General features: G+C 36.6%; 1 protein-coding gene and 1 long non-coding RNA gene across 4 annotated transcripts; both read right to left on the bottom strand.

The window, feature by feature from the left end:
- Positions 1–32,594: 32,594 nt before the first annotated feature.
- LOC116211230 (BEL1-like homeodomain protein 2) lies at positions 32,595–43,472 on the bottom strand. Of its 3 annotated transcripts, none has more exons than XM_031545512.1 (5): positions 43,199–43,466; positions 41,551–42,878; positions 39,579–39,964; positions 36,209–36,269; positions 32,595–33,176 (listed from the first exon to the last, which is right to left on the bottom strand). In XM_031545512.1, the coding sequence occupies exons 2-5, from the start codon at positions 42,808–42,810 to the stop codon at positions 32,931–32,933; spliced, it is 1,953 nt and encodes a 650-aa protein (XP_031401372.1). In that variant the 5' UTR covers positions 42,811–42,878; positions 43,199–43,466; the 3' UTR covers positions 32,595–32,930. The 3 variants fall into 3 exon arrangements, with proteins under 3 accessions (XP_031401372.1, XP_031401373.1, XP_031401374.1); XM_031545514.1 differs by having other exon boundaries at positions 33,075–33,150; positions 43,199–43,472; XM_031545513.1 differs by lacking the exon at positions 43,199–43,466 and having other exon boundaries at positions 41,551–43,184.
- A 16,105-nt stretch (positions 43,473–59,577) lies between these two features.
- On the bottom strand, positions 59,578–62,512 carry LOC116209972. Its single transcript, XR_004157392.1, has 3 exons — positions 62,136–62,512; positions 60,284–60,440; positions 59,578–59,805 (listed from the first exon to the last, which is right to left on the bottom strand). It is a non-coding gene; the product is annotated as an uncharacterized LOC116209972 (long non-coding RNA).
- Between the last annotated feature and the right edge of the window lie 9,577 nt (positions 62,513–72,089).

Raw genomic sequence — 72,089 nt, 5'->3', positions numbered from 1 at the left:
TGTAGCTCCTTTACTTTTTACATTTTTGATGGTCGAATTGTAGACAGTTAAAAATTTCGGCCAATCATAATGTGCTACCTGGATCATTTTAGAAACTAATAAAGAATTAATTTGTTATTACTTGAAAATTTAACTATTCTGGTAATAATAAAGAGAATAATGCGCTAGAACAATGGGATAATATCTTGTGCATCCAAAAATATGTCAAGATCAAAGTATACATGGAAATCAAATAAGTCAAGAATCATGTACGATAGTCTTGAGCGATTGGGAGAATATTCCCTCACTAAATTTGGAAATGTCTTCCTATAAGCAAAATTGATGGCCCAAATTAATTGAATTGGCCAATGGAATGCAAGCACAGGGATTGATGGCCCTCTCCTCGACACCTATAAATAGGAGGCTTCATTCTTCACTAAAGCACTCAGCTAAAGCTAAAAAGAGATTTGAGGAGAAGAACATGTACTTTACAAATTAACGGATTGCTAGAAGATCAAAGGCCTCAAGATCTCAATAATATTTCACATTCAAAGGAAGAACACAAAGAACAACAGATGAAGTCACCGAGACCCCGACGAGTTTCGTAATAGACCTGATCAAGCACACACGCCCCGACAATTTTTAAAGGTCTTCGTGTTTAAAAGAAAGTTGCCAAATCAGTCTAAAGCCCAGAGATCCATTAACTAGAAGCCATTAAACAGTGACTAATAGTGAGGTTTCAAGATCATGTCCTAGAGACCCTCTTAAACGGTGTTTAGTATAAACGAAAGGAACCGAAGGATTTTTCTTGTATTTACAGAGGTAAATTAGAGATTGTAACTCATTAAATTTAAACAATCGAAAATTTGTCATGCAAATTACTGTCTTGTTTTAGACTCAAAATTTGTTCTTCACACAAATGAAACTCATATACTTCCAAATTTTCTTGTTCTCAAGACGTGACATCTTTTGATAAGATAATATATATAGTTTCAATATTTTTCGGTGGCTTTTTTTTTCGGTGGCTTTTTTTTCGGTGGCTATATAGTTCCAATGTTAATGAATCCTTTTCTTATCAGAAGAAGAAAAAAGTTAAACAAATACTAGACTTCATTTATGAAACTCTCACATAAAAGGGAATAGAATCAACTTGACACTCCATCACCGCTGTTTGTTCACAAGTCGTGCCGAATATTCTTATAATAAAGTTATATATATATATATATATATGTACGACTAATATAAGTAAATTCTTATCTTATAACTCCAAGGAGAATTCCCTTATAAGGTCCTCTATTCAAGTATAGTAATAATATCAAAACTATAATCATTTATAATTTATAACATCTATAAAAGTATAAATCATTTAAGGTATTTCTTTTTTTTCGCTGACTAAAAGGCTAGGTCGGGTTATTAGCCCGCTGTGGCTGCCCCAACTAAGGGAACCTAACCGCCACGGAATGTTCCTTTCGCCATAACTCGCTGAGACTTTAACCCAACTTGGTCACCGCAGCCCACTAACATACTAGTGAATTAAGTCCAAGGCCCATTGGATCAAGCATTAAGGGCCGGTCACCGCCATCCCATAATACACTCACATAGTGGCGAGCTTTACGTTCTCAGTGAGGTTCGAACTCGTAATATTCAAGTGAAGGGCTTGATGCTTAACCACTAGACCACCGTGCTGGTGGTATTTAAAGTGTTTCTTGATTTGTACTTTTAAAAATACCCTTTTAATTTTGAAAAGTGAGCATCTATATAACTCTATATGTCTAATTATAATTTTCTAAAATATAACCGCATGTATCTTTTCATGTAAATTATATCTAGGGGTGTGCGGGTTCGGGTATCCCATTTTTTTACGATACCCAAACCCTATCCTGTATGGGACATGTTCCAAGATTTTTGAAACTAGACCTTACATGGCTGGAACCTGGAACTAGAACCTGCCTAGAACCTAAATTATACTACAGGTTCCGGGTACCCTGTTGGAATCGGTAACTTTTTTTCACTTCAAGCACAATAAATGAAATAAATAACTAAAATAAGAAAAAATCCCATTCACATTCACGCAAAATAAATAAATGTCGACATAGATTAATCGGATGACATCCATCCACATAATTAAAAGATTATGTAGATCTCTTTAGGATTATATAATAGACAAAATAAATATGCAACTAAGAGATTATGTAGTTATTTCGCAAAAAAAAAAGATGATGTAGTTCTTCTTAGTAGACAAAGCAAATAAGCTCTCATTTGGATTTGTAGCTACTACATCGCATATAAAGGACTATGTAAATACAAAATAATTTTTTTCAGAAAAAATATAGGTCTCGGGTATCGGTTTCGTGGGTACCTTATATGTTAGAGCCGGAACCAAAATCTATTTTCACTGGTTCCTTAAATTACTACACGAACTATACCCTATTTTCAATTGGAATTATCCAGACTCTCTCATAACGGGTAGGCTCCAACCGATTCTAAATATACTCGGTATCTATGTACACCCCTAAATTTATATCCTATGCACACATCAATTTCTAAATGCATTTTTTAATTAATAATATGTACGTGTACATATATATATATATATACACTAATTACAAAAGTGTGAAATTCCCTTTTGATTTCTCCACATTTGTTAGTTTCTATACTACCCCATTTTACTCCCTTTTATCGTATTTTCCCACTTTTATAATTTCTAATAAGACCCTTATATCAAAGGGGTTTTTACCTTATATAGCCCATGGTTTACGCGTTTTGTCAAATATATCATATGCTTTTAAAAGTGTCTAATATAACCCATGATTTACATTTTGCGTCAAATCTATCTCGCCGTTATATCTCCGTCAACGTTTAATGATCTTGCTACTACAGCATGGTATATCCGAGATAGATTTGAGAAAAAAATTGAAACCATGTGATAGATTTGAGAAAAAATTAAAACCGTATGATAGATTTGAGAAAAAAATTAAAACCATGGGATAAATTTGGAACCTACTAATGTTTCATTAACGGAACATATAAATCCGGTATAGATTTAGAGTAAAATATAAATCATGGGATATATTAGACACTTTTTCAAGTATATGATAGATTTGACAAAATGCGTAAACCATATGCTATATGAGATAAAAACCCCTATATCAAATTAGTATTTGTATTTCATGAAAAGTTGCCTCTTGCACATCACGCCCTTTCTCATCGTAACAAAAAGTAATAGTGCCCCCTCATTGAAAGCCCATTAAATGTTATCAATTCTTGAAGCAATGGTCCGATTCCATTCCATTCAAAATAACAATCGAACTGCTATCACTTTTCTTGAAAGATGCAATTGAAATTTTGCTATGTTCTGCAACATTTACATCGAATATATCCTTCTTCCAAATAAGGACGATCGTATGGCAAGTAATTTAAGTAACTTTTTCTCAATATTTTGCATATTTGAAGGACTCTTTGTCTAAGAGAGAAGTACTTTGCATAAGGAGAGATTGTGTGAGAGAAAAGAACGAAATTCGATGAGGACATGCAACAACAGTTGAAGATTAATTTTCCATAGGCACATGCCTGGTCTTGCTTCTTTTTTTCAAAAGGTTTGTTTTTCTTTTAAAATATTTGCAAAGAGAAATAACAGTGTGACACCGCAAATTGAAAATTATTGAGTTCAAACCAAAACACAAAATCCTTCGTTTTTCGTTCCTCTCACTATTCGATTCCTCTCTTCATCCCTTTTGTTTCAGTTTCCCTTTCTTTTGGCTAAGCCACCGTTGCCGACATGATGTTCATCGCATCCCACCCGCTACACCTCAACTTGTCAGGGCCACTATCTCTCTATCTTGTCGAGGCAATCTTATATCTCACCGTTGAGGGTCTTATCGCCATGATCCTGGCTCGTCATTAATCGTTAATGCAATTGATGTAAATCGTAGCACAACTTTAAGGGATCTAGTTCAAGTTTCAATTGAACCGGTTACGTGAGCACGAACAAAGAAGTTTAAAGATGTACTTAACAGCTTGATTTAAGAGGTTTGGGTTCAAGCAAATTTGTGGCGGCCCATTGGGCATGAACCACGTGATCAACAAAGATGCATCTGCTAGTTCCACGGGGCTAACGGAAGCGTAAAAGGAACAGAAATTCAAAATTTCCTACCCGTGAAACTAATTCCAAGACTTACTAGAAGAGTAAGAGTAAATAAAAGCGTACCTGGAATATTTAAAGTTGTCGACCGAGCGTCCCACGCGTGACGCCTCTACTGGTATCCACGCCGACTTTGTCGACGAGTTTTCGAGATCGGCGGTGCTAGTGACCAACACTCGAAAGAAACACCCCGATGCGACACCCGAAATTTATTAGACTAGTAGGATTAATTCAAATTGAACAATTCAACTTGAATTTCCTTACACTTATACACGTACACCCATATACATGTATATATATATCTCTTATATCTAAACATGCATGCTGCCCCTTTTATAAGCAATATGGGGAAGACAAATTCAAAGCCCCACCGATGTGGGATTAAGGAGAATCAAGGCTCCAAGTGACATGTGTAAGTCTAGGTGACATCATTTAATTAGTCCATGTGTATAGCTAAGTGTTATCATACAATTGGCCCATGTTTCTTTCTATAATTGGCTCCAAGTGGTTCCATAAAAATAACCACTTAGCACACCATTAAATCTAATAAATCGGGTCTAATTAATCGGCAAATTTAATCTCATTAAATATCCGATTAATCGGTCGCACCATAAATCATCTAATCTTTATTAGACAATTTTGTTGTTTCAAAATATCTCGTCAAGTTAGTCGTAGTGTGTGACCCTGTAGGTTCCCAATTACGTTGATAGTAATATCGAAATCTCTATTTTAATATTACAAACAGTGAGCGGCATCTAGCAATGCATCACTGTTACTTAAGTAATCGGAAAGTCAATTTCTCGACGAACCTCGTGACCTATATTACCGTGTAATATAATCCATTGTCCTCTATATCTCTATTGAGCCCAAGGCATGGTCGATGACATCCTTGTATGGCTTAATATCTCTCTTTCTTGATTTACCGGGTAAGTCTATCAGAGCAAATGAGCTCGATATCATTATATCGACTCATTTGGGTATGCATACACTTTTAGACTTAACCATCAAGTGGCCGTGAGATATCGCTCCCGTTTCGTAGGAGGGACAAATCCTATCTTGGTCACTCACATTCTTTTCCATGCTTTGTGGCATATCCAATAACTTTCTTTATAACCAGCCAGTTACGGTGGCGTTTGACAGTATCAAAATATACGACATTACACGTAGGAATCCATGGTGACCTCAAGTCAAAGGACCATTACACTATAGTCACTTTGAGATATGCTAATGACAGTCACGTAACAACCCATGTAGCAATCTCATGGCGGCTCAGTCCAATACACATTACTCTTAATGTATACATGTGGTGTGATTTGATATCTCCATATCCATGACCTATGAGATTTGGTCATCAATCAACACTCACACTAGTCTAACCGTATTACCGTTGTCCTAATTAACGATAATACTTTGACTATGGACATTTAGGAATAATGTTCAGTAATTATAGGATCTCACAATCAAGTCACACTTGATGCCTATTGAACCTACTATTCTAAGGACATTATTGTGTAAAATCATATTTAGCGCAATCTACACAATAACAGATATGCCTCGTTTTATAATGAAATAGATATCATATTACAAAACTGATTATAGATTGCCTCTAGGGCATACACCAATTCCCAACAATCTCCCACTTGCACTAGAGCCAATCTGGCACATGTCTTATGCCAATAGATCTAGTGTGAGCCTCGTGCTTGCGCTGCACAAGAGGCTTCGTAAGTGGATCTGCGAGATTCTCATCTGTTGGTATTCTGCATATCTTCACATCTCCTCTGTCGATGATCTCGCGAATGAGATGGAAGCGCCTGAGTATATGTTTGGATCGCTGGTGAGACCTGGGTTCCTTAGCTTGCGCAATGGCTCCATTGTTGTCACAATAGAGATCCACTGGGTCTGCGATGCTAGGAACCACAACAAGTTCTGTCACGAACTTCTTGATCCAAACGGCCTCTTTTGCAGCGTTAGAGGCAGCAATATACTCGGCCTCTGTGGTAGAATCGGCTACTGTCTCCTGTTTGGAACTCTTCCAACTCACAGCATCTCCATTCAGGCAGAACACATACCCTGACTGCGATCTACTGTCGTCCTTATCGGTCTGGAAGCTAGCATCGGTGTAACCTCTTACAACGAGCTCTTCTTCGCCTCCATATACCAAAAACATCTCCTTAGTCCTTCGTAAGTACTTAAGGATGTTCTTTACTGCAATCTAGTGTCTTTCACCTGGATCTGATTGGTATCGACTCGTCATACTCAAAGCATACGAGACATCTGATCGAGTGCATAACATAGCATACATGATGGATCCAATAGCTGACGCATATGGAATCCTATTCATGCGGTCCCTCTCCTCTCGAGTAGAAGGACTCTGAGCCTTCGAAAGGCTTATGCCATGTAACATAGGCAGCGACCCTTTCTTAGAATCATGCATGCTAAAACGCCGAAGCACTTTATCTATGTATGCACTCTGACTTAGGCCAAGCAGTCTCCTGGATCTATCTCTATAGATCTTGATACCTAGCACATAGGTAGCTTCGCCTAAGTCCTTCATAGAGAAATACCTTCCCAACCAAGTCTTCACAGACTGTAAGGAAGGAATGTCATTTCCGATCAGAAGTATGTCGTCTACATACAACACCAGGAAGATCACTACGCTCCCACTAACCTTCTTGTAAACACAGGGTTCATCTTCATTCTTAATGAAACCAAACTCTTTGATTGCATCATCAAAACGAAGATTCCAGCTCCTAGAAGCTTGCTTCAGCCCATAAATAGACCGTTGTAGCTTACAAACCTTTCCGGCACTATGTGGATCGACAAAACCCTCAGGTTGTGTCATATACACATCCTCGAGGAGCTTCCCGTTCAGGAAAGCAGTTTTGACATCCATTTGCCAGATCTCATAATCATAATAAGCTGCAATTGCAAGCAAGATCCTTATGGATTTAAGCATAGCCACCGGGGAAAAAGTTTCGTCATAGTCAACACCATGAACTTGTTTGAAACCTTTTGCCACAAGTCGGCTCTTAAAGGTAATCACATTACCGTCCATATCAGTCTTCTTCTTGAAGACCCACTTACACCCAATGGGTTTTGCCCATTCAGGTGGATCAACCAAAGTCCATACTTGGTTAGTGTACATGGACTCCATCTCAGATCTCATGGCCTCCAGCCATTTCTCAGAGTCAGGGCCTATTACGGCTTCCGCATAGGTTGTAGGCTCATCATTATCTATGAGCAATACGTCATTGTCTTGAGTCACGAGAAATCCATATCTCTCGGGCTCATGACGTATCCTACTAGACCAACGAGGCTCCCGTGTCACCTGTGTAGAAGATTGTGCCACAACAACTTGTGGTACTTGTTCTGCAACATCGCCCGTCGATTGGTCAATGTCATTTTGTGGTAGAACTTCCCCAAGTTCTAATTTCCTCCCACTAGTTCCTTTGAAGAGAAACTCTTTCTCAAGGAATACCGCAGTTCGAGCGACAAACACTTTGCCCTCGATGGGATTATAGAAATAGTATCCTCGAGATTCCTTAGGATACCCCACAAAGTAACATTTGTCCGATTTAGGGCCAAGCTTATCCGAAGACAATCTCTTCACATAAGCTTCGCAACCCCATATTTTTAGAAAAGACATCTTGGGACGCTTCCCATACCACATCTCATATGGTGTCCTTTCAACTGATTTCGACGGAGCATTGTTTAATATGAGAGCAGCTGTCTGTAGAGCATATCCCCAGAAGGAGTCAGGTAAGTTTGCATGACTCATCAAAGATCGAACCATATCTAATAAAGTTCGATTCCTCCTCTCAGCTACACCATTCCACTGTGGTGTTCCAGGTGGAGTCAGTTGAGATAAAATCCCACACTGTTTAAGATAGTCAGCAAACTCATAGCTCAAATATTCACCTCCTCGATCTGATCGAAGAACTTTAATGCTCTTACCCAACTGATTCTCCACTTCATTCTTAAATTCTTTGAACTTTTCAAAGGATTCAGATTTGTGTTTCATCAAATACACATATCCAAATCTACTGAAATCATCAGTAAATGTAATGAAGTAGAGATACCCACCTCTAGCAAGCTTGTTCACTGGTCCACATACATCAGTATGTATGAGAGCCAGATGATCACTAGCTCGCTCACCTTTTCCGGTAAAAGGGGCCTTAGTCATTTTCCCCATTAAGCAAGGTTCGCATGTCTCGATCGATTCTAAATCAAACGAGTCCAGTAATCCATCCTTATGGAGTCTAGAGATGCGATTCTCGCTAATATGGCCTAAACGACAATGCCAGAGGTAAGTCGGGTTCGAATCATTAGATTTGAGCCGTTTGGTTTCCACATTATAAATAGGCGTATCTAGATCAAGAACATACAGACCATTACTTAAATGTGCACTGCCATAATATACATCATTCATGTACATAGAACAACACTTGTTCTTGATAGTGAAACAAAATCCCTTCTTGTCTAAACAAGAAACAGATATTATGTTTCTACTAATAGCAGGTACATAATAACAATCGTTAAGATCTAATACTAGCCCAGTAGGCAAAACTAAGTGATAAGTCCCTACAGTTAATGTAGCAACTCTTGCTCCATTTCCAACTCGTAGGTCCACCTCGCCCTTTGCCAACGATCTACTGTTATTTAGGTCCTGCATATTTCCACAAATATGAGCACCACACCCCGGTATCTAATACCCAAGATGTAGAAGTAGTAGATACATTGATCTCTATAACATGGATACCTGAAGTAGAAGTCTCACTTCCCTTCTTCTTCTTCAACTCCTCTAGGTATACCTTACAATTCCGCTTCCAATGTCCAGTGTTGCCACAATGGAAGCAGTAATCATTCTTTGCCACCTTGGCTTTAGGCTTCAACGCACCCAAGTCATACTTGGATACACCTTTAGCCCTCTGGCCTTTACTCTTGCCCGTGCCCTTTCTTTTGGTCCCTTGGACCATTAGAACAGACGTCCCCTTACTGATATCATGCTCAGCTGTTCTCAACATGTTAAGCAGTTCAGGCAATGGTTTATTGTAGTCATTCATATTATAGCTCATGATGAACTGACTATAACTGCTGGGCAGCGATTGTAGGACTAAATCTGTGGCCAACTCTTGACCCAGAGGAAATCCCAGTCTTCCCAGAGTCTCGACGTACCCAATCATCTTGAGTACATGAAGACCCACCGGGCTACCCTCAGTCAACCTTGCCTGAAAAAGTGCTTTAGAGATCTCGAATCTCTCATGTCGGGCCTGCTCTTGATAGAGCTGCCTGAGATGCACGATCATATCGTACGCTTTCATGTTCTCATGTTGATTCTGAAGCTCCGAGTCCATGGTGACTAACATGAGACATCCGACGTTTACGGCATCATCATGATGCTTACTATAAGCATCTTTCTCAGCTTGGGGGGCATCGTCAGGTGGTGGCGCAAGAAGAGGTTGCTCTAAGACATATAGTTTCTTTTCTTGGGTGAGAACAATTCTCAAGTTTCGATACCAACCAAGGAAATTATTCCCTGACAGTTTGTCCTTATCAAGGACGGATCGCAAACAGAAAGTACTAGAGGTGCTCCCTGCCATGGTAACTACCACAAAAAAATATGCAAAATAAGTATTATGACACTACAATATTTAATGAGGACTCTATTAAATATTGCTCCCACTATTTATATCAAATCAATGACCCTGAACATTGATTCGGAGAATATCATTCTCATAGTACTTCAAGATCCATATCTCACCAAGCTCTGAGTCAGCGAGGGCTGATTCACCCAAAACTGGCTATTTAGGTAGGGAACTCACTTTCCCAATTGCATCACATGCAACTCTTGATTAGTTGGGTGAATAACTCCTTTATTCAAATCTATCTTGTAGATCGATGCCCAACTACATGCCTCTGAACTCCTAATCCTATTAGGCTTGCTCAGTTAAGTCCGACCCACTGGTAAACACCACATCTTACTAGGATAAATGAGGGCATCATGCGAAGGCAAGGTCTACACACTCATCGATCTTGGTCTTGACGAGCGTTACATGGTGGAAGGATATGGACTTAATATTTTGAGGGATTTTATTAACATTTAATCGATCTCACCATACACTATTATGTAACAATTACATAATAGTCCAAACGCATAACTATTATACTAACACAACTAGGACATTGTCCATGTCTAACAGTCATGCACCGCAAATATCAAACATAATCACACGAGTACCAAGCATAAAATCATATTTTATGCTATTATCTACTCAGATTCTAACTAGCTAGGCTCTGATACCAATTGCTAGTTTCACGGGGCTAACGGAAGCGTAAAAGGAACATAAATTCAAAATTTCCTACCCGTGAAACTAATTCCAAGACCTACTAGAAGAGTAAGAGTAAATAAAAGCGTACCTGGAATATTTAAAGTTGTCGACCGAGCGTCCCACGCGTGATGCCTCTACTGGTATCCACGCCGACTTTGTCGACGAGTTTTCGAGATCGGCGGTGCTAGCGACCAACACTCGAAAGAAACACCCCGATGCGACACCCGAAATTTATTAGACTAGTAGGATTAATTCAAATTGAACAATTCAACTTGAATTTCCTTACACTTATACACGTACACCCATATACATGTATATATATATCTCTTATATCTAAACATGCATGCTGCCCCTTTTATAAGCAATATGGGGAAGACAAATTCAAAGCCCCACCGATGTGGGATTAAGGAGAATCAAGGCTCCAAGTGACATGTGTAAGTCTAGGTGACATCATTTAATTAGTCCATGTGTATAGCTAAGTGTTATCATACAATTGGCCCATGTTTCTTTCTATAATTAGCTCCAAGTGGTTCCATAAAAATAACCACTTAGCACACCATTAAATCTAATAAATCGAGTCTAATTAATCGGCAAATTTAATCTCATTAAATATCCGATTAATCGGTCGCACCATAAATCATCTAATCTTTATTAGACAATTTTGTTGTTTCAAAATATCTCGTCAAGTTAGTCGTAGTGTGTGACCCTGTAGGTTCCCAATTACGTTGATAGTAATATCGAAATCTCTATTTTAATATTACAAACAGTGAGCGGCATCTAGCAATGCATCACTGTTACTCAAGTAATCGGAAAGTCAATTTCTCGACGAACCTCGTGACCTATATTACCGTGTAATATAATCCATTGTCCTCTATATCTCTATTGAGCCCAAGGCATGGTCGATGACATCCTTGTATGGCTTAATATCTCTCTTTCTTGATTTACCGGGTAAGTCTATCAGAGCAAATGAGCTCGATATCATTATATCGACTCATTTGGGTATGCATACACTTTTAGACTTAACCACCAAGTGGCCGTGAGATATCGCTCCCGTTTCGTAGGAGGGACAAATCCTATCTTGGTCACTCACATTCTTTTCCATGCTTTGTGGCATACCCAATAACTATCTTTATAACCAGCCAGTTACGGTGGCGTTTGACAGTATCAAAATATACGACATTACACGTAGGAATCCATGGTGACCTCAAGTCAAAGGACCATTACACTATAGTCACTTTGAGATATGCTAATGACAGTCACGTAACAACCCATGTAGCAATCTCATGGCGGCTCAGTCCAATACACATTACTCTTAATGTATACATGTGGTGTGATTTGATATCTCCATATCCATGACCTATGAGATTTGGTCATCAATCAACACTCACACTAGTCTAACCGTATTACCGTTGTCCTAATTAACGATAATACTTTGACTATGGACATTTAGGAATAATGTTCAGTAATTATAGGATCTCACAATCAAGTCACACTTGATGCCTATTGAACCTACTATTCTAAGGACATTATTGTGTAAAATCATATTTAGCGCAATCTACACAATAACAAATATGCCTCGTTTTATAATGAAATAGATATCATATTACAAAACTGATTATAGATTGCCTCTAGGGCATACACCAATTCCCAACAACATCAACATTATTCAAATTCTAGAAGATTTTGGCCAAGGCTAAGCTTAAATTCAGCAAGTGTTTGAGGAAGTCGAAGTACAAGAAAACTTCGTGAATGGAAGTCGAAGTACAAAGTGATGGATTTCTGGGATGCGATGCAAGACCACTAGAAAAGCCAAGTCTATGATGCAGAAGATTAATCACATGATAATGCCATTTTCTAGAAGTTTCTAAAATATTTGTTGAAGATCAAGAGAAGATATAATTAGATTTGTTTAAAGATTAAATCTCATGGAGATATTCCAGGAATATTTAGATTTCATATCTTTATAGATTAATTCATATCTCTATCGATACTTTAGATTTTATTTTCCTTGCCTTTACGTAGAGATATGGCCAGATTATGATCAGTTTTGGTCTATATATACTCATCTTGGTCATTTTTTAAAGGGGTTTTTACCTAAAATGGCCCATGGTTTGTCCGTTTTGTCAAATCTATCATATGCTTTTTTTTTATCAAATTTATCCCATGGTTTACTTTTTGCATCAAATCTATCTCGGGTTTATCTTTTCCGTCAACATCTAACGGCTGTGCTGACATGGCACGTAGAGAGATAGTGGGCCACACTTGCCACGTAGGCGCCACGTCAGCACGGCCGTTAGATGTCGACGGAAATGATAACGCCAGGATAGATTTGATGCAAAAAGTAAACCATGGGATAGATTTGACAAAAAAAAAGTATAGGATAGATTTGACAAAACGGGTAAACCATTGGCCATTTTAGGTAAATACCCCTTTTTTTAAAGGGGTAACATTCAGAAAATTGTGAAAATATTATCTTTGGTTCTTGAAGAACTAATTCGAACTTATCGAAAATTTCCATCGCTTTTATCATCGACTTATCAAACGGATTTCCACCACCGTTTGTGGCGTCTTCCTATACCGGTGTTTTTGTTTCGCAATAAACAACGGGTTAATGTCAGTTATACCAAGGTTCTTGTTTATGTCGTAAACAACGGGTTGAAGGTTTGTCAATCAATTCTGATCATAGAACGATCTTGGGATCCTTTTGTTATCAGGTCTCGTAATTCTTGGCGGGAATTTCATCATTTGGTATCAAAACATCAAGCTCCAAATCAAGATTATTCTATCCTTTTCATTTCAATTTGCTGAGTTTTGTTTCGTCAAGTTTGTTCTTTGTGGATTGTTATTAGCCACAAAAAATCGGATAAAAAAAAGAGCTAAAAATATCGAAAGTAAAGAAGAAGTTTGTTTGATGTGTTCTTGAGCTGTTAACAATCTTTATCAGTGTTAATTTGATCCGAATTTTTTGCATCAGATCATTCCAAAATTGTTATTTTCCTTTCTTGTTGATCCGTATTGATTCTATTCCCTTCCCTATATAATCCTCCATATCTTTCCATCCATATAACATTTTGATATATTACATCCTTCATACTAGTTGTTTTTTCTCTTGTTTCCTTTCTTCCTTAAATTTCCTTTGACTATTAATTTTCCTTGATAAGTTCTTGGTGAATTGTTGCTGAAAATTTTGGAGTATTGTTTGTTTAGTTCCAAAAGAATTGAAAGAGAATTATCAAGTGGAAAAAGGCAAGAATGGTGAAAACATTAAAGGGTTAAAAGCCATGTATTTTTTTTAAGTGAAAACACAAGTGTAGAGTGATTCACATTCTTGAGTGTAAACACGTAAGGGAGAGAATTGTGAGGTCCTTTCTTTCTAACTTTGTTTTGCAGTAATCATGTCTCACAACAGTGCTAACAGTATTGCCAAATGTGTTACGAAATTGGCTGATCCGAAAGTACTTATGGAGGCCATGATAAGTGAGATGAGGCATGTGATGAGGTTAGAGTTTGAGCAAGTTCATGAACGGATAGATTAGATGGAGAACACACGTGTAGAGCAGCCACAAAACGCTCCTAATGCGCGTAGGAGGGAAAGAGTTCAACCAAGGGAAGTAGGGGTTGAAGATGAAGAGAATTATGAGGCTGGTTTTGATGAAGAAGATTATCGGGATTCGATTGTTAGTAATAGGAGACGTGGATGGCGGTTTAGAGAAGTTAAAAACCAAAAAGATAATAACTTGGGTAGTATTAAGATGAAAATCCCATTATTCCAAGGAAAGAGTGATCCCGAAGCATACCTTGAGTAGGAAAAAAAGGTGGAGTTTGTATTTGATTGTCATAATTATTCTGAGCTTAAGAAAGTCAAATTGACAGTCATTGAATTCTCGGATTATACAATTGTTTAGTGGGATCAATTAGTGATAAATAGGCGAAGAAATAGAGAGCCACACATAGATACGTCGGAGGAAATGAAAAAGGTGATGAGGAAGCAATTTGTTCCTAGTTATTAATACTGGGGAGTTATATAATAAGTTGCAAAATCTTAAGCAATGTAACAAAAGTGTATATGAATATTTTAAGGGGATGGAAGTGGCCATGATTAGAGAAAATGTAGAGGAGGATCGGGAGGCTACTATGGCAAGATTTTTGGCGGGATTGAACCGAGAAATTCAAAATGCCGTGGAATACAACATTATGTGAAATTTGAGGATATGGTGCACATGGCCATAAAAGATTGAGAACCGATTCAAGAGGACACAAGCCAAAGTCCAAGCACATCCACTTGGAAACCGAATCGATGGAAGAAAGAAGAGAAGCAATCCACGTCGAAGTCGAAAACGAGCAAAAGCAAGAAGTAACCAGCCACGTTCTTCAAGGTAAAATCAACAATTCTACCTCCAGGAATTGTGACATTAAGTGTTTTAAATGCCAAGGAAGATGACACATGGCAAGCCAATGCCCAAACAAGCAAGTCCGACACCGATAACATGCCACCATTGGAGGACGTTTCCGAGGATGCATATTTAGCCCCTAATGCATTGACATTGGTGACAATGAGAGCATTGAGTTTACAAACAAAATGAGTTGAAAAAGTGTAGTAGGAGAACAACTTCCACACCAGGTACTACGTCAAAGACAAAGTATATAGTTTGACTCTTAATAGTGGTAGTTATACTAACGTCACAAGCACAACGATGGTGGAAAAATTGGGACTGTCCATGTTGAAGCACCCTAGGTCGTACAAGTTGCAATGGTTAAATGATAGTGAAGAGATAAGGGTGAACAAGCAAGTGTTAGTTGCATTTCGAATCGGTAAATACGAAAATGAAGTGTTGTGTGATGTAGTACCCGATGCAAGCAGGACACTTGTTGCTAGGGTGTCCATGGCAGTTTGATAGGCGTGCGAAGCATGATGGCTTTACGAACAAATACTCCTTTGTACTTAATCAACGATCAATCACTCTTATACCATTGACACCGTTGCAAGTATATGAGGATCAAGTGTGATGCGATTTCCGCCAAGAATGACGAGACCCGACAACTAAAGAAACCCAAGATCGTTCCACGATCAGATTTGAGTAACAAACCTTCGACTCGTTGTTTACGATAAAAACAAGAACCTTGGTATAACTGACCTCAACCCGTTGTTTAATGCGAAACAAGAACCTCGGTATATAGGAAGACGCCACAAACGGTAGTGGAAAGCAGTTTGATAAGTCGATAAAGATGCCACAAACGGTGGTGGAAAGCCGTTTGATAAGTCGATGATGAACGCCACGGAAACTTCCGATAAGTTCAAATTAGTTCTTCAAGAACCAAAGAGAATACTCTCACAATTTTTTTAAATGTTCTTTTTTTTAAAAAAATTGACTAAGATGAATATATATAGACATAAACTAATCATAATCTGGCCATATCTCATCCTAAAGATAAGGAAAATAAAACCTAGAATATCGATAGAGATATGACATAATCTATAAAGATATGAAATCTAAGGGGCCGTTTGGATTCAGAGTTAAAGTTACTTTGATTTTGATTTTGATTTTGATTGTGGAAAATAACAAATGAGATGTGATTATAAATTTGACTCGGGAAACGTGTATTTTTGTTGTGTAGTGTGTTGAGTTAAAGTTAAAGTTAAAGTTAAAATAAAATTTCTCTCAATCCAAACGGGGCGTAAATATCCCTAGAATATCTCCATGAGATTTAAACTTTAAACAAATCTGATGATATCTTCTCTTGATCATCAAATATTCTAGAAACTTCCTCAAACACTTGCTGAATTTAGCCTTGTCCGGAATCTTCTATAACTTGAATCATGTTGATGGATCTTTGTGGATCACGTGATTCATGTCCAATTGGCCTCCACAAATTTGCTTGAGCCCAAACCTCTTGAATCAAGCCGTTGAGTTCATCTTTAAACTTTTTTGCTCGTGCTCGCGTAATCGGTCCAATTGGAACTTGAACTGGATCCCTTGAAGTCGTGCTACGATTTGCACCATTCCCCTCCTCTTGAAAAGGGTTTTCCCTCAAATCATCACCTACATAAAAAAGAAGCAAATCAACAACATTAAAAGTAACACTTACATTGTACTCACCAAGTAATTCTAGTTTATAAGCATTGTCATTGATGCGCTCTAGGACTTGGAAAGAACCATCGCCTCTCGGAAGTAATTTGGAACGTCTTTGCGCCGGAAATCTCTCTTTTCTCATATGCAACCAAACCCAATCTCCGGCTTCAAGAATCAGCTTATGACGCCCTTTGTTGGCGTGTTTTGCATACTGCTCCATTCTTCGCTCAATGTTCAGTCTTGTTTTCTCATGAATCCGCTTGACAAATTCAGCTTTCTTTTTGTCATCTAAATTAACATGCTCAGTCAAAGGTAAAGGAGATAAATCCAATGGAGTTAAAGGATTAAATCCATAAACAACTTCAAATGGTGAAAATTTAGTAGTAGAATGAACAGATCTGTTATAAGCAAACTCAACATGTGATAAACACTATTCCCATGTTTTGATGTTCTTTTTTATGATTGCCCTCAACAAAGTAGACAAAGTCCTATTTACTACTTCCGTTTGTCCATCAGTTTGTGGGTGACAAGTAGTAGAAAACAACAGCTTAATACCTAACTTGCACCACAAAGTCTTCCAAAAATAGCTCAAGAACTTAGCATCTCTATCTGAAACAATTGTTCTAGGCATGCCATGTAACCTCACAATCTCCCTAAAGAACAAATCAACAACATGCAAAGCGTCATTCGTTTTGTGACATGGAATAAAGTGTGCCATCTTAGAAAATATATCCACAATCACAAAAATTGAATCTCTCCCACGTTTAGTCCTAGGTAATCCTAACACAAAGTCCATTGAAATATCAATCCAAGGCTCACTAGGAATAGGTAAAGGAGTATACAAACCGTTGGGCTACACTCTGGACTTAGCTTGCCTACATGTAACACATCTACCACAAATTCTCTCAACATCTCTTTTCATATGTGGCCAATAGAAGTATTCTTGCAAAATAGATAAAGTCTTTGCGACTCCAAAATGTCCCATTAATCCCCCACCATGAGATTCCTGCACTAATAACTCCCTCAAGAAACAATTAGGCACGCATAACTTATTCTCTCGAAACAGGAACCCATCATGCCTAAAGAACTTACCACAAGGGATTTTCTCACAAACCCGATATTCTTCACAAAATTCATGGTCATCAGCATATAAATTTTTAATGTGCTTAAAACCAAGCAATTTTGCATCAAGTGTAGAGAGTAATGCATACCTGCGGGAAAGTGCATCGGCGACCACATTCTCCTTACCTTGCTTATACCGAATGACGTATGGAAACATCTCAATGAACTCCACCCATCGGGCATGTCTTTTGTTTAGCTTGTGTTGGCCTTACAAGTGTTTCAAGGACTCATGATCGGTGTGAATCACGAACTCCTTAGGCCATAGGTAGTGCTGCCACGTCTCTAAAGCTCGAACTAAAGCATACTACTCCTTATCATAAGTTGGGTAGTTTAAGGCTGCCCCCGCTTTATTTTTCGCTGAAGTAAGCAATTGGTCATCCTTCCTGCATAAGAACTGTACCTATACTAATATCTGAAGCATCACATTCAATCTCAAACGTTTTTGAAAAGTTAGGTAAAGACAATAAAGGAGCGTTGGTCAACTTCTCTTTTATTAACTGAAACGCATTCTCTTGTTCTTCTCCCCATCTAAATCCAACTTTCTTCTTGATCACTTCAATAAGTGGTGCAACTATGCTACTAAAGTCCTTTACAAACCGTCGGTAAAAACAAGCAAGTCCATGAAAACTACGAACATTACCTACACTTGTGGGACTCGACCACTTTTGGATTGCACGTACATTCTCCTCATCAACCTGTATACCTTGTGCACTAACAACAAATCCCAAAAATACAAGTTTATCGGTGCAAAATGTACACTTCTTCATATTAGCAAATAACTTTTCCTTTCTAAGCACATCTAAAACAGATTTCAAATGTACCTTATGATCATTCAAGTTTTTTCTATAAATGAATATATCATTAAAGTAGAAAACAACAAATCTACCTATAAATGCACGCAAAACATGATTCATAAGTCTCATAAAAGTGCTCGGAGCATTAGTCAAACCAAAAGGCAGTTTTCCATTCATTTCCTTCTTTCATTCTAATCTGATGATAGACACTATTTAAATCAATTTTAGAAAATACACAAGAACCATGCAGTTCATCTAACATATCTTCTAAGCGAGGAATAGGATGACGATACTTTACCGTTATGTTGTCGATTGCTCGGCAATCAACGCACATTCTCCACGTCTCATCCTTCTTAGGTACAAGTATTACTGGAACAGTGCATGGGCTCAAGCTCTCCCTCACGTACCCTTTCTCTAACAACTCACTTACCTGCCCTTGAAGCTCCTTTATCTCCTCAGGATTGCTCCTATAGGCTAGTCGGTTTGGAATTGTCGCACCGGGAACAAAATCAATTTGATGTTTAATCCCTCGGATTGGAGGCAACCCATGTGGTGTTTCCTCGGGAAAAACATCCTCATACTCTTGCAATAGAGAAACAACAGAACTAGGCAGAGGGAGATCAAGTTCGTTAGTATTGAAAAATGCCTCTTTGTACAAAAGTACAATCATCGGCTGATTTGAAAACATTGCTTGCCTAATTTCTCCCATTTTTGCATAAAATTCTTTTGTTTTCTCTCGGATTTTCTCTCAATGGCAGAATTTTGATTTTCTTTTTCTCTCTCATTTTTCTCGGCCTCTCTCTGATTTTCACTCTTTTTCTTATGTTCACTCTCTTTCTTTTGATCACTCTCTTTTTGCAATCTCACTTTATCCTCGTATACTTGCTGCGGTGTCAATGGTACAAGAGTGATTGTTTGTTGATTAAATACAAAGAAGTATTTGTTCGTAAAGCCATCATGCTTCACTCGCCTATCAAATTGCTATGGACGCCCTAGCAACAAATGTCCCGCTTGCATCGGTACTACATCACACAACACTCCATCTTCGCATTTACCGATTCGAAATGCAACTAACACCTGCTTGTCCACCCTTATCTCACCACTATCATTTAACCATTGTAATTTGTATGGCTTGGGGTGCTTCAGCATGGGTAGTCCCAATTTTTCCACCATTGTTGTGCTTGTGACATTAGTACAATTACCACCATCAATAATCGCACTACATACCTTGTCTTCGATGTAGCACCTAGTGTGAAAGATGTTCTCCCGCTGCATTTCTTCAACTCATTTTGTTTGCAAGCTCAATGCTCTCCTTGCCACCAATGTCAATGCATCTGGAGCTAAATATTCCTCCTCGGGAACGTCCTCCAATGGGGGCATGTCATCGGTGTCAGAATCTTCAGTGTCGGTCACAATGTCACCAATGTCTCGCATTACCATGACCTGCTTGTTCGGGCATTGACTTGCTATGTGTCCCCTGCCTTGGTATTTAAAACACTTAATGTCACGATTCCTGAAGGTAGAAATGTCGGTTTTACCTTAAGGAACGTGGCTGGTTGCATGTTGATTTTGCTCGATTTCGACTTCAACGTGGATTGCTTCTCATCTTTCTTCCACGGATTCGGTTTCCAAGTGGATGTGCTTGGACTTTGGCTTGCACATGTATTGTCTCTCCTCTTGAACTGGTTCTTAATCTTGATGGCCATGTGCACCATATCCTCCAACTCCACATAATGTTGTAATTCCACCGCATTTTGAATTTCCCGGTTCAATCCAGCCAAAAATCTTGCCATAGTAGCCTCCCGATCCTCCTCTACATTTGCTCTAATCATGGCCACTTCCATCTCCTTAAAATATTCCTCTACACTCTGGTTACCTTGCCTAAGATTTTGTAACTTATTATATAGCTCCCGATAGTAATAACTAGAAACAAATCGCTTTATCATCACCCTTTTCATTTCCTCCCACGTATCTATAGGTGGCTCTCTATTTCTTCGCCTATTTATCACCAATTGATCCCACCAGATAATTGCATAATCCGAGAATTCAATTGTTGCCAATTTGACTTTTTTCAGCTCGGAATAACTATAACAATCAAATACAAACTCCACCGTTTTCTCCCACTCAAGGTATGCTTCGGGATCACTCTTTCCTTGAAACGATGAGATTGTTATCATAATACTACCCAAGTTATTGTCTTCCCGATTCCTATCTTCTCTAAACCGCCATCCATGTCTCCTATTACTAACAACCGAATCTCGATCATCTTCTTTATCAAAACCAGCCCCATAATTCTCTTCATCTTCAACCCTCACTTCCCTCGGTTGAACTCTTTCCCTCCTACGTGCATTAGGAGCGTTTTGTGGCTGCTCCACACGTTTATTCTCCATCATATCAATCCGTTCACGAACCTGCTCAAACTCCAACCTCATCACACGCCTCATCTCACTCATCATGGCCTCTATAAGTATTTTCGAATCAGTCAATTCCGTAGCGCCTTCGGGAATACTCTTAGAACTGTTGTGAGACATGATTGCAGCAAAATAAAGTTAGAAAGAATGGACCTCACAATTCTCTCCCTTATGTGTTTGCACTCAAGAATGTGAATCACTCCACACTCGTGTTTTCACTCAAAAAAATATGTGGCTTTTAACTCTCTAATGTTCTCACCGCTCTTGTCTTTTTTCACTAAACAATTCTCTTTCGGTTCTTTTGGAACTAAACAAATAACTCCAAATTTTCTAGCAACAATTCACCAAGAACTCATCAAGGAAAATTAATGGTCAAAGGAAATTTCAGGAAGAAAAGAAACAAGAGAAAAGGCAACCAGAATGAAGTATATCAGAATGTTATATGGATGAAAAGATGTGAAGGATTATATAGGGAAAAGAATATGGAAGAAAGGATATTATGTAATTACGGGAACAAAATCAATGTGGATCAGCAATAAAGGAAATAACAACTTTAGAATAGTCTGAGGTACAAAATTTGGATCAAATTGACAACGACATCTTCTTCTTTTCTTTCGATCCTTTTTTTTCAACTCTGTATATTTTTTTGGCCGATTTTTTTTTTGCTGCTAATAATCCACAAAGAGCAAACTCGATGAAGCGAAACTCAACAAATTGAAACAAAAAAGGATAGGATAAACCCGATTTGGAGCCTGATGCTCTGATACCAAATGATGTGATTCCCGCCAAGAATGACGAGACCCGACAACTAAAGAAACCCAAGATCGTTCCACGATTAGATTTGAGTAACAAACCTTCGACTCGTTGTTTACGATAAAAACAAGAACCTTGGTATAACTGACCTCAACCCGTTGTTTAATGCGAAACAAGAACCTCGATATATAGGAAGACGCCACAAACGGTGGTGGAAAGCAGTTTGATAAGTCGATGTAGACGCCACAAACGGTGGTGGAAAGCCGTTTGATAAGTCGATGATGAACGCCACGGAAACTTCCGATAAGTTCAAATTAGTTCTACAAGAACCAAAGAGAATACTCTCACAATTTTTTTAAATGTTCTTTTTAAAAAAAATTAACTAAGATGAATATATATAGACATAAATTAATCATAATCTGGCCATATCTCCTCTTAAAGATGAGGAAAATAAAATCTAGAATGTCGATAGAGATATGACGTAATCTATAAAAATATGAAATCTAAACATCCTTAGAATATCTCCATTAGATTTAAACTTTAAACAAATCTGATGATATCTTCTCTTGATCATCAAATATTCTAGAAACTTCCTCAAACACTTGCTGAATTTAGCCTTGTCCGGAATCTTCTATAACTTGAATCATGTTGATGGATCTTTGCAGATCACATGATTCATGTCCAATGGGCCTCCACGAATTTGCTTGAGCCCAAACCTCTTGAATCAGACCGTTGAGTTCATCTTTAAACTTCTTTGCTCGTGCTCGCGTAATCGGTCCAATTGGAACTTGAATTGGATCCCTTGAAGTCGTGCTACGATTTGCATCAAAGTGAAATTGCAAAAAAAGAGTGATCAAAAGACAGAGAGTGAACAGAAGAAAACGAGTGAAAATTAGAGGGAGGCCAAGAAAAATGAAAGAGAAAAAGAGAATCAAAATTCGACCATTGAGAGAAAATTATAGAGAAAACAAAAGAATTTCTAGGCAAAAAGTGAGTGAAATTAAGCGAGCGATGTTTTTCAAATCAACCGATGATTGTACTTTTGTACAAAGAGATATTTTTCAACACTAACGAACTTGACGTCACTTTGCCTAGTTCTGTTGTTTCTCTTGGAAACACCACATGGTTTTCCTCCAATCCGAGGGATTGAACATCAAATTAATTTTATTCCCGGTGCGACAATTCCAAACCAACCAGCCTATAGGAGCAATCTCGAGGAGACAAAGGAGTTTCAACAGCAAGTAAGTAGTTATTGGAGAAAGGGTACGTGAGGGAGAGTATAAGCCCATGCGCCGTTCCGGATATACTTGTACATAAGAGAATGGGACGTGGAGAATGTGCGTTGATTGCCAAGTTATACAACATAACGGTAAAGTATTGTCATCATATTCCTAGGTTAGATGATATGTTAGTTGAGTTGCATGATTCTTGTGTATTTTCTAAAATTAATTTAAAGAGTAGTTATCATCAGGTTAAAATGAAAGAATGAGATGAATTGAAAACTGTCTTTAAAACAAAATATAGTTTGTATGAATTGTTAATTATGCCTTTCGGTTTGACTAAACCTCAGAGCACTTTTATGAGACTTATGAATAATGTTTTGCGTGCATTTATAAGCAGATTTGTTGTTGTCTACTTTAATGATATACTTATTTATAGCCAAAACTTGAATGATCATGTGATACATTTGAAATCTGTTTTAGATGCGCTTAGGAAAGAAAAGTTATTTGCTAATATGAAGAAGTGTACTTTTTGCACCGATAAGCTTGTATTTCTGGGATTTGTTGTTAGTGCACAAGGTATACATGTTGATGAAGAGAATGTACATGCAATACAAGAGTAGTCGAGTCCCACAAGTGTAGGTAATGCTCGTAGTTTTCATGGACTTGCTAGTTTTTACCGGCAGTTCGTGAAGGATTTTAATAGCATAGCCGCACCATTTACTGAAGTGATCAAGAAAAATGTTGAATTTAAATGGAGAGAAGAACAAGAGAAGGCGTTTCAGCTAATAAAAAAGAAGCTGACTAACGCTCATTTATTGTCTTTACATAACTTTTCAAAAAACATTTAAAATTGAATGTGATGCTTCAGGTATTGATATAGGCGCAGTTCTTATGTAGGAAGGACGACCAATTGCTTACTTTAGCGAAAAACTAAGCAGGCCAGCCTTAAACTACCTAACTTATGATAAGGAGTTGTATGCATTAGTTTGAGTTTTAGAAACGTGGCAACACTACCTATGGCCTAAGGAGTTCGTGATTCACATCGATCATGGGTCATTGAAATACTTGAAGGGCCAATACAAGCTAAACAAAAGACATGTTCGATGGGTGGAGTTCATTGAGACGTTTCTATCTGTCAGTCGGTATAAGCAAAGTAAGGAGAATGTGGTCGTCGATGCACTTTCTCGCAGGTATGCATTACCCTCTACACTTAATGCAAAATTGCTTGGTTTTGAGCATATTAAAAATTTATATGCTGATGACTATGAATTTTGTAAGGAATATCGAGCTTGTGAGGAAACCCCTTGTGGTAAGTTCTTTAGGCATGATGGCTCTTGTTTCGATATAATAACTATTTGGCTGTAGAAATTTTTTTTAACTCAACTAAATTCAACTCCACTTATCTTCAATGCAACAATACAATTATTACTTTTTCATTTTTCTTCAATTTTTTAACCATTCAATTCAATTTTTAATACTAAATTCTCTAAACTATTCATTATTTTTTCCACAGTTCAACAACACAATCATTACTTAATCATTACTTTCTCTCAACTATGCATTACTTTTTCACATTTTTTCTCATAATTTAACAATACAATCATTATAAACCAATTAAAACCAAAACTCAACTCAACTATAATACCAAACATAACATAAGTTATGTGTGCCTAATTGTTCCTTAAGGAAGTTATTATTGTAGGAATCTCATGGGGGATTAATGAGACATTTTAGAGTTGCTAAGACTTTAGTTATTTTGCAAGAACACTTCTATTGGCCACATGAAAATAGATGTTGAGAATTTGTTGTAGATGCGTCACATGTAAGCAAGCTAAACCCAGAGTGCAGCCTAACGATTTGTATACTCCATTACCTATTCCTAGTAAGCCTTGGATTGATATTTCAATGGAATTTGTGTGAGGATTACCAATGACTAAACGTGGGAGAGATTCAATTTTTGTGATTATGGATAGATTTTTCTAAGATGACACACTTTATTCCATGTCACAAAACGGATGATGCTTCTCATGTTACTGATTTGTCATTTAGGGAGATTATGAGATTACATGGCATGCCTAGAACAATTGTTTCGGATAGAGATGCTAAGTTCTTGAGCTATTTTTGGAAGATTTTGTGGTGTAAGTTATATACTAAGCTATTGTTTTCTACTATTTGTCACCCACAAACTAATGGTCAAACTGAAGTAGTAAATAGAACTTTGTCTACTTTGTTGAGGGTAATGATTAAAAAGAACATCAAAACATGGGAATAGTATTTACCACATGTTGAATTTGCTTATAACAAATCTGTTTATTCTGCTATTAAATTTTCACCGTTTGAAATTGTGTATGGATTTAATCCTTTAACTCTATTGGATTTATCTCCTTTACCTTTGACTGAGCGTGTTAATTTAAATGGTAAAAAGAAAGCTGAATTTGTTAAGCATATTAATGAGAAAGCAAGACTCAACATTGAGCGAAGAACGAAGCGGTATGCAAAACACGCCAACAAGAGGCGTCATAAGCTAATTTTTGAACCCGAAGATTGGGTTTGGTTGTATATGAGGAAAGAGAGATTCTGGCGCAAAGACACTCTAAATTGCTTCCAAGAGGTCTAAATTGCTTCTAAGAGGGGATGGTCATTTCCAAGATCTAGAGCGCATCAATGACAACGCTTACAAACTAGACTTACCTGGTGAGTATAGTGTAAGTGTTACTTTTAATATTACTAATTTTCTTCCTTTTGATGTAGGTGATGATTTGAGGGCAAATCCTTTTCAAAAGGAGGGGAATGATGCAAATCGTAACATAACTTCATGGAATCTAGTTCAAGTTCCAATTGGACCGGTTACGCGAGCACGAGCAAAGAAGTTTAAAGATGTACTTAACGGCCTGATTCAAGAGTTTTGGGCTCAAGCAAATTCGTGGAGGCCCATTGAGCATGAACCATGTGATCAACAAAGATGCATCAGCATGATTCAAGTTCTAGAAAATTCCGACCAAGGCTAAGCTTAAATTCAACAAGTGTTTGAGGAAGTCGAAGTGCAAGAAAACTTGTGAATGGAAGTCGAAGTACAAAGTGATGGATTTCTGGGATGCGATGAGAGACCGTCGGAAAAGCCAAGTCTATGATGCAAAGGATTAATCCCATGATAATGCCATTTTCTAGAAGTTTCTTGAATATTTATTGAAGATCAAGAGAAAATATCATCAAATTTATTTAAAGTTTAAATTTCATGGAGATATTATAGGAATATTTAGATTTTATATCTTTATAGATTAAGTCATATCTCTATCGATACTTTGGATTTTATTTTCCTTACCTTTACTAGGAGATATGGCCAGATTAGGATCAGTTTTTATCTATATATACTCATCTTGGTCATTTTTTAAAAGGGGGAACATTCATAAAATTATGAGAGTATTATTTTTGGTTCTTGAAGAACTAATTCGAACTTATCGAAAATTTCCTTAGCGTTCATCATCGACTTATCAAACGGATTTCCACCACCGTTTGTTGCGTCTTCCTATACCGAGATTCTTGTTTCGCAATAAATAATGGGTTGAGATCAGTTATACCAAGGTTCTTGTTTATGTCGTAAACAACGGGTCGAAGGTTTGTCAATCAATTCTGGTCGTAGAACGATCTTGGAATCCTTTTGTTGTCGAGTCTCGTCATTCTTGGAGGGAATCTTATCAGCAACGTCGCGGATGGGCTAGCAAGAGACTGAGGAGGATAGAGGTAATCGACGCCATGCCAACAGCCTCAATTCTTGAAGGGGGAGTGTCGTAGATAAGATAGTTGGGAAGGAGGAGAGGAGAGGGAATTATTTTATATTTTGCAGTACAATTTCTCCCAAATAGACGCTGATGTGTCTTCATTTGGTTGGTGCCAGTGATAAGTCCCTTTTAGGAAGCGAGAACTGATATTTAACAGTGTGGGAATGTGAAAGCAGCCTTATTCTCTTGGGATCGTGACGATCATTGTCAAGCGGATGTGATTAAAAGTGAATGTACACATGCAATTTTAGCTATGTATGTATGCCTTTTAAAACTCAACGATTAAATAAATTGATGTATTTTAAGTTTTTTAATGTGGTACTTTTTCGATATCTTTAGTCAGGAAATTTACTTTATTTTATTTTTATTTTTATCAATTTCAAGGAGTTTTCTGGGAGAAACTTCGAGGAGTTTTTTATTTTCATCTTTTTGGAACTTTTTCATCTTATGCTTTTTAAAATGAATTTTTCTTTATTTATTCTTTACTTAAAAACGACCTATTATATCTTATTCTTATTTCTTAGTGAGGCAATCTTTTATCAGTTGTAAAATTAAATTTTAAAATCCAATGGGTGCTTACCTATCTTTGGAGGACAAATTTTTACATTTTTTTTTGTAGATTTGATCAGTTATAATTAGCCAACTGCATATTTTTATTTCCGAAGAGTTCATTAGGCTGATAGAAGGGTGAAATAACATGTTATGTTGGAGAAAGCGTTTTCTCTTTTGTTTCAATTTGCACCATCTGATATCTAGAAGGTCAATTGATTTTTGACAAATCTTGGTTCTAGGCTAGGTGATCTTCAAATACATTAGTTGCATGGATGTATATGCTTTCATTATATAAAACTTGTATTGGGTAATGAATGGACATTTCGTTGCAGGAATAATAATTTCAAAATTTATATTTTACTATGGTCTAAATTATGAGTGTTTGGGTCCGGGTACCCTTTTTTTTCATGATACCCGAATCCTACTCTGTAAGGAACATGTTTCAAGATTTTGGAACTGTACCCTACTATGTTGAGTTTTGAAATCGGAACCTGTATTATACTATAGGTTCCGGGTATCTTATTGAAACTTGTAAATTTTTTTGTCTCGCTAAATAAAACAGAAAATGTTTCATCCATAATTAGTAATCATGCAAAACAAAATGTCAACATATATTTAGATTAATCCACAATACATCTACAACAAAGAGTAATATGTTTCGTCAATCCATTCACAAAACTAAACATCCGTAATACGATTAGGCCTCACCAAGGACACATCGAGGTCGTCGAACCAAACCTGCCGACAATAATGAATGCGAAGCTTCTACTGTGAGTGAGTGAGAGAGAGAGAGAAAGAGAGAGAGAGAGAGAGAGAGAGGCAGAGGGTAAAGTAAAAGGGAGAAATATATCTAAATATAACTAGGGGAAATAATTATCGAGTCCGAGTACCGATTCTGGTTTCAGTTCTGGGTACCCAATATGCAGGAATTGGAACAGGAATTTGTTTTCACTGGTTCCTTATTTTAATATCTGGATCCTACCCTATTTTCAATACGAACTACCCGGACCCTACCCTAACGGGTAGATTCCGATTGGCTCTGGGTATACCCGGCATCCGTGCATACCCCTAGTCTAAATAGGTGCACATGCGTAAGTAAGGTATATCACGAAATGATTATGATTGGTGATATAGATGAGGATTCGTGATATAGATGAAGAGTCATTGTAAAGAAACTTTCTGGATTTTTATGGATTATTATCCACAAAAGATTCATCTAAAATGAAATATTCACCAGAATTTCATATGATAATATGTCAAAATATTTTATAAATAGATATTGTTCAAACAACTTACCAATGAAAATTTTGTTGGAAGTAGGTTAAAAAGTTCTCACCAAAAACAATTACTAAAAATAAAAATATTTGTTGGAAAAATTTTCATAGAAACATTAAACAAAAATAAAGCTCATGGATTTGTATTTTTCTTGCATAAAATTAATTTCTTGTAATAATTTGGCTTGGCATCAGGTTATTTGATACAGGACCACCGCCTGGTCTGATTCATTTCATTATAATTTTTTAAAAAATATAATTTTCAGCATAAATCAAATTTTATTTGACTTCATAAAATATTCAAATTCAGAAAACTAAATATTTTGCTAGTATAAAGTAGAAATTCTTTTCTGTCTTTTATGTTACTTTTGAAATATAATTATCAAAAAGTTTTGAAGAGAAAAGAAGTTGGGGATATTCAATGGAATATCCATAGAAAAACTAGATGAAATTCATGAAAAAGAGGAGATTACGTTGTCCACTAAAATAAGGTCTAACATCTCCTTATGAATTTATTTACTTTATTAATTCCAATCAATCATAATAGTACAATATATTTTAGTTCTTATTCATTTAATATATCGTACTATCCGTACAACGCACGCGCCTACCTACTAGTAATATTTAAAAGCCTATGAATCTTGACTAATTGTTCAAGCTATTCGGGATTGTTGGTGTTTTAATCCGTATGTATGGAAAAACTTAGCTGGTTCTTCCCAAAGTGGATGGTTCTTTGTATGAAAACAACAGACCCTGCCAGTAATGGGGGAAAGGTAAAATAATAATAATAATATTAACAATAATAATTTTCAAATGTGTATCCAGAACCTATTGTATAGTATAACTTTCAGATTGGTTTTGATTTCAACACTTAACAAATTAAGTTCCCAAGTCAATATCAAGGAGATATGGCTTTAATAAAAGGTGGATCCAGTTACCAAAAAGATACACACACCCCTATGTCTAAGGAGATAACTAAATTAACAATGCCTTAAGAAATGGTGTATTAGCGCAGTGACACACGCTCTTGTCTATCAATCAAGAAGTTATAGGTTCGATTCTCGATGTGGGACTCTCTGTATTCCTTTATTTGCTATATATTAGGATTTTTATTTTCTTATATTAGGCCCATGATCCTTATAATCGAAAAAATTAATTATACCCTTTAACCACTGAAAAAATTATTAATTCTCTTTTATCCTCCCTCACTTACCCAATTATCATTATATAACTTCGCGCCCTTATCTAGATGACCGCAACTAATATGCGTGAAGCTTACAATAAACGTTCAAACATTGTCAATTTATGGGATTTACAGTGTAAGCAACGCATTGCTAGTTATTAACACCCCTCATCCAAGTACTTTGGGGAAGTGTAATACTCGGAGTTGTGTTTTTTTCCACGTTTTGTTTCAATTATTTCAGTTGTGCCCTTCAATAAGGACATCATCTCGTAATTTATAACCAGTCATATAATGTAAGTGAATAATCTTTCATAATATATTTTATCCTCTTAATGTCTATGGACAACGTTCTGCTTAAAACAGAAATGTGTTTACCCATGTAATTTTTAAGGAAAAAACTGTCATCTTCAAGAATTCTTAAAAGATAATTTGTTGCTACAATAAATATGTGTTTAGTTCTCGACATCTTCATTTTGTGCTAGAATCTGGCAAGAGAAGAATAATATTAACAAAATAAACTACAAAAAAATTGAGAATAGCAGCAACCAAATTAATGATGTAAAATAATAATAATAAATAAATAAATTTTCCTTTAAAATTAGAAAATTAATAAATCAATTATTAAAATAACAAAATATTTTAAAAAGATTATAGAGTGTAAAAAACTATCATATTCTGGCTCAAATACTGAAAAGGATGCCAATTTGTACGATTTTATCGATTATCAATTGATAGATATTTATGTTTTAAAAAATTGTGAGTTTTAAATTAGCATCATTACTTTTTAGTTTCAAAATTTAATATACCTATATGCTTTACAATTGTTTTAGCAATATTTTTCTATACTCAACTCTATGCAAATAATTTTTGAAGTTTATATGTAATACTATTATTTTTTAAAAAAAATTGAAGTAGTAACCGACATTTTAATTGCCCAAAGTTTATCTACTCTTCTGTTCTACTATCTCCTGATCTTCTTACTCATTGTCCTCATGGAAAGAGATTGTCGTTGGCCACTAATTTTATTTTATTTTCTTTTCTATTTTAGAGTTTTCAATTTCCAACAGTTTATAAGCTATTCACTTTTGCATATAAAATTTCGATCTATAAGTAATGACTAATGAAACGGAAACCCTTGAGCGGTACATACATAAGTCTATAGCAATTTTATAGTACACATGCCTGTGGTGCAGTAATTATTGATTCGCTCACTCCAATATGGGTCGATATTCGAAATGACAAAGTCAATAGAGCACCAAACTGAACTATATCAAACCAATAAGTTCGCACTCAGATTGATAGCATGCCAAATTGAACAATGATTTAATTCAAGTTTGCACTTAGGCGTAAGACAATCACGCACAAGTAAAGTGCGTGCGTGAAAGTTAGTAGAAATTAAAGGCTTGTTTGGATTGTGAGTGTGATTTTAAAATCACAATTCTAACATAATTCTACTCATAACAAAACAAAATAACTCATATAAAGTCAAAGAGTGGGCCCCATTTATACCACTCTTTTTCAACAGCAAAACAAAATAACTCATACAAAATTAAAGGGTGGATCCCATTTATAACACTCTTTTTCAAAATCAAAATCTGATTTTAAAATATTACTTTGAAACCAAACGTAGCATAAAGTTCTTATCTATATATTTTACAATTCATACCTGTATTATTTGCATGCCACTTTTATTATTTGAATTGATTTTTACTCACAAACAGATAGAACTCTGACATGCTTTCACGTGTATCTTTACTAGTAAAACTCAAATTTTAAAGCTGTTGGAATTAATATGCATGAATATTATAGTTAATTTCAATTTCGCTTTTGAAAATGTACAAGTTTATGCCTTTTCTTCTTTTTAACATTTTATCGGGAAGAAGAATTTCATCACACTCAACGGATGTATCTTTTCGTAATCAAGAAGCCTATTATATTAGGTATTATTAATTGCTGCCCCTTCTTCATAGTTGATGGGTGGCGTACCCCTTATAATCGAAAATAGTACGGAAAGATTCATTTTATTAAAGGTATGGTACGGAAGAGTTGGTACAGGTGACGAACTTACGTTGCTCTGCGTTGTTTATAAAGGGGGAAAGTAGTACAATGTGCACAAGATTTTGCTAAACTTTACAAAAATGGGTAACAAAAATTTGACGTGCTTCCATCAGTTTCGCCATCTTTGTCCAATGTATCCCAATCATAGTCCATGTGATATAATATGATGTCGACCTTCATCCCCATTTCCGAGTTAATTGGTAGTCACATGATAATTAAACGTATGGTTGGCAAAGAAAGTGTAGCATGATAGTGTATATTCTCGCCTGGCAACTAAAATATTTTAGATTTGATACTCAGATGGGACTACTCGTGCCCATTTATTAGATATTTAGAATTTCTAATTCATTGTACTAGACCTATTGACTTATTTTGTAACTGAAAAAATATATAGTTAACCAATATTTTCCAAATTTAAAATAGAAAACAAAATTTGAAATTTAAAATTTTTATCTCCAACGTGTTCCAAAAGATTTATATCCATTATCAAGGTGATGCAAATGGGTCATAGAAATGTCTATGTAATTTTTGCTGGGGGAGAAAAATCTCATACGTACGCTTTACTGATTGGAATTACTTAAGTCATTTCAGTGAAATTACAATTCGAAGATGTTCTTGAGGTTGCCTTAACCTGATTTAATTTCATACTAGTCTTTTTTTTTTCTCGCTTATTACCCAGCCCTGGTAAGGAAAAAAAATGGAAAAAAATGATAAAATTTAAGTTCATTAAAATAGGTGAGAAAAAAGAGATGGGATAAAAATGAAAAAAAATATAATTTGACTTGAGATTCGTGTGTATGTTTTAATGCATGATTGTGAAGGAACGCTTTATCATAGGTTGACGGTTTATGAAAAATGCCTGCATGGAATTCTCCAACAAATTACCCTTGAGGTACAAAAAAGCTCGAGTTGATAAGAAAATAGATAAGCTAAACACAACAGTTAAATTAAATCTCCTATACCCTCATTTCGCTAGCTAGATCATACATATATATGCTACGTCCTTTTGTCATGTATTTCCTTTCAGTTTCCTCTAAACATTGTATTGAATCCATACAAAAAAAAAAAGGAGAAACGGAATAAGGGAGGACAACACGTTAAATCAGAAAATAATTCTTTTTCATAAATATTTGTTTTAAAGACACTAATTAATTAACCCCAAGAAAGCTTAGCAGCCTCCGAAGCCTGTGAGAGGGGAAGAGGTGTGAGCAGCAGCGGAGGAAGAAGGGTGTCTGCTGATGCTGTTGTTGAGTGGTGGGTTTCAGGACAATGAGTGTCGGGAGGCCGGAGTAGGGAGAGAAGGGTCGGTTTCCGCCGCGGAGGCATTGGGTCTTTTGGAGGTGGCCGGGGCCTGCAAGGGGTGGACGGCGGCAGTGGTGGTGGAGCTGCTAGGGTTTTTGTCTCGCTCCGTTTCATCACCTTCCACTTCTTTGGCTTCTTGCAGGTACATCTCCTCCACCATGGGCTTCCATAGCCGAACCCTCGCATTAATGAACCAATTTGACACCTATTCAATAAGCTTTACTTTATAATTACTACGACAAATTGTCTTTAATTTATATGTATTTATTGCACAGATAATAACTATGGACGACAATTAGTATCTGTATATATATTCATATATATAACCTATACTATATATATCCTTCAGCCAATATTCTTTAGTTCAAATAAGACCACGAGTTTTCCTCATGCACCGGGTCATTACAAATTAACGGGCTAGCTCCTAACAATACGAAGAGACCATAACCACATTTACCATAACATCATAGCGATAGTGGCATTTACCGAGATATTGTGCACAAGCAATTATACATTGATTCAACATGGTGTCGCGGAAATTAAGGTTTTAAGCTAAGATATTCAATAAACTTGAAGGATTAGAAGTATCTATCACTGTATACATATACATATACGCGTATATCTATATATTATATCCATATTGCCACTTATTTTGTGAAAAGAATCAGTCGTTGAAACATCAGTATACTATAATTATAAGGAGTAAATTAATTATAAGGTGTAAATTAATCTATAATTAACAATGATGTAAAAAGGCTGAAAAGATCATGGAGTCAAGCCAAGTATGACGCCCGTGGACAAAGCTAAAGACAAATGACAAGGACAATGTTCCAGTTGATTTCGCTGAATGACATTGTCTGGAAAATGTTCTTTTCCTTTTGTTTTTTTTTTTTGGGGGGTAGAAGAGCAAATATTGACAGTATCTACTGATAAATCCAGCTTGGTTAAGGGGGAGGCTTTTTCTTTTTACACTGTATCACTGACATATGTGTACGAACAGAGGAAAGTTCGTCAGGCTGCTGATTATTATTATTGTGTTATTATTTATCAAAATGTATGCTTCTAATTGAGTTTGTTCAGCTTTTCACGAAAAGATCATAAAGGACCAGCGCCTGCCCTACCAAAGACAAACTAAACACTTATGCTGTTAACTTTCTTGCCGTTATCCCCTTCTCAACCCATTAGCTCCGTTTGTAACCGAAAGAAAATTTATGATTATGCAGTCCATGTAACGTAAAGCACTCTACAAAGAAATTTCTCTGGCCGATAGCTACTTCTTATTAGCATAAGTTTTTGCCATCTTTAACATACAAGACTATCTTCTCACTCTAGCATATGTAATTTTAGAAGCTCATAAAAAAATATGTAATTTTTAAAAAAGGAAACGAAAATAAAAACTTTCAAGGAAAAATCCTAGTGATCCTTTCATGAATTGACGATGCATTTTTATGTGGATGACCAAAAACAAATTCCATTTGACTTTCTTAAAAAAGAAAAGATTACTGCACAAAGGAAACCGACAGAGACTATTGTCACGTTATTTTAGTGTAAAGAATATTTATTAGGATGAAAACAAGGGGGGCAAGAGAGAGTTTTTGACCAAAATAGACTTGTTTTGCAATCTTATTCCCAAACTACACTTCCTCATAAATTAATTCCCAAACTAGACCTGAAAGGGCCACATGGCAGCCATAGTTTTTGTCTTCTTTGAGAAATATTACGATGGCCTCCTTAAATTATAAGATTGGAGTTTTTTTGCCCCAAAACTATCTTTTGAGAATATCTACCCCTAGAGCTAAAGCAGCATCGTACTCAGAAATAGTACATGCATAAATTTTGTTTTATTGAGATTTGAAAATTCAATGGATTCTAATATAATTTTCAATCGGATCGCTCTATTTAATAAAAAAAAATTTGGATGAATATTAAAACTTTTTTTTGTGTGTACTATCATATTCAGAAGGTCAACGAATTCTGACTAATCCTGTTTGAGCCGAACCAACCCACTAAGGGGGTAAATTTATTGTAGCATGAATTTTTTTCTATTTACAAGACTTAAATCTAAACTTTACTTAAAGCAAACAAATGTCGAATCGTTTGAATTAACCTATAACTTATTTCAAGAGAATAAGTAGTGAACTATTTTAATTCATTTATATGGATGCATTATGAGTGTGGTCATTAGTGGAGTGTGGTTAGTTCTATGAGAGAGAGAGAGAGAGAGAGAGAGAGAGAGAGAGAGAGAGAGGGGGGAGGGGGAGGGGGCGGGGGGTTGGGGTTGCAAAAGCTGCAAACCCTCATGGAATCATGTCGTCGTTTAGCGTACTTGGACTGTGCAGTCTCATGATGTCGAGTTTTTTTTCACTGTTGCAGAATTTATGTCTCTCTCTGGATCACCAAAAAAGAATCCCAAGACCAAAAGCAAACGACTCCTCGACGTTTCGCCCTTTTCTCTTTGACAGAAAGAGAATGGGAGAACCCAAAAGCATGCAGGTCATCATAATAATAAGATTGATAATTAATATGATTATTAAGAGGAAAATGATACTCTATATAATTATGTCTTATTATTAAGACCATATATGTCTTTTGTTATTTTTTGGATAATAAGCAGGGCCACAGCCCTATGACCATATCTTTCAATTGTTCATCACGGGAATTAAAAAGTAATTTGAACCGAAGGAAGTAGTAATTACGTTATGTTCACCAATATGCATGGGGCCCACAGCTTCCGATGATGAACCGGTGATGTCTTGTTTCTAGTTGTTTAAATGGTCCTTTCGGATTTCACCGTTTGAGCATGACAGGTTATCCTCTTATATATGGCATGTGTTTTCAAAGCAAAGAACAATTGAATTATAAGCTTACCATGAAAAGGTGAAAATTATAGTGTATTTGGTTTTAGAGTTGAGTTGAGTTGAGTTTTGATTTTAATTGGGTTGTAATGGTTGTGTTGTTGAATTATGAGAAAAAGTATGAAAAAGTAATGAATAGTTGAGAGAATTTAATATTAAAAATTAAATTAAGTATAATGGAGTTATATGTGATTTTATGTATGGAGTCCACCTTTTCTACTTTAAAAAGTTTATTTTTGTTATTAATGAGTAGAATTAAAGTTAGAGTTAAAAATTTAAAATTTAATTACGAAACCAAACCGAGTATTTATATATATATATATATATATATGTATGTATGTATATATAGTGGGGTGGTGGTGAAAGAAAAGGGACCAATTACCTGATTTCTAGAGAGGCCAGTCTGTCGAGCCAACAGATGCTTATCAGCATCGCTTGGGTACCTGAGAAAGAGACCAGAAAGTGACATCAGACATAACACTTCTTTCTTTCTCCATTTAATTCTTCTTCTTTTTTTTGAATTCAATAATAGCTATTAAATTTCATGTTTAATTTTTTTTTAAATTCTTTCTCTTATTATTATCGCTCTCTCTCTCTCTTGTGACTGTGTCTCTGATCTGATCTTCTGCACGGGGCGGGATAATCTAAGAGAGAAAGATCATATCCCAACCATCTGATCATGCATCTATATACAGAAGCAGCAGCAGCAGCAGAAGCAAAGATGACAACACTGCACTCACCGACCTCTCAAACTCATTACTCATACAACCCCATTTCATTTTCACCCTCAAGAAAACCATCCATATAAATATTATGTACGCAGGTTATTGTTTTAATTATTTTATGTCCACCAACCGCTCTTGTGCTGAAATTTTCTCAAAGTGTGCAGCACTTACTCGAAAACTCAACGACCCCTTATTAATTCAGATTTAAGTCGGATTAGTCCATACAAGAGATAAAACTCTCCATTTATAAGTATCGAATACAAGATCTTACTTAAACTGAACGTATTTGTCGAATCACCTGGACCAACATGGGTTGGTTGCCCTTGTTCTGAATTTATTATCTGAGCTCTTTGCCTATATTTGTAATTTCTCACATTGGAGAGTGTCCATTGTCCTCGACAGACTCCTTAAGACCAAAAATGAATGCTAGGAGAATCCTCGACATGCTTCTCATGAAATATACATACAAGTGCCCCTCCCTCAACTCCACAATAAGATGGTCACCGATCATTAATTAGTGTTTATTATAATTAGTTGTCTGAAGGAGGAAGATTTGTGCACCCAACAAGAAAATGATAGAGGACACTCTACCGAACATTATGTATTGAAATTTCAGGTTTTAGTATCTGTATCAATTATTTACTTATAAATAATTACCCTTAGTATTTAGTGCATGCTAGTAATTGAAACCCTAGGGAAATTTGAGTGATTCTTTTTTTTTTTTTGGAAGGTAAAAATTTTCCCTTTTTCCAAAGGGAAAGAAAATGGAGTATTTCTTTGTAAGTATATTTTTTATTATTATACTAAGATTATTTCGTAATCTCACAGAAAATAGTGATTTTTATGAGCACTCAAAAAATAATGAATAAGTGAAAAAGAGGGTTCGCTCAGTGGCATTATCTTCGAATTCAAATCATTAGTGGTATGAAATTCAATTATTATCAGTGAAACTCTTACTTACCAATTGGTATTATCTTTAGGATATTTAAATAGATATTTAGAAGAATAGTTCTACCGAATCAAAATGGGTTACTTAATATTGGTTAAAAAAAAAGGCTTACCTGATATCTCGGAGAGATTTTGATTTATATCAGGTGTATGGTTCATGTACATGCATATATAATTGTCACATTTATTGCCGACAACCAAGTACTTTCTGTATCTCTAGTCTATAAGCATTATTCTGATTTGCTTATTAGCATTTCTTTTAAAATGACTTGGACGCCTTTATGAGGCAATTTGAATGAGATACCTTGGAGTAAATGCAATTTACCCTAAGTCTTAAAGAAATGTACAACGCATCCAGGAGACAAAAATAAAGGGGAGATTATACTCTCTCCTAAGCCTTTACTGTGGACCTGAGGTGTTCTGTCACTGAAGATGGATCTGTGGTCAGAGAAAAACTATGTTTCTTTTCAATCATTTATTTGGCAAAAAGAAAAGACGAAATGAGAATGTTGCTTAACTGCAAGTTAAACTTCCGTTGGACAGATTGAAGGGATTACCGGAATCACCTTGTAGCCAGTGCCAGATGATTTCCGAACGGTATTAGTCTCAATCAATAACGGACTAAGTATGCCTGCGGTCTCACCGAAAAAAAAAGAAAGAATATATTTGTACATATATTACTTTAATAAAGATGTCCCCTTTTATTTTTTATTTTATTTTTTTGTTGGCTATCATAACTAAAATTTCTGAGGGTCAGAGAGGGACCACAGTCCTCGGGAGGAAAAGCATCGAGCAAATGGACTTCTTTATTCAGCTTTTTTCTTGCCTACGAGACAACTCCTAAGGACACTGTGAACCCCTTCTTTCTCCTTTAAACAATGAACAGAAAGGTAGACAGAGAGAAGAACAAGAAGATTAATGCGTGCCTATATATATATATATATATATATATATATATTCCTAGTGCACTCATGAAAAGCATATATATCATTGTAATATATATTCTTAGCATCATCTGATTGTTACGTAACGAACCACAGCTGTAATCATCTTTCTTTAATTCCCTTGTGTTAAAAAGGTGTCGGAATTTTGAAGCTGATTTTTGGGTGAGGCTTTTTCAAGTCAATTGGTTCATGTTTCAATCAAGAGCATGTTCATCTATATTTAAGTCTATACTGGACTAGGTAATAATTTCAGATCGACTCCTAAGTGTTATGCGTATAGAAGGAGAGCGAATGTTTCATGTCGGGATGTATTTTTATTGAAGTTTTATTGTTCTCGGCTCTCCCAAGTTGAACCAAATGACTGCTTGTTACAGGTCTATATCAAAGATCTTCCACGAGGGTGAAAGCACGTTACCGTTTATGTGCTAACACTATGTCACTTTCATGTGTAAGTTGCTCCAAAGGGACATTTCTATGGGGTTGCAAATGGAATCTTGGGGCCCTAGAACTGTAGAGCATGTTCGGGGTATTCTCAAATAACGAGCTTTCTCTTTTTCTTTTGTTTTTTTTCTTTCTTTGAATTATTGATTGAGACTAATACTCTCTGAAGTGTTGACTTTGCACTGGCCACGAAGGGTTTCCGTGAATTTAAAATCACTACAGTACAGTAGTTAGAATTTATGTATATGAAATGCAGTTTGCCAACTTCACTGCACATCGTGGTTGGCCAGCTTTTCAATTTAGAATTGATTGTGTTGGCAAGATGCTAACAACCTATTTAAAAACATCTATTCCAGGAGTAGAAGCCAAGAAACTAGGGCAAATCCAACCTATTTGCTTCCTGGGTTACCAGAAAGTTCATGGATTGAAGCTCCAGCCACTATAAGACATGATCTGCCTGTACTTATATGATGCACTGCAGTGCATATTGCTCAATCATGTTCAGCATGTGTGCACTAGAAATATCAACCTTAGATTAACTAGATCAAGTGGACGTATGCAAGAAGTTTATCCCGGTTTTGAAAAACGTCATTTTCTCCATCAAAGATTTGCTATAAGTTTAAGCTTTTATATGGGAGCTTAGATTTTAGAGATGAAAATTTTATTTAAAGTAAGAAGGGACTAGACAGCTTACGGGTGAAGGAAATGCTCGAAAAGCCAGGCTCTCAGTATGTTGACTGAACGTTCGGGCAAGCCTCGTTGAGGTCTCCATGCCTCTTGCTCCATCATCCCCATTTGGTGGAAGGCTCGCGGTTGTCGGAAGCTTTGATCTATAATCTTAAGCTTTGGTGTCTCTCCCTTTGTGATCCCGGATGTACCTGCGCCATCTTTCTCCCCCAGTAGCTCGTAACTGAGCTTCAGTTGCGCTGCTATGGCATCTTTTAGACACCTGAAGTGCCTTGACATTGCCTTTTGTGCTAGGGCAGTGTAAGGAACAGCAGATCCGAATCCCATGACCAAGTCGAACGAATTCACCACCATTTGCATTTGCTCACAATAGTGGCTGTATCTTCGATCTACCTGCAATGCATGCACACTTTATTAAACATATTTCACAACAATCATCTTATGTTTCGATCTTAATTAGTCTGTATCTCAAAAAAAATATTAGTTGAGTATTACTTATTCACTTTAAATGAGTAACAATCAATCTGAATGCTTATAAATGAAAATTTGTGGGCTCGTTGTGGGGTCAGTTTCCCGCTTTCAAGTATTTTGATTAGTTGTTACTCACGTAAGTGGCTAAGTAATACTCACCGAATATTTCCTTACATGTACCTTAGTATGGTTAATGAAGCAATAACTAATATACAAATAAAGCGGTTTCTGATCCTCGAAATATTTGTCGTAGACACAGGCACACGCACTCGTATTATTTATTAAGTATCATGATCAGGATGATAAAAATACTATGCATTCTTTCTTTATGTAGTCCTGACAAGGTTATAATATGCAAAGGATAGAAATGACATACAAATAAAGCAAAGGGGCCGACATATGCATTCTGGGTGCTTGTTGAAAGAATTAAATTAAAAATTAAAAATGAGAGTCAATTATTGTCATAAAGGAAATGGGCAAATCTTGTGAGGATTAAAAGGCAGGGGGCACATTAAATATATGTGTATGTAGCTGCAAATGATAGCACAGGAAATGTTAAAAGGAGAGACGAGACATTGATATGATTTGATAGTTGGGATTGCATCAGAAAAGGAAAGTGATATATATGTCCGATCATCTGATCATCAGAAGAAGCTCTTCTCTTCCTCCTCCTCTTCATTCAAGAAAAATTTGCCACTCCCAAAGTAAAATTTAATTTGAGGAAATAAATGCGTGAAATCAATGTCTGCTACACCAACTGAAAATGATTGTTTAATGGGAAGAAACAAAGGAATAATATCCAATTAAAAAGGATGAAGCGCAACCGTGCAAGTCTTTATCTATTGATTCAGAGATTGTAAGTTTAATATTTAGTGAGATTATAAATGTTCTTTTATTAATTATTTAATATTTTTTTAACTATTTGTAACTAAAAAATAATAATAATATCCTCCATCTCGTCTTCTCTCTTTGCCCAATGCTGTCCCATTTTTTAGTGTCAATAAATATTAAATATTCATTAAATTGTTGTTAAAATAGAATATAGTACCATGAGTTAAGAAAAATAAGAAATCAGAGGTCAATGCTTGACTTTGGAAAAGAAACAGGTGAAAGTTATCAAGTAGGGCGAGAATGAATTACCGATCAGAAAACTAACTTTTTAATTTTTTCTCATATCATTTCAGCTCGATTTTCTATCAAATATTATTGAGAGATGATGGGTCAGATTTTCACCAGTAAGACTTTTGTACTTCTTTTATATCATTAGGCACTAGTTAATACCCTGCTAGCCTAGCTACAATTTAATTTCATATGAATCATTTCAATTTCTTTCTCCATTATATCACCAGCCGGCACTACTCCTGATTGCAATATAAAATTTAATTACATCATAATGAAGCTTCTACTTGTCAGGCACTGATTAATAATTGATTTAAATAATTTAACCCAAAAATGATTGGCTAACAGAGAGAGAGAGAGAGAGAGAGAGAGAGACAGAGATTACATGCCTCATCGAGCATGGATAAAAGTTTGACTTTCCTCCTTTGGTGTTCCATTCTATCAGCTGCTGATAATGGAGGGGTTTCCTTGGATGTCGATGAAGAAGACGCGTCACCGCCGTTATTGTTATTGTTGCTGCTACTGCTCGGATTCGATGAATTAGGGTTTGTGGACCGCCCGAGTTTGGTCTTCTTGAAATGGCCCCTCCCCACGCTGCAGAACTCCTCCAGCAGCTCCTGTGCTGCCTTGAGGTACTTGGAGTTCTTCAGGACGTTCACAACCCCGAGAGACGAACCGTATCCGATGTGTACGGGGCGGTTTTGGCTGTGGCTTAGGCTGTGCTTGTAAGGATATTGAGTCGAAGACAAGGCAGGAGAATTGCTAGCTCCTTGGTTATAGAACAACAACCCGTCCGATCCAATGCTTCTCAGCTCCTCAGCTTTTGCGGCTTCTAAGTGTTGTAAAGACGATGACAAGGAAAGCGATAGGCCTTGGCCTTCGACGAAGCTGCCGATTTCTGCATTACTGCTGCTGCCTCCGAAGGTAGATTGCTGCTGTAGAGGAGGCGGAGGAGTAGCCATCATGGCAGCACCACCCGTAAAACCACCCGCAGCAACCGAGAAATCATGGAGAGAAGAGGATGGGTTTGAACTGGGGAGGAGCATGTGGAGGGTTGAGGAGGCTGGAGCAGGTGGTTGGTGTGGTGGAGACGGCGACCTCGTTTGAGGCTTCATGAGGAAGAGTTGCATAGCAACAGCCGAGTCCGCATTCATGCTCGAAATACTATGATGGCTGCTTTCACTTTTGGAGTACCAATCACCACCAATCCCCGGTGGTGGAGGTGGAGGCGTGGGCGGAGGCCGTGCTGCCCTGAATCCGCTTGGTGCTGCTGCCATCGAGTGATCTAGGAGCTCACCCGTGCCTGCTGCTGAGCCGCCACCGCCAGGTGGGAAGTTGAACATCTCCGATAGCATCCCGGTGGTCTCATACACTGGGAGGTTGGCATGCTCCTCCTCAATCCCGGCCATTGGCTCGAACCCTTGGAGCCTGAGCTTGTCCCGGCGGATCTGCTGGACCACATGCTGCTGGTGGTCTTGATCGCTGGACCGCTCGAACCCATTGCCCAGGAAGTTGAAGATGCTGGGGTTGTAGTCCTGGGACATAGACTTCACCGCCGAGTAACCAGGAGCAGCCTGAGCTAGCACGGGAGACTTGCTAGTCGACGAGTGATGGGAGAAGATAGGTGGCGACGGCGTTGCTATTCCCATGTCAATATCATCTCTTTATCTCTTACCACCTGGATCCCTCCATCTCCTACTCTTTCTCCTAATCCAATCTAAATTTGAAGAAGATGATGCGTTTTTACTTTGTTTTATACAAACTTGAGAAAGGAAAAGGAATAGATGATGAGAGAGAGAGAGAGAGAAGGGAAAAAAGAGAACGCTAATGGGTTTCTCTTCTGCCACTTCTTTTGGGAATTTCTTTTCAATATGTCCCTTTTTTCATCATTTCAGCTTTGCTCACCTCCTATGATGCGCACACACCCAATTCTACATACACACACACATATATATAGGTGTGTATGTAACAGTGTAAGCAACTTGTTATATTTGATATCTGTAGGTATAGTATAGAGTGGGATGTATATGTGTATACCTTCTTGTTCTAGAGTTGCAGAGGATGAAAGAGGGTAAAACTCTCAGACATCGTTTTCCTCTTCTGAAGGAAAGGGCTTTTCTTCATCAATTCCTCTCCCCTTCTGTCTCGTCTCTATCTCTCCCTTTCTTTGGCTCACTCCTTTGCTGGGTATGTCGCTCTTCCCCTTCTTCTTCTTTTCTATTTTTTACATAAAATATTAAATATTTATGGAGGCTGCAACTGATATCTCTCTCTCTAGCCCTCAAGCCCAAACAGAAAGTGAAAGAGAGAGAAGAGAACAGAAAGAGAAGAGGTCGCTATTGTTTCTCCTTCCACCCCTCTTCTCCCTAAATAGTTTTTTTTTTCGATAAAATCACAAGATATTATATGTTTACTGACTGATAATAACGTTTGCTCTTGACCATAAGATTTCAATCATTTTTTAAAAAGTCACATTATAGGTAAAACTTACTAACGTGCAATGCTATTTGCTAACTATTTCATACCTCGTTGTTAATTGCCATTCATTTTCATTGGTTAATATTTATTTCCACGTCTTTATTTAATTGTTTTGTACTTCAAATTGATAATGAAGGAAATCGATCTTTCTCTACGAAATTTTATTGCACCAAACAGAAGAAAACAAAAAAATATATATATTAATGCATAAAGAAAGAAAGATGGACTTTATTGTGTTGCATATATATTAATTAAATGGGAGAGGGGTAGATGGGGCATATACGAAAAATAACAAATGAATTTGGGGGCATTTCTGTCTTTCAACTCGGGTCCTACACTGACAATCTCAGCTGTATTATTATGGACAGCATATGGTGGCAAATCGCTGCTTACCTTCAATTTCCTATTTGTATCTTTACAAATATCCACGGGCAACGAAGTTACAATGCTGCCCTTTCCAAACGTGGCCATTATTGTCATTTTCCAGGTATTATTTGGAAACCTACGCAATCTACGGAATAAAATAAAGATAAGGTCAGTAGAAAGTCATTTCAAGTGATCCAAACTACCACCATCCTTTGATGCGATCCATGTACCAGGATACCCCTCCCTGCGCCAATGATATTAATTAATTTTCATTGTCGGGGATAACATAATAAGTTGGTAGGCCTATTGTGGTCCGTTCAGCCTCGATGAATAACTTAAAAATGAATTAATAGTCGAATGGGGGTTAGAGTGCGTGTAGAGAAAGCCAATACAAAAAGAAAAAAGATTTGATATAAAGGGAAAGTATTAATATTATTGCTCAAATCACGAGATAAACTGCAATTCAAAATGCGTTTTCAGTGAAAGGACTATATCTATAAAGGAATCGAAACTCATTGACAGTATCTTTTGGCCAAACTCAAACCGGCACCCGAGCAAAGATTGCCTTAGCCAATGCGCTGGCAATATTTCGTATTTCACCAGGGGAAAAAAAAAAAAGGATTATGCTCCTCAATACACAGGTGCCGGTTGGTTGCCACGGGAGGTATGGTTGGGCTCAAGTAGGAAGAAAGGTTAGGTTTGTGTGAAGAGGCAAGAGAAGGTCTGAAAGGCACATTTAACCACAATTTCGATCCTATCCGATCCTATCCTCAGGGCCATGGAATGGGCTTTGTTGGGTTTCCCCTTTTACATGGCGCTCGTACCAGCGCCTCGATATTTCGATATTACATGACGTGGTTTCTTGTTCTTATATATGTTTCGCAAAATGTGTTATATTGTTCCTTCTTCTATTATATAATCAGTCTACCATTTGGTGGTACCAATGAGCACAGGAGAGATGTATCTTACCTCTCCACCATAAAAGCTTACTCAGATCGCGGGTTAGGAAAGATTAGGTATAAAATCATTACACCATTTTTGTACCGACTCTTGATACACTACAAAAAAAAAATGCCATTTACTGATGGCTATTTTCCATTAGTTAAAAGAAAAAAATCCATCAGTAAAACACCTTTGGGCCTATATTGATGGAAGAATGGACTTTACCTATGGTTTATTTACTCGTTAGTATAACTCTCGTGGCTATACACCTATACTGACAGCATTACCACCAGTATTTCCAAGTTCCTTACCGAAGAAAGTTTCCATTAGTGCAAACTGTATGTCTGTAAGTACATTAAAAAATTTGCTGACTGATTTTCCATCAGTATAAGTCATTTTTTAAGTCATATCCACTCTCTTATAGAACTTACACTGACAATTTCTCATCACTATAGCCGCAACTTTAGTGATGGACTATCCATCAGTAAATGACTTTTTTGTTTTACATCAATACTGACAGAGTACTCATCACTACTTGCCTATTGAAAACAAAATATAAATAGCAATAACACACTGACAATATGGTCATCAAAATAATTTGAATATTCAAGACATTTATTTTTGCATGTTGGGAAGGGTGCGCTTGGCTAAACAACAATGCAGTGATTAGTCTTCCTCCCCTATTAGTGTAATTGAGATAGGAACAAACCAAATCAACCAACAAGCACTAAAAAAAAAGACGCCGAGAATTTTTATGTGGAAAACCCCGATGTGGGAAAAAACCACGGGACCAACTCCGAATCAACGATCCACTATCAATGAAGGTTACACAATGTTTTTCGTCAAGGATAAACCCTTGGATCACCAAACTCAAGAGACACACTCTCTTGGATCACTCAAACCCGAAATTCATCACCCACAACAAGTGGTTAAAAAAGTCAGCTGAAACAGCACTTACAGATCTTGAATAGGAATTTTGACCGTTCAGAACTTAGCCCCACATGTCATGAAGTTGCTGCCAAAATTTTATCTCAATCGGAATTCGTTTGATATCCCTATCGGGGTTTGATCTCCATCTGCGCACTGTCACTGTTGATCCGAATTATGCTTTGTGTTTCTCCCTGTTCTGCGCTACTTTCTGCTCTACTATAGATCTGCCACCTGCTACATCTGTGTTGAAAAATAACCCTACAAAGGTGGGTTCTTGGACCTATTAAAGCCCGATAAAAACACAATATGATTTGAGCCAAACTTCCTCCAAATTTGACAAATACCCAACAAACTTCCCCTCCCAACTATTTGGAGGCTTTGAACATACCGACTAAATTCTAGCAAACATGTAGCTTCTCCTTAGCAAGAGGTTTTGTCATCATATCAGCTCCATTATCATCAAGTGCACTTTGTCTAGCTTTACCAACTTAGACTCCAACACATCTCTAATCCAATGATGAATGGCACTTTGACTATCACAGTGTAGAACATACCTCTCTTGCTTCAAGCTCAACTCCTGCAAAAACTTTTGCAATTACAACATCTCCTTATAACCTTCGGTCACTGCAATGTATTTGGTTTCCGTGGTAGACAAAGCAATGCACTTTTGAAGCTTTGATTGCCATGAGATAGCTCCCCTGCAAAAGTCATCAAGTATCCCGAAGTGAATTTTCGGGAATCGATATCTCCTGCCATATCCGCGTCCGTGTACCCCACTAACTCGGGCTCACCCCTACCAAATTGTTAACACACCTTGGATGTTCATCTGAGAAGGCTCAGGATCCACTTAACTGCATTACAATGTTCTTTCCCCCGATTGGAGAGAAAACGATGAACCACACCAACAGAATGAGCTATATCTGGTCTTGTACAGACCATGAAATACATCAAACTCCCTATAGTTGATGGGTAAGGAACTTTCTTCATCTCTTCTTTCTCCTTCTCACTTGTAGAGCATTGCTTCGAGTTAAGTTTAAAATGAAAATCAAGTGGTGATGAAACTGATTTAGCATTACCTATGTTGAATCGATCCAAAATCTTCTCAATATACTTCTCTTGAGAAAGTCAAAGTTTTCCACTTGATTTGTCACGAGAAATATGGATCCCAAGGATCTGCTTCGCTGATCCCAAATCCTTCATGGCAAAGGACTTGCTGAGTTCTTTCTTGAACTCTGCAATCTTGCTCATATCATGACCAACAAGCAACATATCATCCAATATTATAGTAAAATGATTAAATCACCATCTAAGAATTGTTTCACGAACACAATGATCTGAAGTGGTCCGTGTATAGCCATGGCACAACATGAAAAAATCAAACTTTTTGTACCACTGCCGAGGCGCTTGCTTAAGCTCATACAAGCTCTTTCTCAGTCTGCACACCAAATGCTCCTTACATTTAACTCGGAATCCTTCAAGCTGCTCCATATATATTTCTTCCTCCATGTCACCATGCAGGAAAGTTGTTTTAGCATCGAGTTGCTAGATCTCCAAATTCAGACTAGTAACCAATGCGAAAACAACTCAGATAGATGACATCTTGACCACGGGCGAGAAGATCTCCTCGAAGTCAATTTTTTTCTTTTGGTTGAAGCCTTTCACTACTAGTCGAACTTTGTATTGGGGCCGTGAGTTCTCTGTCTTCAACCTATAGACCCATTTGTTCTTCAATGCTCTCTTACCTTGTGGTAGCTTCATTAGGTCATATGTGTGATTCTCAGACAATGAATTTATCTTTTCATTCATCGCCATCAACCGGTGCTCCTTGTACTCATGTGCCACGGCTTCATCATAGTACTCAGGTTTTCCCCCATTAGTCAGTAACACATACTCATAAGGCGAATCTCTTATAGAAGGTCGTCGTACTCTGTCAAATCTTTCAAGTAGATTATCTATAGGCTCTAACTGCAACTGCGAGCCTGTATCATCCTTGATCACATCATCATCTACTTGAGAAATCTCACCCCCAGTCATGGTTTCTTCATACTCGGCAGGTGCCTCTTCCACTCGATGTTTTACATCAACTGGTACAGGAATAGAGATCTCATAAGGACTGCTTACTCTGGCCTTCTCTAACTTCTGTAAATCCTCACTTGTCTGGTCCTCAAAGAGCATAACCACCCTGCTCTTGATGATCTTCCTGCTATCAAGGTCCAAAAACCTGTACCCGAACTCTTCATGCGCATAACCCAAGAAGATGCATTGTTTTGCCTTAGCATCGAGCTTTGATCTTTCATATTGAGGAAACAGATGCCCTGCACCTGAAAACTCTGAGATGCATGTACAATACTTCCTTGCCGTTCCATACCTGCTCGAGTACATCTCCATCAAGTGCAATTGACGGTGTAAGATTAATAAGATCAACTGTTGTCCTCATTGCCTCACCCCAAAAGGACTTAAACAGTTTCGCCTGGGAAAGTATACAACGAACTATCTTAACAATTATGCGATTCATCCTCTTTGCAAGCCCATTTGTTGTGGTAGCTTCGATACCGTCTTCTCAAGTTTGATCCCATGAGTCCTGCAATAGTTCTCGAAAGGACCCCTATACTCACCACCATTATCAGCTCCGACACATTTTAGCTTCATGCCTGTTTCTCTTTCCACTGCTATATGAAAGTTCTTGAAAATCTCAGTCACCTGATCTTTAGTCCTCATAGGATAAGCCCAAACCTTCTTGGAGCGATCATTTATAAAGGTTACAAAATAGAGAGCACCACCAAGAGATCTATCCGACATGAAACAAACATCAGTATGCACAAGATCAAGTATATGATCGCATCTAGAGGACGACTTCTAACAAAAGAAACTATCATCTACTTACCAGCTAAACAGTGATCACAAGTGCTCAAGTGCATATCTTTAACAGGTAAAGACTGCTTTCTAGCAAGAATTTAAATACCTTTCTCACTGATATGCCCAAGTCTCTTGTGCCATAGCTCGATATGATAATTCTCAGCAATATTAACCTGACCGGAGTTGTACCTAGCACGCAGCCTGTAGAAAATGTCAACCTTCTGACCTCGTGCCACAATCAACGAACCCTTGGAGAGCTTTCATTTCCCACCACTAAATTTGTTACTGTAGCCTTCATCATCAAGCTGACTCATCGAGATTAGGTTAAGGTAAATTTCTAGAACATGCCTAATCTTTTTCAGAAGCAACTTGCAGCGAAGCTCAGTCTCTAGACATACATCACCAATACCGACAATCTTGCATACTGTCCATTCCCCATTCTCACATAACTATAGTCCCCGGTAGTGTAATATGAGAAAAAATCCTAATGAGGAGTGACATGAAACGAGGCACATGTATCTGCAACCCAAGTAGAGTCTTGATACGTGAGATTCACATAAACTTCATCACAAATAATGTAGGTCTCTCCATTAGATGCCACTGTTGTAGTGCTTTCTTTCTTCTTGCTTTCATCGTTGTCATTCTAATTTTTCTTAGAGTTTTATACTCCCTTTTGTAGTGTCCTTCTTTTCCATAGTGATAGCAAGTGACCCATTTCCTCGTCTTCGACTTTGATCTACCCCTCGATTTGTCACGTGAGTTACCATGCTTGGAAGATGAATTTCTGCTTTGACTTCTCCCCCGTTGTTCAGTAACCAAAGTTTCAAACCGAATGGAAATCCCAAAGTCTTTCTTTCTAGTCTCCTCATTGAATAAACTATATGTCACCGTGGCCAACGATAACCTTCCATTAGGTGTAGAATTGCTCAACGCAACTACAAGTATATCCCAATTATCCGGTAGAGTTCCTAAAAGTAGACAAGCCTGCAACTCATCGGGTAGTATTATCTCCAAGTTCGTCAACTGGTTAACAATATCCTGGAAATTACTCATGTGCACAGCCATATCACCTCCATCTTGGCAACAACGATGAACCAGCTTCTTCATGAGAAATGCCTTATTTTGTGGAGTCTTCCTCGCATAGAGATTTGCCAACTTATCCCACAAAACTTTCGCATTTGTCTTCTGAGCAACATGATGATAAATACTATTGTCTATCCACTGCCGAATTAAACCAATAGTCTTCCGATTTGCACGTTCCCTGGCCTTGTCATCCTTATCTTTTGGTTTCTTGGAATCCCCTTCAATGGGATCATACAAGTCCCTGCAGAATAGAAGATCCTCCATCCGAGACTTCCATATAGAGTAGTTGGTTGCATTCGACTTGAACATAGATCCCGTAGACTCCTCCCTCTCGAAAACACTGAAAAACTTAAACTTCTCTAACTCGAGGTTCTAATACCACTTGTTGGCAAAGGGTGTGCTCGGCCAAACAACAACGTAGTAATTAGTCTTCCTCCCCTACTAGTGTAATTGAGATAGGAATCAACCAAATCAACCAACAAGTAGTAAAAAAAAAAGACACCAAGAATTTTTACGTAGAAAACCCCGATGTGAGGAAAAACCACGAGACCAATTCCGAATCAATGATCCACTATCAATGAAGGTTACACAAAATTTTTCATCAAGGATAAACCCTTGGATCACCAAACTCAAGAGACACACTCTCTTGGATCACCCAAACCCGAAATTCGTTACCCACAACAAGTGAATTACAAAATCAGCTGAAACAGCACCTACAGAGCTCGAATATGAATCCTAACCGTTCAGAACTTAACCCCACGTGTCATGAAGCTGGTGCCAAAATTTCGTTTCAATCGGAGTTCGTTTGACATCCCGATTGAGGTTTGATCTCCAGCTGCACGCTGCCACTATTGATCCGAATTATGCTTTGTATTTCTCCGTGTTCTGCGCTGCTTTCTGTTCTGCTACAGATCAGCCACCTGCCACATCTATGCTGAAAAATAAACCCTACAAGGTGGGTCCTTGGGCCTATTAAAACCCGATAAAAGGCCAACACGATCTGAGCTCAACTTCCTCCAAATTACAGAGATATCCAACATTGCATAATATTTGATGTAATTACAAGCCACCCAAAAGGTGAAATAAAGCATAATCAGTAATAGGAAAAGGTGTCTGGGCATCAAAACTACATCTACTAATAAAAAAGAGAAAACTGCTCCAACACTTCAAAGTTCCAATAACATGTACTATGTGCAAAATACCAAGCCCAATCAATAGACATACATGAAGGTTGGAAATTTCAAAAAGAACTTGTTCCATGGTAATTGAAGCTCCTAGAGGGTCCGAAAGCAAAACGAATGAAAGCATTACATTAATTCCTATTGTCACAAAATTAAGCCTTCTCCGATAAAACTCAAGATAACAAGTCTACATACATAACAAAAAGCTAAGAGTCAAAAACTTGTTCCATGCTTCTTAAGCTTCTAGTTTGATCTTGCTGTACATAGAAAATAACCATGTAGTGAAAACAGAGACATTTATGCTCAGGGATATACAATCATATAGTTGTTTGACCTATGGCAAAGAGAGAATATTATGAACCAAGACAAGAATTATACACAAAAAAGATAAATGACAAACTAAACCTTTACCATCATTTTGATAATTATCGAAGTGATTTGATAGACTTGTGGATGGGCATGCGAAAAAGTATCTCCAATATTTTATTACAACAAGAGCAACCAATATGACCCATAGTTCCACTAACTCAGTTAAAGATCAAAACATAATCCATAAATCATTACAACAAAGGGAGCATCCAATTAGAAAGTTAATTCAATATAAATTAGAAAGGGTTTCTAATTCCATTAGCAAATTGAACTGCAGACCTCCGTCAATTGCAAATACAATAAGCATGCAGAAAAAGATTAGTGAGATCGTTTGACTAAAGTGGAGCTACAAATTATGTTAATGATGCAGGAAAAGGAGTGTGGCATATCCATGATAATCTTGAGAACATATCCCCGTTTTTCACAGAAAAAAGATAATAATAATTCATCATATCTATCTGCTTCTTAAACCATTAGGTGACACTTAAATCCAAACAGCAACTTAACAAAATTTGCACTTGCTTCTTACAATGAAAAATACATTACCAAGTTGATACCTTATAACTATAATACCTCGTATCATCATTGATAAAAATTACGAAGTTGAAAGCAAGTCCAACATTGATAAGCCCTCTAACTTGACCCGAAACTAACCACCCAAATAGCCATTCCTCATGTCATTCATCCTCCAAGATAAAGCATATATCATCCATCTTTATTATTCAATTCAGCCACATATCTATATTTACAATATATACTTTAATATCATGTCATACAATCATAAATCAGGCCTAGAACCAATATTCAACTCAGCCCGCATGTCAAGCTCAACCTTGAGGCATCAAAATCAAGTAAAAGAAGCTTAAATCAATTCAGGAAATGTCATGCATCTCAGCCTCGACATCCAGCCGACTTCTAACACATCAAAATAGAGTAAAACAACCTCAAATCCTTCAAACAACATTCTGTAACTCAGCCATGCATAAGCACCAGAATTTCGGGTTAAAAGAACTCATTTGACACCCTCTAATCATCCGAACTGAGCCTCATACGGGGCTGTGGGGGGAAGCTGCTGCTACGGAGGAGGTCACGATAGAGGGGACGAGCTGAGCTCATCGCTGGAAGGGCTAGGTTGTAACCAGAACTCCGGTCACCTGCGAAAGGTAGAGAGAGACGGCAGCAGACAGAGCAGAGATCGAGAGAGAGAGATAGACTGGGAGAGTGGAACTTAGCTCGGCTTAACTCAGGAAAATCGACGGAGGGACTTGTCGGAGCTTCGAAAAGGGAACGATGGAGCTGGCTGTGACACTAGTCCCGCTCGATGACCTTGGAGATAAGGTCGAGGATCGTGAGTGACGCAGCGCGAATAACGGTTTCTCGCACCTAAATCTGAATTTAGACTTGAGGGGAATAAAACACGTTTAAACCTTAACAATTTACTGAAAACAAAGAGTTATGGCAAACTCAAAGTATTATTAAGCAATAGGTCTTTCTGAGATATAGAGTTCTAGCCTTTTGTTACAATGAGATGGACTATACATATATAGTCCTAAGACAACTAAGAAGACACTAAAATAAAATAAAAAAAAATAGAATCTAGACTCTTAATATGTAACTTCCTAAAACAAAATAAGTAGTTGTTCCAAAATATGAAACTTAAGACCTTGACTCAAACTAAAATTGGAAGTAATATCTAATTCTAAATATATTTCTATCTAAATAAAATATACTAGATAGTAATATTCATAATCTATGAATCAAGACATCCCATCTTCCCTTTCCACATCACGAGAATATTTCCTTGATATATCAAAGATATGCTTCTTTAGGCTTGGGCTTGTTGATATGAATTTGGGCTGAAAATCCTCCTTGTCATTCTCTCATACTTGTGCAAAGCTCATCCTCGAGCTTTCGCTGCGCTTCAAGTATTGTAGTCACCATGAAGTTAAATCGCTCGTATGGATGGATCTTCATTTGCCAAAGCTTGAAATTCCATATGTAGGAATGTTAATACCGATGACATCTTTGGAAATTTCTTTTCAAAAGATAATTTCTTCACGATCAACATAGGCAACTCACGTGATTCTAGAGTTAACTCATTCTTCACCTTGATATCATCTTTCTTTTTAGGACTCTCAACATCTTAGAAACTTCCTGAATTCGCTCCTCCTTGCAGTCCACTAATTGCAGTCTCTTGTCTTCCTTTTCAGGGCTATGATTACTGTGTGGAATTCCCTCTTCCATCGCTAGATGAATATTTGCCATATCACTAAGATTTACCTTAGCCCTTTCATGATAAAGTTGGCTAAATCAACAAAATTCTCTCAAGGTTCAGTTCTAATTTGCTCATTCAATTGCAATTCAACCTTAAGAGCTAAGCTGTAAGCTTTAGATAAAGTCGAAATCACCTTGTACCGCATTCTTTCTTATATGTCAGGATTTAGGCCTTCTAGATAATGCTTGACTATCTTCACTTTCCACTAGCATAACGCATTCAACCAAGTGAAGTTATTTCATGGTATATTCTTCAACAATCCTACTTAGTTGAGAACATTGTTAATACAATTGAAACGAGTACTCTTCATACTCCAAGGAAAGAAATCTTGCTTTTAGAGATCTCTTCATACGCCTCCATGTAAAAATTGGATCTTTGCCATCTCGAATACGATCTTGTTGCAATCTTTCCCACCAAGTAGAAGCTTTACCTTTTAAGCGACAAACAACTCTATCAACTCGGCTTCCAGTATTCGAAATATCATAGTAATCAAAGAAACGATCCACATTGAAAATCCGTTCTAGAAAATCTTTGTAACTTACTCTTCCATCGAAGGTAGGAAATCTTCTTGGATAGTAATCTCCTAGATCCCATAGATATCTTCTGCTTTCGCAATAATTCACAGCTCGATCGTATCCTCTATCTTGATATGAACTAGCTTTAACTTGGAGTGTACGACTGGTCGAAATGCATCGAATGACAGGCTGCTCACGAGGAATAGCTCGATATGGCCGACCGCCGTCTCCCACTTTTTAATCAGCACGTAAGCCTAGAGCGCCAAGCATGATACCTAGCTCCTTGAACCTCTGGTCTGGTCTCCTCTCCAACCTCTATTCGAGTATCTGTTCCAGCCTCTCTAATCTCTACTAATTTATTGTCACCTTCTACTCTTCGGCATTAGAGTAGTTGTGAATCGCTTCGTTCGTCATTATCATATTTAGACAAGTCTTGCTCTGATACCAATTGACGCAGCGCGGATCATGATTTCTCATGCCTAAATCTGAATTTAGACTTACAGGGGATAAAACACGTTTAAACTCTAGCGATATGCTGAAAATAAAGAGTTATGACAAACTCAAAGTATTATTAAACAGTAAGTCTTTCTGAGATATTTAGTTCTAGTAATCGATTAGAATGAGATAGACTACATATATATAGTCCTAAGACAACTAAGAAGATCTAAACTCTTACTATGTAACTTCTTAAAACAAAACAAATAATTGTTCCAAAATAGGAAATTTAATACTCTTGACTCAAACTAAAATTGGGAGTAATATCTAATTCTAAATATATTTCTATCTTAATGAAATAAACCACCTAATTAACATAGTAATATTCCTAATCTATGGATTAAGACATTTCATCTTCCTTTTCCATATCACGAGAATATTTCCTTGATATATTCATGATATACTTCTTTGGGCTTGGGCTTGTTGATATGAATTTGGGCTGAAAATCCTCCTCGTCAATAAGGCTTAGTGACGGAGTTTGAGGAGGACAATGGTAGGTGAAGCTTGGCAAGAGGGGGCTTTGTCAGTGATGTTATGGGTCGAGGACGACGCTGATGCAATATTGGCCGACAACATAAGAGCGGCTGCTGCTACTACCCCTTCTGCTCCCTTTCTCCTTTTTCGATCTTGAGCAGAGGCAGAAAGCTTAGGGTTTGAGAAGATGAGATATTATATGGGAATCCGAAATTACACATGGGGATCTAATTTTTATGTAAATTGCAAGAGAGCCCATATGTCTTCCATTTCCAATTTGTCCCGAGTCCTCAGCACATGTCTGGCTTACCCTTGATGAATTTTATGATCGTTTGAAATTGTGAAATAATCAATAATATTTTCCTTAAAAACCCATGAAATGACCATTTTGCCCTTTGTTATCGCAGTCATGTCAGATCGTCATCTTCAAGTCCAATTGAGTTCAAAATCGACTCCGAGCCAAAATCATGTGTCTACATAGATATAGTCAATCTTGACCTTTCTAGTTTATAATTTTTAATATAATATTATTCAACAATGTAAAATTTGTAAAATTTTAACTTTTTAAATTTGAAAAATATTTTACTAAAGTTAAAGTAATAGATAATATATTTTTAATTTAGATAATCGATAAATGTATAAATTTATATTTTTTCAACTTTTTCATTAATTTGGTTTTTCTCTTGCCCTATTTATGAAATTTAATTACTAGTAGTCCTATATATTTAATACTATGATTATATTCTTTCGAGTCGTGATTGATCGTTGTTTAGAGTCTCTCATCATCATTATATATATATATATATATATATATATTAAGTTTTGTATATTCCAAATAATGACTATTATAGCTATATTTACCAAAATAAGAATAAGATAACAAAAACTAATCAATCATTTTCAATACAAAATAAAGTCGATGTGGAGGTCTTTTCCAATCGTACCAAAAACATGATCTCGATGAGGGGAAGAAAAGGAAAAGCAAGATCAAAATCCACGAAATTACGATATACTGATCGAGATACACATCAATAAATGTCAAACAAAATGCCGACGGCCACTTGTGCCATAGTGATAGACGGTTTTTAGTTTTAGACATCAGTAAAGTACCTACCTAGGTGACAGCACTATGGTTTGTCAGCAAAAGAAAAAAAAAACGTTACGTTGACGGATCTCAAATTTTCTTCAGTAGAAACTAACCTATAGTGACGGTATATGGTCTCTCAGAAAAAGAACAACGTATACTGAGAGATTTTAAATGTAGTCAGCAAAAACTATCTACATTGATGAAAATTTCTATCAGTAGAGAAACTGTCACTAGATGGCAATTAGTTTGTAGTGATAACGTACTCACCCTTTCATAACTCTACTTAACTTACGGTCCGCACAATTTGTAAAGGCGCACCAGCTTGCCATCTTTTCTCGGTTAACAAATCGTTCTTTGGAAAATTGTTGATGGACCAACAATGTTGTTATCACCGAAACTAACTAGTTAAGATAGATCCGCGCATTCCTGCAGGCTAGCTATAATGAAATTAGCAATTATATTATGATGCGTTCAAAATCATTGTAATGTTTTTTTCTTTTTATAATCTTAATACATCTACTGAAACGATCATAAAAATTTCTCATTTACCATTATTCTATATTCGAAATTCATAATGCTATTAGCAAGATACAATGGTGGTGAACTAATAAAATTTACTATTTTACCAAAAATATAAAAAAGTTGAAAATTTCTTAATCGAGAACATTATAGAAAAGTAAAGGGAAAAAACTATTTTTAGTCTCCATCATTGAGCTAATTTTTTTCACTTTTGTCCTAAACATTTTTTCAGGTTTGATCTGGTCCTCAACGTTATTCATTTCTTCACTTTTGTCCCATCATTTAATTTTCTGTGAAAATCAACAGATTCTAAATTATCTGCAAATAAAACCAAATCTTGAACATGAAAAATAATGAATATGCAAAAAAATAAAATAAAATCCGCCATAACTGGGAAGGAGAGCAGGGAGGGAGCAGTTGTCGGCTGCCACCACCCCTCATTTGAGGTCACTGACAACCCCAAGCGCAGACAGTGACCTCGGAGGAGGGAGGTGGCCGCCAGGCAACTTCCTCATCCCCTTGATTCCACGAATTTCTCAGCAGATCAGAGATGTCACAATGGAGAAGAAGCTGATGAAAGGAGAGTTGGCAATTGTCATCAAGAAGCTGAGAAGCATAGTCATGGTGGCTTCCCATCTTCTTCTTCCTCTTGTTGTAACTCTTACAACCTCTGGAGTCTAAATATTTAAAAAGTCAAAGTCGAAAACCACATATCATAGTATCACCATATAGAAGGAGAAAACTCGAAATTGGACATGCGTCAAAGGATAAAGCTCCTAGTATTTTGACTATTGTATATGTCGTATAAAATTACATGCATACATTATTCTTCTCTTACAAGGAAGTGTCATAAGCCTAGTATAAAGAAATCAGAAAGCTAAATAAAAGATACAAGTAATTTCAATACTAAGAATCAAATTTGGAACATTTTAGTTAGCAAAAGAGAGTGTACCACTATATTATACTCTCTTTTTTTCCTTGATTAAGAAGGTAAATTTCATGATATTCCTTATAATTTGCTAAAATGATAATAATAGTTGGACCCCACTTTTTGTAATAGAAGAGCAACTATTCCACTTCTTCATTGATATGGTAATTTTTTGTTTTACTGTTTTGTAAGTCGAGATGGCGCCGCACATGTACAAATTGCGAGCGAGATATACCTCATCATTGAAAATCATTCGTTGGGAACGAACCCTGAGAGCATCATGAAAATTGACCATCAAAATATATTGACTTATGCTTCCCTAATGCTTTTAATTTTGCTCATTCATAAATTGCATAATTAAGGTAAAACCCAGCCCATCTACAACTCCTAAGTTAGAGAGAGGATTTGAGTAGCAGTATGCTTGTCCCAGTTGTATCACCAATACGATCGTGAAAGTTCCCCGCTCGGGAACTACAAATCCAATTAATTGTTCCAATATATGGATGATTCCTCTAGCTGTCTACCTGCCATCAATTAGATCGAGCATCTCATTTTAGGTTCACAGTCAAATTAACTTTGCGTTTGGTAATGAAGTTAAATTTGATTTAATTTGATTTAGTTTGATTTGAGGATATAAAAATAAAAGTAGTTGGGTTAAGTAGGTGGTAGAATTCGGGAAAAGTACAATTGATATTGCGAAAGCTGTTTTAAAACAAAAATGTTCTGAAGAGACATCAGCCTTTGTTCGTCCATTAGGCCACTGTTTTTCAACTATTATTGCGGTCGCTATTGGGTGATAAACGACCTATACGCATCTATCTATTAATATTATATAAAAACTGAAGCACGAGATATGAGAGCTCCATTTCCTAATCCTCGTATCGTGGTTGAATGTAGTGCAAGCCGTGAGAGCTCCAATTGCTAACTCTCAGCTCGTGATTAAGTGTCTTTTCAATTACTCAATTAATTAATATTTTCGAAAAGAGATTCATGTATTTGAATATTTCAGTTTTAAAACAATCATAATAATTAATTTATATATAAAATCTCAAATAAGTTTTAAAAGTTTTTTATAATACTTATTTTTTTATTGTCCAATATATATTGAAGTTTTTTAATATAACTCCATCTCAAGAAATTAAATAATTTGTCCATATATACTTATCAAATAATTGTATTTCATTAATTTTTCTAATCATCTACGCAACCCGCAGGACTACGCCTAGTTCTACGTCATTTCCTAGTTCTCAATGATGTCCCGTGGCAGGTTTATTACGAGCTCATCAGCAGGGCTTTTGTGGTTACAATGAAAGGGCTCCCCTTTGTGTTTTTTCTTGGTGCGCCACTGGGCTGCAACAATATCTGGGCCTCCATATATGTTTATAGTTTACACCATAACCAACTGGGCTGAACAATTTTGGATGTTCAAAATGTCCATTCAGACTCACTTCTAGAAAAAGAAGAAATAGCGACCAAACAGTTTAGTCGCCATTTGTCATAATTCCGTCGCTAAAGGTTTTAGCGACCGAGTCCGTCGCAACTGGTCGCTGGAAAGCCGTCGCAAAAAGGGTGTCGGCGACCAACTAAAGAATTTGGTCGCTAAATCCTTAATTTTCCCTACCAACCTATGTTAGTTAACCACATTCTGTGACGAAAATGCTAGTTACTGTAAGGATAACAAATAGTTATTAATACATTCATTTAGTCGCCCATGCCCCTGTTCCTCAGTCCAATTTGCGAACAGATGTAATTTTAGTTACTAAAAGTATGTGTGGATATTATTTATTAACATTTTAATTGTTTATTTGCGACTAAAGTTTGGTCGCTATTTATTTTTTCGAAAAAAGAAAGAGGTTACAAATATCTTTTAAATTCGATAATTACCCTAAGCAAAGAATCTCATAATAACAAAATTAAATTGATCTGTACCCTCAAAATATCCATAACAAATTCAATATAGCATATTCAACAAATACATAATAATTTTAATATTCCACCATTCTAATAACAAAAAGTTAAATTTCTATGCTTATAAATCTATATAAATTTAATATTAACATGAGTAAAACAGAGTTGATTATATCTTAGCAAACGAAATCTTAAGTATTACAAGATGGCAAGTACTTGATGCTTCCTCAACAAACATCTGCAACACCAAAAAAATAGAACAATGACCATGTATATAAAAGTGGTAAAGAGCATTTTTTCTATAATATACAAAACCGATGGATTGGATAATAGTTCAGTTTACATTACTAGCTACGTAAGTCTTATCATTAAGAAGGATATGCGAATAATATATTAAACCAAGAAATATACAGACTAACAGGGGCTCTACACAAGGATGAGAACTTAATTACTCCAAGATTCTGACAATTACATCACATTCACTATTGACGAGCTTCGAGAACATAGGCTCATTGATATACTCCCTCATGGTTGGGAGCATACTCAAATGTTCAAAATAATGATCTATGTCGAGGGAGGAGGGGGAAGAAAGACCATTTTTGGTGAAGGTATAATAGAAGTTCTTGAAAGTTAGCAGCCCCATCAATGAAATGCATGAAAACAAACTAACCAAAGTGATTCCATGATCAGAATAAAAGCTTTGAATAAAGCTAAACCTATAAGGGACCGGTGTGCATAAGCATCTAAGGCTGCCACGGTAGCAATCCCTTTCAAAACAGTTGCTGCCGTTTCCCATGTCTGAGTTAGAGCTTGGCAGTGGCCACACTGCGGTGCAAATAATTCAACCTGAACGACTTTATTTGAATTCAAAGCCTACAATAATCAAAGACATTTTACACCAATAAGAACCAGAGCAAAAAACTCAGTCAAATTCCTTTCAATCTAGAATATCAAATTAGCTTATTTCTACTCCAATTATGACAAATGCACCAAAATCAAATTCTTCAGTAATGTCCTCAGTTATCATGTCTCTAATGAGTAGTACAATTTTAGCAGAACCAAATCAATGTAAGCTCCCATCAGTTCTCACGCCACCACAGGACAAATCACTTATGCCAATGGTATGCTCACCTAAAACGAACATTCTACAAAAGATCTTAATTGTGAGATTCGAATATGGGCTTTTCCCAGAGCAATTCCGTGGTTATCTCCCCAGTTTCTAATATTATCATAGAACTTATTTTCTCGGTCAAAAGAAAGGCCTCACATATTTACTTCGATATTAACCAGTAAGCCACAAACTATAGAACAATAGTAGAAAAATAACAAGTGATGGTTTTCTTGGTTACAAGCCAAAAGAATAAATAGTGACTCGTAAAATCAAATCTTATACAAAAAAGGAAAAAATAAAAAAAAAAACAGAGAGAGCATAACAATGGCAACAAGCATGGTGTCTCCATCAATTATTCAAAGCTTAGAACCAGCAACCCATCACCTAAGAAGAGTATGAACCGCAACAATAGTAGAGTCTTAATAACTAATGTAGAAAAAAAATTAAAATAAAAGAGGATTATTACATGTCACCAAAATAAAGAATTAAACAGGCCATTGCAATACAACCCCTTTTCTCAAGCAACTCTTAGAGGTACCATAAAAATGTTACTGCCGTAGAAGAGGCATAAAATCAGCAAAGAGACCATCTAAAAAGATTATAGTAACGAATGGTACATTAGCACTAAATAATTTAACATCCTAAGAAAAATAAATACGAAGGTACCACCAGATCATTTGAACAGTGAAGTTCATAAAAAAAATCCGTGCACAAAGATAGTATAATCGGAAATGGCCTCCCATACCATACAAGTATAAAAGGATCGTTTGACTAAATTCTTTTCCTTCCATTTAATTGTAATAAAAAATTGAGGAATAAAGTGCACAATCATGCTTTATGAGACTTGTTAGAACCACAAGACATCAAATAATACAACATTTTCATTTTTACAATTCGTTTTTTCAAGAATATATATAATTATGCATATAATATTGATTAAACAAGACGAGTTTTATAGCAGAACAGACCTCAAGACTCTCAATGCAAGAGAAGTCAATATATAAATTTGAAATGTACAAGTAGCTTTAAAGTAAAGAGTTCAGTTTATCTTGTGGAGGGAACACACGAGATTATTACATAAACTCATTGTAAAACACTACTTTATCATCCGGAGATCTTTTTAGCCTCAAGATATACAAAATCATTTTCCTAATTAGAGTTGAACTGAAATCCTCTATAGGTTTTGGGCCTTCACATACTATGAGAAGTTATAGATGTAAATTAAGCTCAACAAGTATCCTACAATTTTATAATGCAAGGAAGCTTATAAGATAAGGCCAAAAGAGAACTCAGAGCTTTCTAATATATGCAAATCCTTACATTATTCTCTTCAAATGGGTAAAAATTAGGGCAATGAATAAAAAATTACCAGCAAAAGTACTAATAACAGCACAGATCCAAAATCAAACTTAAGAAACCAAACTCATAGAAAGTGCATTGTGAGTAGGAATACTCACAAAAAGTACTGATTAGGCGACGCAGGCGGAGGAAGAAGGGCGGTGGCGTTACCCTGCTAACTGGGAGAGCTGGGCACGCAGGGGCGGCTCCGACTAGACTCGGAGCACTGGTGAGGTTGACAGTGAATGGGGAGGAGTGGGGCAGCTAGAGTACCAGAGAGTTTAGCTGCGAAGCTAGTGCAACTTGTTTGCCGAAGGGTGAGCAAGGGGCCCGGCAACCAATCAACGATTGAGGAAGAGCGATGAAGGTTCGAGATGGGGGGGGAAGCAAGGAAGATGGGAAGAGAGAATCGACGACTGCGAGTCGATTGGTTCTCGTGACCGAGAATCGAGATTGCTTTTTCAATTTTCTTTTTTCATTTTTAAAGCATTTGCGGCTAAGAAGTCGCTAGTAGATTTTGCGAGCACTTTTATTTTCAGTCTTTACAGCGACCAAGGTTATTTTGTCGCAATTATATTTGCGACCAAATGGAAAAGCAGTTACCATATGAAGGTGGCATTAAGTCGGCCCAAAATCTTTGGCGACTGAACATTAATTTGGTCGCTAAAGCAATGCTATTTACCGAGTACTTACTTATTTTGTCGCAAAAAGTTTCCAATTTTGCAGCCAACAATGATTTGGTCACTAAATATTGTCCCTAAAACGTCATTTTCCTGTACTGACTGTTTTGAAACGTTGCGGAATTTTCTACTGGCCAATTTTTTGGCGTAATAATGTGCATTTTAATATTGGCGATGCGCTATGTGATGGGATTTTAAAAGTTGTAGGAGTTGTCAATGCACCTAGTAAAGAAAATAGCGCATATTTACGCAACAATATGGTTATTAAATCAAATTATAGCTAGGTGCGGACCCATTCATCTATAGCGGGGGCTCGATAAGTTATTGAGAATTTTTTAGAGAATTTTAAATTTTTTTGAATTAGAAAAAATTTTCTTTTTCAAACAAATTTTTAGCCCTTTTTTTCGGAATTTTAACTACAATAACTAAAAGTCGTAGTCTCGTTAAAAAAAGAAGAAGAAGAAGAAGAAATAATGAAAGTATTGAGAGCATAAAAAGTTGAACAATAGAAAATGGAAACCTGACTCGTAGTCGATTGTTAAGGCAGGTGTTCAAGTGCATGTATTATGTGTAGGCAAATTGTAAAAGACTTGTTGCCAAGGAAGGTGGGTGTTGCGAGTTAACATCCTACATAAAAATATTAAGTAGGAAATTATGTGTTTATAAATATGTTGGGTACTGTCACTTATCAGTTCAAGATTTAGGATTGGACATGGATTCAATGATTCATAGTCCCGGTGATTTTTTTAGAAAAATATATAATACTGCATTTATGATGAAGGAAAAATTACATAATGAATCTAAGGAAAATAAAATCGCCTTAAATAAACTAACTTATTCTTTATAAGATTATCCTAGTCGAGAAACATTGCAAAAAGTAATATTATATTTTAGCAAATATACAATATGCAGACAGTAGGGATAACATATACAATGGAGATTACAACACAAAAAATATTACAACAGAGATAATAATCATCACTATATATATATATATATATATATATATAAGAGACCCGAAGACTCGAAGAATCAGAAACGAGGATGAAAGATCGACCAAAGACAAGGATGAGCGTTTAGTAGTTTGTGCTGCAACAAAGGAAGTGGTGTTGCAGCAAAGAAAGTGGTGCTGCCGCACAACATGAAGCACAAAATTGAAAGCAATATTTGTGTTGCAGCACAAAAAAGCGGTGATGTCGCATTGGAGGCCGAGCGAAATTTTCTAGTGTGAGATTTTGTTTTCGTTTTGGTGCGATTTTTTCTTGCAACTCTGAGATGTCTTTCTAGGTGGTCTCATACCTATCTTTATAGATAAATATTCTAGGATATATCCTTAGGGATATTAAGGATATTTATATGAAATTATGGATATGGGTCTTATACTTTGTATATATATATATATATATATAGATAGTCTTAGAGCACTAGGTTAGATGTGACGGTGAAGATCGTGAGGAGCTTATTATAAGACTTGGTCTTAGTGAGAGTAGATTGGTGTTTGGGTTTGGGAGATACGAGTGTGATCTCGTTGTAATCTCTTTTGTGCGATCTAGTGGATACTCTTAATTCTACCAAATTATTTGTGTGTCGTTTCTATATTCGTTTTACTCATTCCTCGTGTTGGTCGAATCGCCTCCAAATCTTAGCAAAGTGCATACTGAGAGCAAGATCAAACAGACTGAAGTAAGGTGTAGGAAAAAACAAGAGTAAAAAAAAAGATGATATAGGAAGTGAATTTTTTTTAGACATTTACTACATTAAATTCAAAAAAAATTCATATCTAGAAAAAATTTTAAAATTATTGAGAAAATTATTATTTTTTTAATAAATTATTTAATCATTTACTGATTATGTAGAAATAACAGCGATATTTCATTAAATATATGCATATTAAGGATGTAGTTTATGAGAGAAATATATTAATAACAGAGACTCGAAAATTTAATCAATAAAAAATTAAGAAATTATTGAAAAGGGCAATAACGCTCCTCCTTTTAAAATATATGCTTACAGCCCTTTTTTTACTGACATGAAGTTTAATTTGTATTTTTCTTAATTTTTAAAAAATAATTAAAAAAACAAAAGAGAAAGGACGAGGAGACGGTGGGGTTCACCGCTCCTCCGGCCACGATGCCAGAATCCCGGAAGATCTCCGACAACTTTGTCTGTTGAGGTATAGTTATGCTTCATTATTATTAAAAATATAATATTTATTTCCCTTAATTTTTGTTCCTGCTATTTAGTCAACTGAGGTTCCTCAATTCTAAGTAGCATGAATTTCAACCACAAAGGTTTTATACAAATAAATCTCCACGTGACACTTCTTTTGGAAAATTCCTCAACTGAAACAAAGCGTGCAAGGAAGATTTGGAAAAATAAAAAATAAAAAATAAAAAATCACTTTTGTTCCTAATCATGTGTCACCTTGCCAATTTCGTCCTCAACAATTTTTATCACCATATCATGTAATTTTCCAACCAAAAAAAATCCTTTTTCCATCTAAAAATACTTTTAAAAATTAATAAATAATTTAGAATATTAAAAAAAAGAAAAAATAATTAACTGAGTATAGAAGGAAGGGGGAAGAGGAGGGGGCTGGTCCCTTTAGTTTTAAGGGATTCGAGTCAAAACAGGAATTCCTCAATTTCAAAGGAAGGGGCCTAGCAGGTAGCAACCCCTCCTCCTATAATATTATTTGTGACCTTTGGAGCCGCCAACAACTTTGGAGGGGGAGGGATAGTCAGTGTCCAAGCCCATTCCCCTAGAATTAAGGGTTCCATTCCCCTAGAATTAAGGGTTCCCTACCGAAGTTGGGATCATTGATTCTGTGATAAGGGGTCCTCACTGTCAACCCACCCTTCTATTTCCAAGATTTCCAACGGTTTAGAGGTTAGTGACGATCTTGCTCGGCCGATGTGACCACCGGCGAAGGTCCCACCGCCCTCCTCCCCTTCATCCTTCTTTCTTCAATTTCTTCATATTTAAAAAAAAAATTTAGTCGGTAGGGTTGAAGAAAGTAAAGTTTACAATGTTAAAACTAGAACAAATTCCTCAATTTTCAAGGGGGAATTCCTTAGTGAAACAATTTTCTTGAAAATTTCAAGGAAAATTTGGTGAATATTTCGACGTTAGGATAAAAATCACAATCTAAGAGTTTTCCTAAGGAAATTTCCCTCGGAGAAACTATCAAAGTTCGGAATTTTTTTCTTAAAAATCTTCCCAAAAAATTTACTGTTTGAAATTTTCCCTCAGTAATCTCACGAAGTCACAGCTTCATCAATCTCCGTGTAGCAAAAATAGAATGCTTGCCTCTTCCCCATTCTTATATGACTTGACCTTTTTAAATCTCCATTAGTCTCCTCCTTCTCCTGACTCTCCAATCCCCATTCTTATATACGACGCTTACAGAAGTGTTTCCAGAAGCGTCGCAAGGTTTTAGGGGATGCCTGAAAGCGTATTCATAGGTCAAAAGAAAATCGCAATAAGCTGCTTTTCTTGTAGTGTCTTTATATATTTACAGCTCAATGACTTGGTTGAAAATCTCCAAAGCCTGAGCTTCACCTCTAGGGCCACCAACACAACTACCGCCGGGACCAACTGGAGCACCAATTCCAATTCCGGGGCCACCTTAACTATGAATTCATTTTCCTTCTGACGAGAAAAATATTAAGTCAAGAATAATTAAATTGTGTTAGTATCTAATAAAGTTAATATTTTAAATTAGACTGACATCTAAAAATTTCATATGATAACAGAGTGCAAGTTAGATATGTCGCATATGCGTTTGTCCCCCTTTTAATTAATTTCATGCATTGAGCTTTGAAAATTATTTCAACCCACACGTAGGGGCGAGTATTGAGTAATAAATCACTAAACCATGTGGTATAAATTATACAGCTGTACCGTTTCAAAATTTAATGAAAACCATCACCATCCGAGGAAACCCTAAGGAGTGCACCCTCAACGTGTGCAGTCCCACGCCACAAACATCGTGATTGCCAATCCAATGCCCTCCGACGGGCCCCAACACCAAACAGCCCAACTGCCCTGCAAATTCTCTCTCTCCCCCTCCTTCTCTATTTCTTTGAAATTTTCGCTAGGGTTAAAGTTAGAGTTAGACCGGGATTCGATACTTTATAGTTTGGAAACCACATTGCATATTTAATTTGCTTCATGAGAGACCTCCAACTATTGAAGTTGTGCTGCTAAATATGCAATTCAATTTGCAAATTGGAATCCTCTTTCTTTTATGCTTTCAATTCTATTTTAAATTTATTCGTTTAGAAAGTTTGTTGTTCAAGTCACTTCACTTTACCCAAAAAAAAAATTAACTTACCAAGAGAAAACCGAGGAAATCTCCCCTGAAAATCCCTCAGTAATACGGAAGGAATATTTCCAAAAAAAGGGAATCTTATGTTACAATAGAAGCAAAAACAATGTGGATTTTTCAAAAATCGATGTTAATTTGCTTTATAAAAGAAGATATCAATAAATTTCTATGAAATGGTTTTACGGGATTCAACTAATTGTCTCCATTGTGGGATTTTATTGAGAAATAGGAATCATGTTAACAAAAGATTTCCTGCGATTATTTCTAGTATGGAATAAGCCAATCATCCACTTTGGCATCTTATTGAACAAAAATGGTGAATATTGTTCCTCGACTGATCAATAGTTTGTATTTTTGTGAAGTATCATGATCATCCCATAATAATGGTTTCAATTGTTTCAAATGAACAGTTTGAAGACATTGATTCTAATCCTGAGAAATGGATCATCTAAGGCATATTAGCATGGCGTACTTCACTTGTTCAAACTGGGTTTGCCCATCTAGATAAGATTGGGTTTCGTTCCAGTGCCCAAGAATAATATTCCAAGGCTTTCGTATGCTCTCCGCTACTTCTGTAAATAAGGCCTATGTTATAGAGTACACAGTATGGATCATAGAGATCAAATTTTTGTTGCATGGCTTCAGTATAACTCTGTAAAGTTTTGGCATAATTTCCTTTGAATTAAGCCGACAACTGTTACAGTTGTCAATCGATTCAAAGAAGCTTCATTCCTATCCATTGGAAAATTTCCTCAGTACTTCCAATGAAATTCTAAGAGATTTTTTTAGGGAAATTCCCTCGTTATAAATTTAATTCTAAGAGAGATACCCAAAAATTTACGATGAAAAGTCCCTTGAAAATTCCTCAATATATTTCGAAGGGAATTTTTCCCTCAGAAATGGACGACTTCCAAAGGATCCCCTTGCAAATCGAGGGAAAAAAAGCATATATTCACTTTGTTTTTCTTGGACTAAATGGGGCTGAAGCTTTGATTAAAGAAAATAAACAAAGAAATTAAGAATTACAAGGATATGATAATGCACAACAACTATATAACTAAAAACCAAAAAGAAAATTTGCTCATAAAAAAAAAACGCACGCAAAAAGAAAAAAAAATGGTCGTCAGACAATGTTAGATCTAAACTTTCAGGCTCTCAGCAGCAATATCATCAAACTTCGACTCATCCCATTTGCACAAGCATTACTCTCAATTTGGGTGTGGCGAAATTTGAGATTTCTACTCCTCGATATGAAATCACGAATTGATGCTACGACATTAGCAATATATGCGCCTTTTCTCTTGGGGTTTAGAAATGTACATCCCTAAGATCTACACCATGAATTCTTCATTGATAACAGTTTTTCTTTTTCTTTTTTAATCTGAGAGAGGCTCGTTTCATGATCTTATTATGGAATATGGAAGGGCTAATTTGAACTTAATTCTCACGGTGAGAATCGAATTAATAAGCTCATAATTCCGAGTAGAGGGCAGAACGTTCCAGTTAGTCTTTGAATTTGCATCAAATTAGTTGATAAATTTGCTTGACAATTATATTGCTTCGCACCTTTACGGGAAATGTACTAGAGAGGTAAAAGAGTAATTTTAGCAGAAATTAGCCGAAGCCATCACTTTCTATATACCCTTGCGAGCTTCTATACTTTGGTATATGTATCTGTAGGTTTGAAAAGGAAAGGACATATACATATACATATGTATATTTATGTGTGTGTGTATATATATATATATCGTGGGCAATTGCAATAATGCAAACACGCATGAACTTCCCGTACTTACGACATGCAAACTTCAATTCATCCACCATATCAGACATCGATTTCTTATAAAGATGTTCACAGTTTTAATGAAGAGCCAACAGCAGACATCAAAAACCATGTTCGCGCCATTAAAACCCTAATATCGAGGTCCGCTTCTTCGGGGACCAATTTCAATCACTTGCCAATGAAGTTTGTACCATCCACGAATTTTCCCCTAAGTTCTTCGTGCTCCTGTCTGCAGCAAAATACTGTGTGATAGTACGTAGTACATCAATGGTGCGGAAGGGCGTGACAATTACAGGACAAATGAGTAATGAATTAAAATTGACGTATCACGTCTACCACTCCGACGGCTCTCCGTGCATTTTATGGGGAAACCTATCAATTATGTCCACTGCGCTTCAACTTTAAATGGCTACAGTTTTTTTGTCATGTCCGAAAATACAAAAGCATGCATCAGCATCATCCCCTTAGATGATGCAACTGTCAAGATCTAGGGCTTGGCACTTTCCTATGTACTATTTCCTCTTTTTGGACGGCTTCCTCGTGACATAGCTATCAAGATCCAGATTTTCTTCCTTCACAATTTCCTTGATTGGAGAAAGAAGCTATTAGACGATCTTCAAGAAAAATAAAAATAAACATAAAGAATCAACGTAAAGAAAATGCGCTAGACACACATTTTCATCTAGTAACTAAAAAATTTCAAGTTTGATATTCGTCTTGTAGGACTATCTGTGCCACTTTATTAACTATTAGAATTTATATTTCATTATAATTAGCCATCACGCACGCGCATGCGCGATTGCTTTCGAGCTTGGATTAAACTCGAATTTCGGTGGAATAGTCTAAATTGGTACAATATTGCCTTTCACGTCCGAATTGCTATGTTATCATATATGCCTAAAAAATTTGCTATGCATACCGCGGACTGCATGAACAAGTTTTTTTCACAGACAATCTAAATTCGTTTATTTCATGGACAATCTAAATACGTGCAGGCTGCGGTATACCTAGCAAACTTTTTAGGCATATATGTTAAGATATCTATTCGAACATGAAAGGCAATATAGTACCAATTTGGACTGTCCCACCAAAATTTGAGTTTAATCCCAGCTGCAAGCAATCGCGTGGGCGAGTAGCGCGTGCGGGAGGGCTAGTATAAATAATGGTAAATGAAACTTAATTTACACGGATTTATGACTATTCACTGTTAGTATGTCAACTTGTTCTTAAAAAATTGTACTAACATAAAGTTTAGCCATCACTATGGCCATAAAAAAGCGTAACTATCAGAAAAAGAAATATGTTAGCAATGTCAGAATACAATTATTACGACGTTAATGTTCCTGCAATATGGTTTAATTAAGCTTGCAACTTGAGCATCTTATATGTCCCTCTTTTTGGCCTCGACTCGTGATAGGAATACTTGCTGATTGATTCAGAGCGTTAGCTGATTACATGAGATAAAGGACTGAAGATTGTTAGAAGACCTGAGAAAAAAGATCCATCAAGAAGTAAATATATGAAAACCAAATTCGATGATGGGAATGAGAAATACTCATACGAATTTATCAGGTAGTGATTAAGTGACGACAGTATGAGCGTGCAAATTCATATGATCAAATGATAAAAGAATGCCTCTCTTTGGAAGTGATACAAATCGTAGCACGACTTCAAGGGATCCAGTTCAAGTTCCAATTGGACCGATTACGCGAGCACGAGCAAAGAAGTTTAAAGATGGACTCAACGGCCTGATTCAAGAGGTTTGGGTTCAAGAAAATTCGTGGAGGCCCATTGGACATGAACCACGTGATCAACAAAGATCCATCAACATGATTCAAGTTATAGAAGATTCCGGACAAGGCTAAATTCAGCAAGTGTTTGAGGAAACTTCTAAAATATTTGATGATCAAGAGAAGATATCATCAAATTTGTTTAAAGTTTAAATCTCATGGAGATATTCTAGGGATATTTAGATTTCATATCTTTATAGATTATGGAATATCTCTATCGATATTCTAGGTTTTATTTTCCTTATCTTTAGGAGGAGATATGGCCAGATTATGATTAGTTTATATCTATATATATTTATCTTAGTCAATTTTTAATAAAAAAGAACATTCAAAAAATTGTGAGAGTATTCTCTTTGGTTCTTGAAGAACTAATTCGAACTTATCGGAAGTTTTCGTGGCGTTCATCATCGACTTAACAAACGGCTTTCCACCACCGTTTGTGGCGTCTTCATCGACTTATCAAACAGCTTTTCACCACCGTTTGTGGCGTCTTCCTACATACTGACGTTCTTGTTTCGCAATAAACAACGGGTTGAGGTCAATTATACCAAGGTTCTTGTTTATATTGTAAACAACGAGTTGAGGGTTCATCAATCAAATCTGATCGTGGAATGATCTTGAGTTCCTTTAGTTGTCGGGTCTCGTCATTCTTAACAGGAATCGCATCATTTGGTATCAGAGCATCAAGCTCCAAATCGGGTTTATCCTATCCTTTTTTGTTTCAATTTGCTGAGTTTCGCTTCATCGAATTTGTTCTTTGTGGATTATTAGCAGCAAAAAAAAAGAGCTGAAAAAAAATTCGGCCAAAAAAAATACAGAGCTGAAAAAAAAAAGGATCGAAAGAAAAGAAAGAAGATGTCGTTGTCAATTTGATCCAAATTTTATACCTCGGACTATTCTAAAGTTGTTATTTCCTTTATTGCTGATCCACATTGATTTTGTTCCCATAATTACATAATATCCTTTTTTCATATTATTTTCCCTATATAATCATTCATATCTTTTCATCCATATAACATTCTGATATACTTCATTCTGGTTGCTTTTTCTCTTATTTCTTTTCTTCCTGTACTTTCCTTTGACCATTAACTTTCCTTGATGAGTTCTTGGTGAATTGTTGCTGGAAAATTTGGAGTTGTTTGTTTAGTTCCAAAAGAACTGAAAGAGGATTGTCGAGTGGAAAAAGGCAAGAGTGGTAAGAACATTAGAGGTTAAAAGCCACGTTTGTTTGAGTGAAAACACGAGTGTAGAGTGATTCATATTCTTAAGTGTAAACACGTAAGGGAGAGAATTGTGAGGTCCTTTCTTTCTAACTTTATTTTACAGCAATCATGTGTCACAACAGTTCTAAGAGTATTTCCAAAGGTGCTACGGAATTGGCTGAATCGAAAGTACTTATAGAGGCCATGATAAGTGAGATGAGGCATGTGATGAAGTTGGAGTTAGAACAGGTTCATGAACGGATAGATCAAATGGAGAACACAGGTGTG

This window comes from Punica granatum, chromosome 6, assembly GCF_007655135.1.
Source record: "Punica granatum isolate Tunisia-2019 chromosome 6, ASM765513v2, whole genome shotgun sequence".
Taxonomy (NCBI): domain Eukaryota; kingdom Viridiplantae; phylum Streptophyta; class Magnoliopsida; order Myrtales; family Lythraceae; genus Punica; species Punica granatum.
Note: the sequence above shows the minus strand (reverse complement) of the source record. Positions and strands in the feature narration are given on the sequence as shown.

Coding starts and splice junctions, on each gene's coding strand:
- LOC116211230 (XM_031545512.1), bottom strand. CDS start 42,810: ATGGGAATAGCAACGCCGTCGCCACCTATCTTCTCCCATCACTCGTCG. Junction 39,965..41,550: donor TTTTATCCATGCTCGATGAG/GCATGTAATCTC, acceptor CATGCATTGCAG/GTAGATCGAAGATACAGCCA. Junction 33,177..36,208: donor CTGGCCTCTCTAGAAATCAG/GTAATTGGTCCC, acceptor CTTATTGAATAG/GTGTCAAATTGGTTCATTAA.